The 72,089-nt window shown below is 44.7% G+C and overlaps 1 protein-coding gene across 1 annotated transcript; it reads left to right on the top strand.

Annotated features, from left to right (window-relative positions):
* Nucleotides 1–16,614: 16,614 nt before the first annotated feature.
* On the top strand, nucleotides 16,615–49,821 carry LOC124552253. The gene is made up of 3 exons (XM_047126535.1): nucleotides 16,615–16,623; nucleotides 20,458–20,827; nucleotides 49,676–49,821. The coding sequence occupies exons 1-3, from the start codon at nucleotides 16,615–16,617 to the stop codon at nucleotides 49,819–49,821; spliced, it is 525 nt and encodes a 174-aa protein (XP_046982491.1).
* Nucleotides 49,822–72,089: the final 22,268 nt, after the last annotated feature.

The following is a 72,089-nucleotide window of genomic DNA, read 5'->3' on the forward strand; positions in this document are numbered from 1 at the left end:
CATATTCAGGAAGGCAATGGCCACTGACACTATTATAAATGCGAAATCCTGTCACCCCAGGAAACATAAATGGGCATACTTCAGGGCTATGATCAACAGGATGCTAAAACTGCCACTTACCCCTAATGACGAGGTAGAAGAATTAAGCGTGATTAGACAAGTAGCTAACGCAAATCGATATAAAGATCGTGATGTAATGAACCCTTATTACAAACTAAAATGAAAAATATGTGACAGGAAGGAGTCAATAGAACCAGAGGGCAAGAAGTTTGTTGCTATGACGTACAATGGTGCGTTTTCCGACAGAATTGCGCAGACTTTCAGAAAAACGAAAATAAATATTTGGTTTCAAACGAAAGGTACAATTGGTTGCAAGATAGGGCACAAAGTTGACAACGAGAGCAATAAATACAGGAGGTCTGATGTTTATGAGATCAGCTGCCAAGACTGACAGTTTTTATACTGGTCAGACAGTATAGAGAACATACGTACCATCAGAACAAGAGCGCTTTCGGTACACATTTAGCCAGAGAAAGACATTCAGTAGGAAGCACAGACAATAATACGAAAGTGTTACATAGGGGGCCAAAGGGACAGTTACTGAACTGAAGAAATGGAGATTTATGCACACAGGAAACAACCGGAATTACTGCTGAATGAACAGAGTGAGTTAAATCTAAATGCTTATTTTGAAATATTCATAGACCTACTAGTTTGAGTAGAGTACCCCAGCGGATTGATGTGCGTCGGCCGCCGCCGAGAGGAGACTAGGCCGTCCTCCGTGGGCTCCACCACAGGAAAACAAGGATACCACGAAATCTCGCCACAGAGACCACACGCTGGACATAATATCGACTATCGATTTTTTGACTTTAATGTGTCCTTACTATTTGATTAATTGTACTGCAATTATGTTTATGGTAACTAATCTGTCAGGCTGTAAGATTTTTAGATATTTAATTTATTGTTACACTTTTTATACTCGCTTTTATGTAAGTTGTATGTTTTACCCAGTCAGGCTAGTGGCTTTATCATATTAGTATTTGTACTTTTTATGGTATTTTAAGTATGAATCCGATATGACATCAGTATTCATTGTCAGTCGCTCGTTTTGTTATGGGAAGTAATTTTAAGAAAATAATTTTTAACTGATGGCTGTGCACACCGCAATTTAATCATCACATAGGCAACACTGGTTTAGTACGCGCTCTAGCTAAAGTGGTCTCTGCTGGCATTAGTTTCTTGTATAAAGTCCGCAGCTCGTGGTCTTGCGGTAGCGCTCTCGCTTCCTGCGCGCAGGATCCCGGGTTCGATTCCCGGCGGGGTCAGGGATTTTTCATACCCTCGAGACGACTGGGTATTGTTGTGTTGTCTTCATCATCATCCCCATTACGGTCGGACCTTGCCTAGTCGGGCGTGCGGGTCTCCCCCATCGTTCCCTACGCTCATGGGAGTGTGGGATCTCATCATCATCTTGTATATGGCTGGTTCGAATGGCTCTGGGCACCATGGGACCTAACATCTGAGGTCATCAGTCCTCTAGAACTTAGAACTACCTAAACCTAACTAACCTAAGGACATCACACACATACATGCCCGAGGCAGGATTCGAACCTGCGACAGTAGCGGTCTCGCGGTTCCAGACTGAAGCGCCTAGAACCGCTCGGCCACTCCGGCCAGCTGTCTTGTATAAATATCAGACGTAAACTGAGTATTACCAGCACGTACCATGTACTCACGTGTTTAACTTGATGATGCTTTGGCTGCTATACGTGGCTATAAACATTTTATACTTTTACATTTTATTTACCACTAAGGCTTGTTAGATTTAGCGTTAGCTAATTGAACCTGTTACTACACAATACTTATTTTTGTAAGAGTCCTGAAGATGGCAGTAGCCGAAACCGGTATTAAGGTGTAAGAAATCTGAGTGATCAAGCCGGACTTGTAAAAATAAAGCACTCATTTGTGAATTGCGGAGTACTCACATATATGCAAGTGCAGACTGTTAACTGTTTTATTTAATGCCACACTTTGAATCCTCAGTAGTCTGAGAACTGGAGTATCTCGGTGTAAGGTGAACATGAACAAATGGGGATACATCTCAAGGGACGAACTGTGTGAGTGTGGTGAACCTCAAGACCACCAGCGCCTACTCAACTGCAGGAAACTATCAGAGCCTGTTTCCATGAGCGATTCTGGTTGTCGCCAATGATAAGGCCGACCGTGCGACGGAATTCTGGCCAGCACATAGAATATAAATATGCACATGTACTTTGTAATCACAGGCTGTCCCATTTATCTTGGCCACCGTAAATAACTGTTTGTCCAGATCCAAATTACAAAATGTTTCAACCAAATGTTCTTCAGCCATCGTCAGGGGGACATCAATCAGCATGATTGCCTTCGTTTAACATTGGTTTTTTACAAAGATATGAACAGCGGTATTACTTTTTTTAAATGGCATCCTGTATTTCTTATTCAATAATTCATTTCCTCTTCTAAAGACCTATTTAAAAATGTATCACAGTGTGCCATTCGCTGAAACACAACTTCGTTAATTACATAACACAACACTGACGTCGACGCCCCCAGCGCTTAGTGCAGGTACTCGGGGCAATGGAACACATCCACGTGCTGACGTTGACAGAGGACAAATGTAAACATAAGTAGAATGCACACCAGCCATTCCGTCAACCATCACCAGTTGAAGGTTTGTGTGAGTAGAATGTACACCAACGAAGAGAAGGTAGAAATGCTACTCATCTACACTCCTGGAAATGGAAAAAAGAACACATTGACACCGGTGTGTCAGACCCACCATACTTGCTCCGGACACTGCGAGAGGGCTGTACAAGCAATGATTACACGCACGGCACAGCGGACACACCAGGAACCGCGGTGTTGGCCGTCGAATGGCGCTAGCTGAGCAGCATTTGTGCACCGCCGCCGTCAGTGTCAGCCAGTTTGCCGTGGCATACGGAGCTCCATCGCAGTCTTTAACACTGGTAGCATGCCGCGACAGCGTGGACGTGAACCGTATGTGCAGTTGACGGACTTTGAGCGAGGGCGTATAGTGGGCATGCGGGAGGCCGGGTGGACGTACCGCCGAATTGCTCAACACGTGGGGCGTGAGGTCTCCACAGTACATCGATGTTGTCGCCAGTGGTCGGCGGAAGGTGCACGTGCCCGTCGACCTGGGACCGGACCGCAGCGACGCACGGATGCACGCCAAGACCGTAGGATCCTACGCAGTGCCGTAGGGGACCGCACCGCCACTTCCCAGCAAATTAGGGACACTGTTGCTCCTGGGGTATCGGCGAGGACCATTCGCAACCGTCTCCATGAAACTGGGCTACGGTCCCGCGCACCGTTAGGCCGTCTTCCGCTCACGCCCCAACATCGTGCAGCCCGCCTCCAGTGATGTCGCGACAGGCGTGAATGGAGGGACGAATGGAGACGTGTCGTCTTCAGCGATGAGAGTCACTTCTGCCTTGGTGCCAATGATGGTCGTATGCGTGTTTGGCGCCGTGCAGGTGAGCGCCACAATCAGGACTGCATACGACCGAGGCACACAGGGCCAACACCCGGCATCATGGTGTGGGGAGCGATCTCCTACACTGGCCGTACACCACTGGTGATCGTCGAGGGGACACTGAATAGTGCACGGTACATCCAAACCGTCATCGAACCCATCGTTCTACCATTCCTAGACCGGCAAGGGAACTTGCTGTTCCAACAGGACCATGCACGTCCGCATGTATCCCGTGCCACCCAACGTGCTCTAGAAGGTGTAAGTGAACTACCCTGGCCAGCAAGATCTCCGGATCTGTCCCCCATTGAGCATGTTTGGGACTGGATGAAGCGTCGTCTCACGCGGTCTGCACGTCCAGCACGAACGCTGGTCCAACTGAGGCGCCAGGTGGAAATGGCATGGCAAGCCGTTCCACAGGACTACATCCAGCATCTCTACGATCGTCTCCATGGGAGAATAGTAGCCTGCATTGCTGCGAAAGGTGGACATACACTGTACTAGTGCCGACATTGTGCATGCTCTGTTGCCTGTGTCTATGTGCCTGTGGTTCTGTCAGTGTGATCATGTGATGTATCTGACCCCAGGAATGTGTCAATAAAGTTTCCCCTTCCTGGGACAATGAACTCACAGTGTTCGTATTTCTATTTCCAGGAGTGTATGAGGAATGTAAGCTAGCAGAACAGTAATTGCAATACTGTTTTCTTATGCTTGGGTACATTTAGTACAGTAGTTTAGTCCTTTTAAATACTGTTGTGTAGAGTACAAACTGCATTGACATGACGTTTCTTTTATTGTTGTTGTTGTTGTTGTTGAAGGTAGGCGAAATGCTACGCAGACATTGGAGCTGTGCAGAGAGCGATATCCTGACAAGGTCCCACCTTCCCGTCGGATGTTTTCTCGTCTTGTTGCGACGCTTCAGGAAACGGGAAATTTCAACCCACGACAACACAATCGTTGTAGCACTCGCACAGTCGAAACTGCCAAAGTTACTGTTGTCGCTTCAGTTGCTATGAATCCACATGTGAGCGCACGACATCTTGAACACGAGATTGGCATTCCTAAAAACAGTGTACATCGTATTCTTACACGTCACCCGTTCCATCCTTACCATGTACACCTACATCAAGAATTGCGTGGGAATGATGTACAGTTCTGTCAGTGGGCACGGCAACAAATCCTCGCCAACCCGAACTTCTTCTCCAATGTTCTATTTACCGACGAATGTTCCTTCTCAAGCGAAGGACAGGTAAAGACAAGGAACATGCATTGTTGGTCCAGCGACAACCCACGACGAATTAGACAGGAAGAAGATCAGCGTCAGTGGAGAGTTAATGTCTGGTGTGGAATGCTTGGTACTACAATTGTTGTTGTCTTCAGTCCTGAGACTGGTTTGATGCAGCTCTCCATGCTACTCTATCATGTGCAAGCTTCTTCATCTCCCAGTACTTGCTGCAACCTACATCCTTCGGAATCTGCTTTGTGTATTCATCTCTTGGTCTCCCTCTACGATTTTTACCCTCCACGCTGCCCTCCAATACTAAATTGGTGGTCCCTTGATGCCTCAGAACATGTCCTACCAACCGATCCCTTCTTCTGGTCAAGTTGTGCCACAAACTCCTCTTCTTCCCAATTCTATTCAATACCTCCTCATTAGTTATGTGGTATACCCATCTAATCTTCAGCATTCTTCTGTAGCACCACATTTCGAAAGATTCTATTCTCTTCTTGTCCGAACTATTTATCGTCCATGTTTCACTTCCATACATGGCTACACTCCATACAAATACTTTCAGGAACGACTTCCTGACACTGAAATCTATACTCGATGTTAACAAATTTCTCTTCTTCAGAAACGCTTTCCTTGCCATTGCCAGTCTACATTTTATATCCTCTCTACTTCGACCATCATCAGTTATTTTGCTCCCCAAATAGCAAAACTCCTTTACTACTTTAAGTGTCTCATTTCCTAATCTGATGCCCTCAGCATCACCCGGTTGAATTCGACTACATTCCATTATCCTCGTTTTTATTTTGTTGATGTTCATCTTATATCCTCCTTTCAAGACACTGCCCATTCCGTTCAACTGCTCTTCCAAGTCCTTTGCTGTCTCTGACAGAATTACAATGTCATCGGCGAACCTCAACGTTTTTATTTCTTCTCCATCGACTTTAATACCAACTCCGAATTTTTCTTTTGTTTCCTTTACTGCTTGCTCAATATACAGATTGAATAACATCGGGGACAGGCTACAACCCTGTCTCACTCCCTTCCCAACCACTGCTTCCCTTTCATGCCCCTCGACTCTTATAACTGCCATCTGGTTTCTGTACAAATTGTAAATAGCCTTTCGCTCCCTGTATTTTACCCCTGCCACCTTTAGAATTTGAAAGAGATTATTCCAGTCAACATAGTCAAAAGCTTTCTCTAAGTCCACAAATGCTAGAAATGTAGGTTTGCCGTTCCTTAATCTATTTTCTGAGGTAAGTCGAAGGGTCAGTATTGCCTCACGTGTTCCAACATTTCTTCGGAATCCAAACTGATCTTCCCCGAGGACGCGTTGTACCAGATTTTCCATTCGTCTGTAAAGAATTCGCGTTAGTATTTTCCAGCCGTGACTTATTAAACTAATAGTTTTTTTCGCCTGTCTCCTATATCTTGCTCACCAGATGGTAGAGTTTTGTCAGGACTGGCTCTCCCAAGGCCGTCAGTAGTTCCAATGGAATGTTGTCTACTCCCGGGGCCTTGTTTCGCCTCAGGTCTTTCAGTGTTCTGTCAAACTCAACACGTAGTATCGTATCTCCCATTTCATTTTCATCTACATCCTCTTCCATTTCCATAGTATTGTCCTCAAGTACGTAGCCCTTGTATAGACCCTCTTATACTCCTTCCACCTTTCTGCTTTCCCTTCTTTACTTAGAACCGGGTTTCCATCTGAGCTCTTGATATTCATACAAGTGGCTCTCTTTGCTCCAAAGGTCTCTTTAATTTTCCTGTAGGCAGTATCTATCTTACCCCGAGTGAGACAAGCCTCTACATCCCTACATTTGTCCTCTAGCCATCCCTGCTTAACCATTTTGCACTTCCTGTCGATCTCATTTTTGAGACGTTTGTATTCCCTTTTGCCTCTTTCATTTACTGCGTTTTTGTATTTTCTCCTTTCATCAATTAAATTCAATATTTCTTCTGTTACCCAAGGATTTCTACTAGCCCTCGTCTTTTTACCTACTTGATCCTCTACTGCCTTCACTACTTCATCCCTCAGAGCTGCCCATTCTTCTTCTATTGTATTTATTTCCCCCATTCCTGTCAATTATACCCTTATGCTCTCCCTGAAACTCTGTACAACCTCTGGTTTAGTCAGTTTATCCAGGTCCTATCTCCTTAAATTCCCACCTTTTTGCAGTTTCTTCAGTTTTAATCTACAGTTCATAACCAATAGATTGTGGTCAGAGTCCACATCTGCCCCTGGAAATGTCTTACAATTTAATACCTGGTTCCTAAATCTCTGTCTTACCATTATATAATCTATCTGATACCTTCTAGTATCTCCAGGATTCTTCCGTGTATACAACCTTCTTTTATGATTCTTGAACCAAGCGTTAGCTATGATTAAGTTATGCTCTGTGCAAAATTCTACCAGGCGGCTTCCTCTTTCATTTCTCTCCCCCAATTCATATTCACGCACTATGTTTCCTTCTCTCCCTTTTCCTATCCTCGAATTCCAGTCAGCCATGACTATTAAATTTTCGTCTCCCTTCACTATCTGAATAATTTCTTTTATCTCATCATACATTTCATCAATTTCTTCATCATCTGCAGAGCTAGTTGGCATATAAACTTGTACTACTGTAGTAGGTATGGGCTTCGTGTCTATCTTGGCCACAATAATGCGTTCACTATGCTATTGGTAGTATCGTAGCCGCACTCCTATTTTTTTATCCATTATTAAACCTACTCCTGCATTACCCCTATTTGATTTTCTATTTATAACCCTGTATTCACCTGACAATGAGTCTTATTCCTCCTGCCACCGAACTTCAATAATCCCCACTATATCTAACTTTATTCATTTCCCTTTTTAAATTTTCTAATCCACCTGCCCGATTAAGGGATCTGACATTCCACGCTCCGATCCGTAGAACGCCAGTTTTCTTTCTCCTGATAACGACATCCTCCTGAGTAGTCCCCGCCCGGAGATCCGAATGGGGGACTATTTTACCTCCGGAATATTTTTCCCAAGAGGACGCCATCATCATTTAACCATACAATAAAGCTGCATGCCCTCGGGAAAAATTACGGCTGTAGTTTCCCCTTGCTTTCAGCCGTTCGCAGTACCAGCACAGCAAGGCCGTTTTGGTTAGTGTTGCAGGGCCAGATCAGTCAATCATCCAGACTGTTGCCCCTGCAACTACTGAAAAGGCTGCTGCCCGTCTTCAGGAACCACAAGTTTGTCTGGCCTCTCAACAGATAGCCTCCGTTGAGGTTGCACCTACGGTACGGCCATCTGTATCGCTGAGGCACGCAAGCCTCCCCATCAACGGCAAGGTTCATGGGGGTAGGAGTACTATAATTAATTGAATACATTGGTACTACAATTATTGGCCCTTATATCATCAATGATAGTCTAAACGGCACAGAGGATTCCAACTTCCTCAGACGAATTCTTCGTCCTCTTCTGGATGAAGTACCGCTAAGAACCAGAATGCTTATGTGGTATCGACACGATGAGTGTCCAACACATAATGCCTTGCGTGCACGTCGTGTTCTGAATCGCAGGTATCCTGCCAGATGGACTCGTCGAGGAGGAACAGTTACTTGGCCTGCTAAGTCCCCTGATTTAAAACCTCTGGACTTTTTTCTTTTGGGATGCATTACAGTTGTTTATCGCGATATTCCAACAACTCCAGAGGACATGCAGGAACGTATCGTGCGTGCTTGTAATTCTCTTCAGCAGGCAACACTGGAAGCAATAAGTAATTCTTTCATCCAACGAGTGCACCAGTGTATCGGCGTCCAGGGTCACCGCTTTGAGCACCTTTGAATTTTCTACTCCTGGGCAGTGGTACACGAGAGTCAAAGTCAATTTTGTGTTATGTTTTCATTGATTTTCTGACAACTCCAGCAAGTGGAGGAGGATGTGACCCCGGGCTCAAGGTCATTGTTGTGTTAAGTAATTAATAAAGTTGTGTTTCAGTGAATGGTACACTGTCATACATTTTTGAATAGGTCTTTAGTAGAGGAAATGAATTACCGAATAAAAAATACAGAGTGCCATTTAAAAGAGTCACGCCGCTGTTCATATCAGTTGCTCCCAGACACATCATACAGTATCTTCGGTTACGAAACGCGAGAGCAAGTCATGAGCCGTGGTGACCCGCCTCAAACCAGTCAGAAGACTGACAAAAATCCTTGAAAAAGAAATACACAGGTTGCAATCGACCAGACAGTTTCGGGTCTGGTTGAATCGTCGATATCGCCGGCTTTGAGCCGTGGCGTGGTACTGTTGAGAAGGGTTCCGTCATTCATCATCACAGATTAAACATTATCTTTATTTGCCATAGTAGCGTGCGAAACCAGCTGTAATAGTTTACGTGGTCTTGCAATTATTTATTAATACTACGTTTTCCCTTCGTATATAAAATTCTTTCCTGGCTTGCCACTTGCTTCGAGAGACTGAGGCTAAGTTTGTGTGTTTTGTGATTTTAACTGATTAATCCTTTATTTTATTTCGATTGCCGCCATGTTTGGCTGCGGGTACTGGTATCGCATTTTGGATTTTTTTGTACTGATGTTCGGTTTTTAGCTCTTTTGAATGGTATAGGTGTTTTATGTTTGCCTATACAAGTTAATTGATGTTTTGGATGCCTACCAAAGTTGGTTCGCGCTAATTATATGTTTTTTTGCGCCTTTGAAACCGAATGTTGAATGGTATTTCCGTGCTTGTTCCGTTTCGCAGATATCCTTACGACCGAACCCGGTAATCCCGCACAGTTGCTATATATGTATGGCTCTGGACAGACGCCCTAATCTAGGCTATCCACAGGAAATGTGTCAGGACGCGAGTTTCGACTCCTCTTTGCGACGTGGCCCACTTTTAAGACATGGAAATAGAAATTACAATAAATCATACAGAGTATGGATGAGAGAGACTGCTTTGTTATCCTTTTCGTTTTTTATTGTTTTTAAAACTCTTATTAAAGTTTTGTATACAGTACATTAACAAAACTTCAGAAAGTACAGTAATTTTCGTTTCTTGGGTACTGTGTTGTAGACCAAGAGTACATACTGATTTCCTGAACTACCAGCTGTGAAAGGGCAACATAGAATTTGCCACGCGGAAAATTTGTCTAATTCTTTAAATACCCTGGTACATAGGTAAAACTGACTGTGGGGAAACACACACACAAGAGAAAGAGAGTCCCGTTAATCTGAACCAATTGGGACTGGGACCTTGTTCGGATTACCGATTTGTTCGGATTAGCCGGAATTACGGTGACGAGTTTCTAGAATTAAGTATACAAAGCAGATAAGTAGGTACACTATGGCAACAAATGGGGAACAAGTGTGGGAACAATGGCTCACTCTCACTCCCTGCTCTTGTTGTTGTGCACTGCTGAGACCTTTGTAGTGTCTCAGGTCAGTGCGCTGCCAGTTGGCTAGCAAAGTGCTTGGCTATGTTAGTTACCGATCGCTGGCACGCATGACACTTGTATTCGTTCAGCTGAAATGGTGTACGTGTTTTCGTCGTGAGTGAACGGAAACATACAACATTAACTCTTAAAGAAAAACTGAGTGCTTTGAAGCAGATAGACAATGGTGAGAAGGTATCTAAACTGGCAACGGAACTGGGTGTTGGTAAAGAAACCATTTGTGATTGGAAGAAGAACCGAGTGAAGCTTGAACAGTCCTGTGCAACGTCTTCGGGAAAAACACTCGAAATTCGGCAGACTTTGGAACAGTCCCAGTACGATGAAGTGGATGAAGCTATTATCGTTCGGTTTACGCCGGAAAGAGAAAGGAGAACTCCTTTGAGTGGAGCACTGGTTCAGGAGAAGGCTGTTCACCTGAACAAGTTAATGAATGATGATAAGTCTTTTAGTGCGAGTATGGGTTGATTGGACAGACTCAAAGAACGTCTTGGAAGCCGTCAGCTAACAATTACTGGAGAGTTCTTCTGACCGTGATGCAGGGAAGGAATAAATGGTTCAAATGGCTCTGAGCACTATGCGACTTAACTTCTGAGGTCATCAGTCGCCTAGAACTTAGAACTAATTAAACCTAACTAACCTAAGGACATCACACACAGCCATGCCCAAGGCAGGATTCGAACCTGCGACCGTAGCGGTCGCTCGGTTCCAGACTGTAGCGCCTAGAACCGTACGGCCACTCCGGCCGGCGCGAAGGAATACTTGGGTGAGTTTGAAAAACTGATAAGAGAGAGAAAGTATTCTCCCTAACAAATTTATAACGCTGACGAGATTGACCTTAATTTTAGGGCATTGCCAACAAAAAGCCTGGCATCAAAAGCAGAAGACCATGCTCCTGGTTGTAAAATGTGTAAAGATCGTGAGACTTTTTTAGCGTGCAGCGATCTGCCTTTAATGCTGATCGGCCCGGAGCTTTTAAAAACTGTAACAGATGTCCCTGCCAGTATATTATCGCAACCAGAAAAAGGCATGGATGGATGGTAAGCTGTTCAAAGAATGGTTTCACAGCCAGTTTGTTCCCTCTGTTCGAAGGTTTTCTAAGGAAAATCATCTGTCCCCCCGCGCAGTCCTTTTGACTGATAACGCGCAATCTCACTCCAGCACTGAGGAATTATGTGATGCAGAAATTGTGGCGAAGTTTTTACCGCCGAATGCTACACAACTTCTACAGCCCATGGACCAGGGCGTATTGCAAACATTAAAACTGGTTTACAGAAAACAATTTTTAAGAATGCTGATCCAAGATGATAGCATTCTTTTAGTGGACGAAATAAAAAAAGACCAATGTGAAGGATGTTGTTTAATGGGCCGCTGAGGCATGGTAGAATATTTCAGAAAATACTCTGAGAAAATCGTGGAGAAATCTCTTGAATTTCAGGACAACCTAGTTGAAAATGAAGAGGAAAATCTACTAGAAATGCTAGAGACAATCCCTGGATGTGAATAAGATAGTGAAGGAGACGTTGATGAGTGGATGGCAGCGGATGGGGCATTATGAAGAACCTTACTGCCGCTGATTTAGTTGCTGACTCAAGACCAGGAAGAAGTGGACTGCTGTGACAGAAGTGAGAATGAGAATGAAAGCGGCAAAGGGGAGCCGGTGCTACACAGTGACGAAGCAGAAGCCCTTGACCTCGCGCTACGTTATTTGAAGCAACAGTCCACTGCTACACCTGCTGATTTGATGTTATGAGATGATGGCACGACTTCGCGTGGTATAACAGGCTGTCTCCATTACGCTAAAAACAATGACTGTGTTTTTGTCATCTAAAATGTAGGGATAAAATGTCCGCTGTATTTTAGTAAGTTTGACAGCGTTTCTTTCACTGTTACGCATTGTCTGAACCTAATGTTTTCTTGCCAATTTTTCTAACACATGTTTACTGTATTATGTAAATTAAAATAGTGTGTATGTACAGCAGTTTACCGCACAGTTTTCCATACTTACAAGGGGAGGCCGTCAATTGTGAAATTCAGATTCGATTCATACTGCGCATAATAAAAGCTCATGGCCAGAGGTGTAATGTGGCAAAGCACCAAGATGCACTTCTCAGCCGTTGTCGAGAATATCGACAGTTAAAAGAAACCGTTGTGGTGAAATACTCTTTACGATTAATAACCTTCTACAGCGTCGTGGCGCAGCGGTAAGCGCTCGGGTTCGTAATCCGAAGGTCGCCGGATCGAATTTCGCTCCATGCAACTTTTATTTTAGGATTTGTAGGTTTAAAATTTTGTATATGGAGAAACAATATACATGGAAGAAACAATGTGTCTATTGGTATAGGTTTACTTCTAACCTCCATGGTTTAGATGCCCTGCTGTTGTAGTTAAAACCAACTGCGAAAAAGAAATGCCACAACACAGCATTTTATTTCTCGCAGTCGGTTGTAACAGAAAACTTGTACATTAATATTTCGAAAGATCGTAATTGTCGTATGTTATATGTATATCTCCATGTCGTGCGTTTCCATTTTACGTTTGGTTCTTGGCCTGAAATATTTGTTACAATTGAGAAGTTGAAACTCATCCAATGGGAAATTCAGAATGGAGCTTAAATTATGTATGGTACGCAAGGAAAGCGTTCCTGATGAAGAGGAATTTGATAACTTTGAGTATAAATTTAAGTGTCAGGAAGTCTTTCCTGAAAATATTTGTATTTAGTGTAGCCATGTATGGAAGTGAAACATGGACGATTTAGACAAGAAGAGAATAGAAGTTTTACTAATGTGGTGCTACAGAAGAATGCTTAAGGTTAGGTGGGTAGATCACGTAACGAATGAGGAGTACTGAATAGAACTGGCGAGAAGGGGAGTTTGTGGCACAAGTTGACTAGAAGAAGGGATCGGTTGGAAGGACACGTTCTGAGGCATCAAGGGATCATCACTTTAGTATTGAAGGGAGGTGCGGCGGGTAAAAATCGTAGAGAGAGACCAAGACATGAATACACTAAACAGATTCAGAAGGATGTAAGTTGCAGAAGTTACTCGCAGACGAAGAAGCTTGTACAGAATAGAGTAGCATGGAGAGCTGCATCAAACCAGTCTCTGGACTGAAGACCACAACAACAACAACATGGAAAGCATAGTCGCTACTCATCAAATATCGGCGATGCTGAGTCGCAGATAGGCACACCTTAGGATACTAAATAATAACATTGGGCAACAAGGGCTCTGGTCAGCCATTCGCTGACGTTGTGACGTTATTGTGGAAGCAGGCACTCACAAGCAGATGACACGGCACGTGCGTTTACGTCAAGCCTTTGGCGAAAAGTTTTGTTTATGCCAGAATACCGGACACAACGAAAAGACTGTTGGAAACTGAGCTTTCGGTCAAAAAGACCATCGAAATTGATGTTTGGAAAACTGGAAATGAAACAATGATAAATCTAGGATGGTGTTGGAAAATTGGAAATGAAACAATGGGAGATCTAGGATGGTGTTTAACAACTTTATGAAAAGCATAGTCGCCACCCACCATATAGCGGAGGTACTGAGTCGCAGATAGGCAGAACCAAGGATACCACTACTACTATTACGTGATCAGGCCCAGTGGACCGCAGCATCTGCAAGTTTCCTGGTGGTGGTGGTGGTTAGTGTTTAACGTCCCGTCGACAACGAGGTCATTAGAGACGGAGCGCAAGCTCGGGTTAGGGAAGGATTGGGAAGGAAATCGGCCGTGCCCTTTCAAAGGAACCATCTCGGCATTTGCCTGAAACGATTTAGGGAAATCACGGAAAACCTAAATCAGGATGGCCGGAGACGGGATTGAACCGTCGTCCTCCCGAATGCGAGTCCAGTGTGCTAACCACTGCGCCACCTCGCTCGGTACACAAGTTTCCTCCTCTACTGTATTCTGCCATCCATCCACATCTATTGACACTCGGTTTAAATCTTCATCGAGTCCATCCCTCCAACGCTTCTTGGGTCTCCCAGGCGGCCTCTTTCCCGTAGGTGTGAAATCCAGGAGCTTCCGAGGCCGTCTGTGATCCACCATCCGGACCACGTGGCCGGCCCACTGCATTCGTTTGGCTTTGACAGTTCCTGCTATGTTGGGCTGCTGGTGTAGTTCCTCAACCTCTTGGTTGTATCTGATCCTCCAAGGATAGGAAATAATAAGGTTGGACAATAAGCGCTCTGCTGGCGCTCACAAGCAGATGACACGGCGTGCGCGTTGACGTCAAGCCTTTGGCGATAAGTTTTGTTTATACCAAACACCGGGAACGACGAAAAAACTGGTGGAGTGGCCGTGCGGTTCTAGGCGCTACAGTCTGGAACCGATCGACCGCTACGGTCACAGGTTCGAATCCTGCCTCGGGCATGGGTGTGTGTGATGTCCTTAGGTTAGTTAGGTTTAATTAGTTCTAACAAGGGAACATCCCCATCGCAGCCCCCTCAGATTTAGTTATAAGTTGGCACAGTGGACAGGCCTTGAAAAACTGAACACAGATCAATCGAGAAAACAGGAAGAAGTTGTGTGGAACTACGAAAAAAAAAAAAATATATTCAAACTGAGTAGTCCATGCACAGGACAGGCAACATCAAGGCTAATGTGAGCTCAGGAGCGTCGTGGTCCCGTGGTTAGCGTGAGCAGGTTCCGAGCGAGAGGTCCTTGGTTCAAGTCTTCCCTCAACTGAAAAGTTTAATTTTTTATTTTCAGACAATTATTATCTGTCCGTCCGATGCGATCACTTTTTTTGGGAGTTTTAACAAGAAACCCTAAATCGGGCAAGGTAGAAGAATCTTTTTACCCATTCGCCGCGTGTACAAGTTAGGTGGGTCGACAACATATTCATGTCATGTGACGCACATGCCGTCACCAGTGTCGTATAGAATACATCAGACGTGTTTTCCTGTGGAGGAATCGGTTCACCTATGACCTTGCGATCAAATGTATTCGGTTACCATTGGAGAGGCACGTCCTTTCGTCTACTAATCGCGCGGTTTTGCGGTGCGGTCGCAAAACACAGACACTAAACTTATTACAGTGAACAGAGACGCCAATGAACGAACGGACAGATCATAACTTTGCGAAAATAAAAAAAAGTAAAATTTTCACACGAGGGAAGACTTGAACCAAGGACCTCTCATTCCTCAGCTGCTCACGCTAACCACGGGACCACGGCGCTCCCGATCTCACATTAGCCTTGATATTGCCTATCTTGCACATGGACTACTCAGTTCGTATATTTTGCTTATTTTTTTCATAGTTCCACACAACTTCTTCCGGTTTTCTCGATTGATCTGTGTTCAGTTTTTCAAGATCTATCCACTGTGCCAACTTATAACTAAATCTGAGGGGGGTGCGATGGGGAGGTTCCCTTGTAAGTTCTATGCAACAGATGACCTCAGAAGTTAAGTCGCGCCGGCCGCGGTGGTCTAGCGGTTCTAGGCGCGCAGTCCGGAACAGCGCGACTGCTACGGTCGCAGGTTCGAATCCTGCCTCGGGCATGGATGTGTGTGATGTCCTTAGGTTAGTTAGGTTTAAGTAGTTCTAAGTTCTAGGGGACTGATGACCACAGATGTTAAGTCCCATAGTGCTCAGAACCATTTTTGGAAAGTGAATTTTCGGCTAACAAGCTCTCGAAATTGGACAACAAACACACACACTCACACAAACCCGAGAGTTTTTGTGCTGCGCCTATCTGCGACTCAGCATCACCGCTATATAGAAAATTGGATGTTATATTTTTTAAATAGACTTAATTGCCAACAGTTTATATACTTTACTATTGTATATGTTCGTGCCGTTGTTGTAATTCGTTCTATTTCGAGAAATCAGACAATGAACGTGAATTATTATTACTTTACTCAGCAATAAAAAGCTTTCTGGTCATTGTTGTAACTTAGTCGTTAGCAGTATACTCATTGAATTGTAAGACGTTTTTAAAGTGAACTGAAGACAATACTCAGAAAAACGTATCCTGACAGACTGGGCACCGAGTATAGACAATAACATTTTGTGAAGAATGCCACACTTACGCAGAAATAAAAAGGAAAGTTTGGGAGGACGCACATCAGAATTGGGTATGGTGAGAGTCTGCATGTGGTATGAAGAAAGCGTGTTAACAAAAACTGCGCCAAGTACCAGCAGGAGGCCAATATGGTCTGATCCAGACTGTCGTAAAATCTGCCGTCTTTCTCTGCAAGATCATCGGCGTACTATAAAAAATTTAAATGCCATTTTGAAGACTTAAGGGATTCAAGCTTCCGATCCAACTGTCAGACAAAAAACTTTGTGAAAATGGATTGCGAGTGACATTTTCAGGAAAGACGCTTTATCTGAGCAAAATGCAGAGGTAGAAGCCGATAGAGCCGGTCTTAGAACGTAGGAAGTGGATACGTAAGACGGCTGGGCTTGTCATTTAAGGTGGCATGAATCAGGTTAGAATATTTGTTCATCTTCGAGCAGTAAAGACTTGTTGCCCGAGTGTAACAGTGCCACTATCCCATAAAATACTTGAAACACTGCATTAACTTAATAATTTTTTCATGATGCGGAGCCACAGTCATAACATATTTCTTTAAAGTCAGTACCTCCACGAGACTTGTTTATATACAGTGTTACATTTACACTTAGACAATCATGATTTCGGCTTCAAAGTGCCATTATCGAGTGGTTTAAGTGTTATAAATTGCGATATTAGGATATTTATAGCACTTAAAACGCTTGATAATGGCACTTGAAGCCGAACTCATGATTGTCTAAGTGTAAATAAACAACAGTCTGATGGCGGACTGACTTTAAAGAAACTGCATTAACTGTAGTACCAAGTAATTTTTAATTTTTTGAAATTAGTGGGTTGTGAGAAATTTGTTTAATTTTTAATTAAATTTTCGTATTTTAACTCAAATTTTCAAACAGCAGACAACAGAACACGTTTCCTGAACTTTTGTAATAAATTATACTGCATATTTCGACTAAAGTAAATTCCTGTACACGATCTTACTTTCTTTCTTTCACTTGCGCCTTTCGTCCCGCTACGTTCGCAGGGTCGGCATGGTTACAACGGATTTGGCAAGGTTAATGTGAAGGGGTGGCCGGATGCCCTTCCTGCCACCACCCCGTACCCCCCAGGACGGAATTAGTGTACCCCAGCTGTCTGCGTCTAGTGGAAACCACGAAACAGTGCGGAAGTGTTACAAATGTCTGCGTGTCGTGTAACTGAGGCAGGATGTGGGGACCAGCCCGGTATTCACCTAACAGGGTGTGGAAAACCGCCTAAAAACCACATCTATGCTGGCCGACACACCGGCCCACGTCGTTAATCCGCCGGGCGGATTCGATCCGGGACCAGCGCGCCTACCCCAGTGCAGGAAGCAGCGCATTAGCGCTCTCGGCTAATCATTAATTTCTACAAAGTATCCAGAATTAGTGTCACTGCTGTATGCTTAGGCCAACGGCCTAAGAACGGTTGCCGTCAGATCACCGAAGTTAAGCGCCATCTGGCTGGGCTAGCACTTGGATGGGTGACCATCCGGTCTGCCGAGCGCTGATGGCAGGCGGGGTGCACTCAGCCCTTGTGAGGCAAACTGAGGAGCTACTTGACTGAGAAGTAGCGGCTCCGGTCTCCTAAACCGACATACGGCCGGGAGCGCGGTGTGCTGGCCACAGGCCCCTCCGTATTCGCATCCAGTGACCCCTGTGGGTTGTGGATGACACGACGGCTGTCGGTAACGTTGGACCTTCCAAGGCCTGTTCGAACGGAGTTTAGTTTGGTTTAATTTATTGCAGGGGTGTCCAAACCTCGGCCCGCAAGTGCCGGCAAACCGGTCCGCGTTAGCTGGCTGGACACCCCCGGTATCCGGCCCGCCAAATATTTGAGGTGGAACCTATACTGGCAACAATTGAGTTTCGAGGCCTATCGCGACCAATACACCGCGACATTGACGGAGCTCTATCTTTACAAAGCGGATGGTCATGGTTAAACTTGTGGCTATCCACAATAAACAGACAGACCATTCTCCGTGCGATAGTGAAAAAAAAGAACGGTTAACAGACCAGTTTGGCCAAAACATTTTAAGTAAAACAATTCTTTGCATTTTATTCTACTCACCGGTCTGGTGCAAGCCTTTCAAATGGACGCCACTTCGGTGACTAGCCTTAGTAATCAATCATTATGGAAGATGCTTCTTAAGCGAGGTTTCACTTTTTTTGATTACGTTGTAAAATACACACAGCAAGCAAATCGTATAAAAATTTTTACTTAAAGTCAATTTAAAGAAAATACAATACCTGTTGTACATAATGATATTGAATGTTTTAGTTGTAACTGATGTATAAAAATAACTGTAATTAATTTACATCTTGAAATCTCACAGTGTTAGAGTTGTTGTCCAGCATTTACTTTCTTAAACAGCGACTGCTGGGTTTTTAGCTGGCGTTTCACAGACTCATACATTTCTAATCGTTCGCATCCTGTAAACTTCCAGTAATTCTGAGAGTGCTGTTTTATATTGTATTCTTTGAATACTGACATTGCTTCATTGCAAATAATACACATTGGTTTGTTGCTTGACTCCACCACGAAATATTGACATCCCCACTGCTCTTTAAAAATTTCGTTTCTTTTCCATATTTGTACAGAACTTCACAAAAGATTGTAACCTGAAAATGAAATTGTGCTATTTAGTACTAATAAAACTAGGGAGTAGTCTGCCTAAACAAAATGCAATGAATTTATTTTAAGGTACTTAAATTACTAAATTAAATACTCATAATTACACTGTAGTTCCACCAAAAAATACAGTGAAAACATACTCAAGTCGTGCTATACGTATTTCGATTTTCAGATTTTCCTTGTCTCGTCTATTTCAAACTTTGAATTGCCCAACACTTCGTCGTCTCACCTAATAGTACAGCGCATAAAACGCTGAAAAACTCCTGAGACACTCGCAACATAGAGACAATCACGCAACAGAACTATCAAATATATGCTCTGGCTCTGCTACTCGCTACAAGACTACATAACTAAACGCATTGTTGCGCCGCTTGAAATAACAATGCGTTTGCATACTCTATCTCTGTTACGTCTTGCAGTAATAGTGTTGCTAACAATGATTTTGAGATTTCGTTAACTTTGCAGGACGCTTTCGTGAAGAATATTCAGTAGAGTTGGGCAACGCGATTCTTTTTCCCGATTCGATTCCTACGATTCAATCTCACATTGAGAATCGATTCTTATGATTCATTGACGATTCTTTCACGATTCATTCTAGTCTGCGATGGCACGACTCTTACGCAATGCAAAAAGTTCTACATCTTACTCACAGGTGGCAGGACATGTCTGAAATTGTCAATGGGGTTAGAATCGAACTGTGTCGTGATAAGATACGCCAGAAATAGTTTATTTATGAGAAAACATGCATATAACGTTACAAGTGTGATTCTCGATTCATACGTGTAATGCCTTAATTGATGAAAGGTCACGTTTGATTTGATTGCATCTATTGTTTTGTTTCAGTATGCCAGGAAAGAGGAGTCGATTTGTGCGAAAGATAGTGCAAAATTACTTCCTTCATTCACACGCATCCTCCACTTGACTGCCATCTGACGGTCGTAATCATTCGGCACGACTCGGCATGATTCGGAAGTTGCCTTCGAAGCATAGCGTACTAAGAATCGATGAATCGTTGGAACTTCGATTCTTTATTTAGAGTCGTTCAAATGAACGACTCATTCACGAATCGCCACAACCCTAATGTGCAGTGACACACTTTTTTGTCGGTGAAATTCGCCAGAATAAAATACACCAGAATTTGGCTCAGGTACGTCCACCAATCAAAATTATGTAATTAAATAAAAATAGTAGTTCGTTTCTGTGCTAGCTATTCCCACAACCTTAGATTCTTGCGACTTCATCTTTCCTTTAGCCTTACATTACGGTGATCGTGGAGTGCTAGGGTGCTTTAATCCCACTAGGTAGATCTTGGCCCTTATGGCTTCGTGGAGGAGTCAATGTGGCCCACGGACTAAAAAGTTTGGAGACCCCTGGTTTAGTGAATCTTAGTTATCGTCGTGATTTTTGCAGTTGTTAATTCTCTTCGTCCACGTTCTAAACCCCCGGCGTTTATTATGTTAGTCCAGTATTTATGATTAACAATTTGTACGCTTCTCTATTTGACGTTCCTATTCAGTGGCATGGGAGGGTATCATGTTATTGTTCGCCACTTTGGAGTCATATCTGTGTAGCATTTTGCGACTTGTTATGACGTCAGACGTCAAAGTCAACAGAAGTTCTACGGAAGAAGTCCGCCCTCGGAGCGTATGCTGCCAGTCCTTCCCCCGCCTCCGGCCTCCCTCCGTTTGTGGGCAGCCCTCGCCTTGCTAGCCTCCCAGCCTCCAGGAGCAGCACTGGTATTGCGAGAACTAATGCCCCGGTCTCCGGCGCCGGCCGGTCATTTCAGTCACCACGTGCTGCCGCCCCCGACGCCGCCCCCCCCGCCCCCAGCCAGTCCCCGTTTAACAACGGCCCCAGCAGCCCGCCAATAAACGCCGGCCATTCGTCTCGCTCGCGGTCAGCCGGTAGCCCTCGACTCACAACCCAAGTGGCGGACCGCGTCCAGCCGAGAACCTCAGCTGCTGGTCGTAAGTTGCCACGGCGTACGAGGGAACTTCAAAACCTAAGTTTCAGTTTATTATGACAAGTCAAGCAACATGGGTTGACTGCTTCACTACGTTTCAAACTGACACAACTTGTAAGAGGTCCATGATTAAGGAATTGCTAGCGCCCTCGAGCAGATGTAATTTCGATGGACTGCTCACGCGCTGCCTGCGATATATAAGCAATAAGAGAATCTCAGACCAAAGAGCACTGTTGTATGCAGTATGAGCAGTGTCTGTAGCAGTTGTAATAGTAGTAGCTAGCAGTCGTGTATGTGGAGTTGCCTGGGCCGGTCGTGGGGAGCGATGGCAGACCCCGGCCGTTATAGTATAAGGTAAAGGCAGCGTCGCGCATATGTAGTATTGTTACATCAAGTCCCATGTAAATGTTTAAAAAATCTCTTGATAATAATCTTTTTATAAAAATTAACTTTTGACAATCATTCATCTCAATTTAAAGAATTTACTAATTTCTCCAATCCATGGTCATCCCGATTATTACAAAGAAAAATCAGTTGTTCTTTTTATACATGACAAATCTATCGGCCAGCATTGCACTGAGCCGTGCCAGAAAATTTCTTATAGGAGCAGAGATATACGCGTTATCCGGCGACTTCCCTGAGGTAAGAATTTTCATTTTTTTATTCAGAATGATCTTTCAGGGCCATGACGCAGCGCTGCTGACGTCCAAAATTTACCAGGTTAAATTCACAGTGAATTATTGAAAGGTTATAAGTGAGCGACATTTTTATTATTCCTAGGTTACGGAGTAATAAACTGTTGGATGGTTACGCTGAATGTGAATGAAATAAATAATTATATATTGTTTTTACTGTTGGGAGGTTACGGAATTTTTTTGTTTGGAAGTTACAAACTAAAGCAACAAACCGCTATTTCTTCGTCCTGTGTCTAATTCACGATGTAATTACACTTTGCCGGCCGGTGTGGCCGAGCGGTCCTAGGCGTTTCAGTCTGGAACCGCGCGACCGCTACGGTCCATGCCACGGGCATGGATGTGTATGATGTCCTTACGTTAGTTAGGTTTAAGTAGTTCTAAGTTCTAGGGGACTGATGACTTCAGATGTGAAGTCCTATAGTGCTCAGAGTCGTTTGAACCATCTGAATTACACTTTCAACAGATGACAGAACGATCTTGTCAGGCCCATATATCTAACGCCGATTTGCAGTAGGGTTTTGGAACATATACTGTGTTCGGACATTAGGAAGTTGTAAGGTGGCTATAATTTCGCATCTTACAAGCACCCATCCACCTATTTTGCCATGATAGGTTGTACATCATATATATGAATATATAAAGCAGACTGATATTGTCACGTACGCCTTGTAAATGATTGCATGAAATGTGACGGAGTGTCTTTATTACCATACTAGTAGAGGTGGGAACGACAGTGGAAATGAAATGGCAGACGGAACTCAAGCCCTGGGTGGAAGGCTCAGACAGGTGTGGTGATTCAACTCCACACAGGAAGTGCCAAGTCAGACAGTCTGGACACCTGAGCACGAAGACACAATACAGGGGCAATCGGCCACTATCGGCCGCTATTGTGGTAGGGACGGAAGGATAACTGGGAACTCTGCAAATCTTGGACGCAGGTGAGAGGAACGAAGAAGCGGCACCTCGGAAACCCGGCAGGCTGGGTTATTTCCAAGGATTTTTACTCAGAAGCATACCATTGTACGAGTATAGGTTTTTCCTCGCAAACTTTCCGCACTGGGCGACAAAAGACTAAAATATGGTTGGGCGGCGTTGGGAAGAATCTGTAGAGAGGGAGAATATTCCGTGGTTTCGGGAATATGATTCGTTTTCGGAATTACGAGGGTGGGGAACCTAACCTTGCTGGGAAGCCAGCGGTGGAGAGACGAGGTCTTCCGTTGTGAGCGCCCGTGTGTGACGGTCGCTCGATATCAGCTTTGTTGGTACAGACGGACTTGCTGTATTTGCTCTCAGGAGAGTTTATAGTTATAACAGTTAGGCACTGTACTGTTGCGAAACTATACAATTCTGGACTTCACCTCCGGGCTGGAAGTCGTCGTTGAGTACGCAGCGTTCAGTAACTGAGACCACTTCTTCTGCCTATACTTACGTTGAGACGTTATCTGAACTCCGTCCTTGTGGCTGGGAGTTCGCGTTTCTCGTCTGTAGAACACAAATAGGAGAAGACAGTATTAGAGTATAATAGTCAGAGGACCGCCTTCTGCCTTCCTAGTGTTTGAAAGAGTTTATTTTGTGGCTGGAGTTCTTCCATCGTCGCAGACGAGTACGAGAACCATCACTTCGACGCACCGAATGCAGTACATACGGGGATATCGCAAATTGCTTCGGCTTATTAGGGCTATAGAGCTAAACAGCCGTTATCACGTTAGTGTATTTCCACTGAGGTTCCACACCACCGTAGATCATCTTTTAAAATAGTGTCTTCTAGTGTTTGGTACGTGGATGATGTCAGTCATTTCACGTTATTGATATTAGATCGCGCAGTCGTAATAAGGGGCAGAGTTGGGCAATTAATTAGTAATTTTACTTAGGAAATGTAAACTTTGTAATATAAAGGTTTTTTTTTAATCTACAATAAATATATGATCAGGAACAACGTTTATCATTTAGTCGGATTAGTTGGCTTCATCATTCATTTATTTTTAGATCGTAATTTATATAATTAAGAGATCCTAAGATCTGCTTCAGGGAGTAGTCAGACAGAGCCAATTCTTCATTTTTAGCGTTTATTATTTTCCGTTGCGCACGTTCATTTTACACCCGCCTAGAGTAGCATCTTGGAAAGTACTTCGATGAAAACGATTTAATGCACATAGTCAGCACGGGTTCAGAAAATATCGTTCTTGTGAAACACAACTAGCTCTTTATACTCATGAAGTAATGAGTACCATCGACAGGGGATGACAAATTGATTTCGTATTTTTAGACTTCCAGAACTCTTTCGTCACCGTTCCTCACAAGCGTCTTCTAACCAAACTGCGAGCCTATGGAATATCACCTCAGTTCTGCGACTGGATTAGTGGTTTCCTGTCAGAAAGGTCACAGTTCGTAGTAATAGACGGAAAGTCATCGAGTAAAACAGAAGTAATATCCGGCGTTCCCCAAGGAAGTGTTACAGGCCCTCTATTGTTCAAGATCTATATTAACGATATAGGAGACAATCTCAGTAGCCGTCTTAGATTGTTTGCAGATGATGCTGTCATTTACCGTCTTGTAAAGTCATCATATGACCAAAACGAATTGCAAAATGATTTAGATAAGATATCTGTATGGTGCGAAAGATTCCAATTGGCCCTGAATAAAGAAAAGTGTGAAGTTATTCACATGAGTACTAAAAGAAATCTGCTAAATTTCGTTTACGCGGTAAGTCACACAAATCTGAAGGCTGTAAATTCAACTAAATACTTAGAGATTAGAATAACAAATAACCTAAATTGGAGCGATCACATATATAATATTGTGGGTAGAGCAAACCAAAGACTGCGATTCATTGGCAGAACACGTAGAAGGTGCAACAGGTCTACTAAAGAGACTGCTTGCACCACGCTTGTTCGCCCTATTCTGGAGTACTGCTGTGCGGTGTGGGATCCGCATGAGGTGGTACTGACGAATGACATCGAAAAAGTACAAAGAAGGGCAGTTCGTTTTGTATTATCGCGAAATAGGGGAGATAGTGCTGCAGACATGACGCGTGAATAGTAGTGGCAATCAGTAAAGCAAAGGCGTTTTTCGTTGCGACGCGATCTTCTCGTGAAATTTCAGTCACCAGTTTTCTCCTCCAATTGCGAAAACATTCTGTTGGCATCCACCTGCATGTGGAGAAATCGGGGCTCAAATGATTCAAATGGCTTTTTAAACCTGACTAACCTAAGGACATCACACACACCCTTGCCCAAGGCAGGATTCGAATCTGCAACCGAATCAGAGCTCGCTCAGAAAAATTTAAGTGCTCGTTGTTCCCGCACGCCGTTCGAGAGTGGAACGGTAGAGAGACGGCTTGAAGGTGGTTCATTTAACCCTCTGACAGGCACTTTATTGTGTATAGCGGACTAATCACGTAGATGTAGATGTTTTGCACGGAAGATGGCATTCCGGTCAACGGACAACCACGCCAATAATGACGTCAGGACATCTACCAAACGGGGTTGTGTTTGTCGGGTAGTTCCACATCCACCATCGCTGTGTACACAGACGCAGACGGTGCACTGTGGCACAGAGAAGATGCCTACCAAATGGTTCAAATGGCTCTGAGCACTATGCGACTTAACTTCTGAGGTCATCAGTCGCCTAGAACTTAGAACTAATTAAACCTAACTAACCTAAGGACATCACACACATCCATGCCCGAGGTCATCAGTCGCCTAGAACTTAGAACTAATTAAACCTAACTAACCTAAGGACATCACACACATCCATGCCCGAGGCTGGATTCGAACCTGCGACCGTAGCGGTCGCTCGGCTCCAGACTGTAGCGCCTAGAACCGCACGGCCACTCCGGCCGGCGATGCCTACCAGACTGTCTGCTGTGGAGAGCCATAGGAAGAATGGAAGCAGAACTTCAAAAATGGATCTGAGCACTATGGGGTTCAACTTCTGAGGTCATTAGTCCCCTAGAACTTAGAACTAGTTAAACCTAACTAACCTAAGGACATCACACACATCCATGCCCGAGGCTGGATTCGAACCTGCGACCGTAGCGGTCGCTCGGCTCCAGACTGTAGCGCCTAGAACCGCACGGCCACTCCGGCCGGCGATGCCTACCAGACTGTCTGCTGTGGAGAGCCATAGGAAGAATGGAAGCAGAACTTCAAAAATGGATCTGAGCACTATGGGACTCAACTTCTGAGGTCATTAGTCCCCTAGAACTTAGAACTAGTTAAACCTAACTAACCTAAGGACATCACACACATCCATGCCCGAGGCAGGATTCGAACCTGCGACAGTAGCAGTCGCGCGGTTCCGGACTGAGCGCCTAGAACCGGAAGCAGAACTGTTGGGCCCCAATGGCTTAATGTGAATCGTTCTGTTGTTCCTCGAATATAGGGACAGTTTATAGAGACCGAAAGTATATCCCGAAAACCAGGGCAGGTCCGCCCACTTGTGACCTCAGAAAGAGAGTACCGTTATTTGGCTGTAAGGGCTCGACGGTACCGCCTTAGTACTGACCTCGCAGCTGACCTCGCACCACCCACTAGACGTGTTACATCGACGCAATCGGCGTACAGAAGGCTGCTTCGCCAGAGTGGCCTTTATTGTCAGAGACCAGATGTATGAGACCGCCACACACCGTTGGGTGGCTTGCGGAGTATCAATGTAGATGTAGATGTAGATGTGTGCCTCTGACGTGTCCTCACATGGGGAAACGTCTAGAGTGGACTGTCTGGCGGTCGAACAGATAGATAAAGTGTATGAGGATGTTGAAAGGGTAAAGCAGTATGTAAAGGGGGACGAAAATCTAATAGTCATGGGCGACTGGAATGCAGTTGTAGGGGAAGGAGTAGAAGAAAAGGTTACAGGAGAATATGGGCTTGGGGCAAGGAATGAAAGAGGAGAAAGACTAATTGAGTTCTGTAACAAGTTTCAGCTAGTAATAGCGAATACCCTGTTCAAGAATCACAAGAGGAGGAGGTATACTTGGAAAAGGCCGGGAGATACGGGAAGATTTCAATTAGATTACATCATGGTCAGACAGAGATTCCGAAATCAGATACTGGATTATAAGGCGTACCCAGGAGCAGATATAGACTCAGATCACAATATAGTAGTGATGAAGAGTAGGCTGACGTTCAAGACATTAGTCAGGAAGAATCAATTCGCAAAGAAGTGGGATACGGAAGTACTGAGGAATGACGAGATACGTTTGAAGTTCTCTAACGCTATAGATACAGCAATAAGGAATAGCGCAGTAGGCAGTACAGTTGAAGAGGAATGGACATCTCTAAAAAGGGCCATCACAGAAGTTGGGAAGGAAAACATAGGTACAAAGAAGGTAGCTGCGAAGAAACCATGGGTAACAGAAGAAATACTTCAGTTGATTGATGAAAGGAGGAAGTACAAACATGTTCCGGGAAAATCAGGAATACAGAAATACAAGTCGCTGAGGAATGAAATAAATAGGAAGTGCAGGGAAGCTAAGACGAAATGGCTGCAGGAAAAATGTGAAGACATCGAAAAAGATATGATTGTCGGAATGACAGACCCACCATACAGGAAGGTCAAAACAACCTTTGGTGACATTAAAAGCAACGGTGGTAACATTAAGAGTGCAACGGGAATTCCACTGTTAAATGCAGAGGAGAGAGCTGGTAGGTGGAAAGAATACATTGAAAGCCTCTATGAGGGTGAAGATTTGTCTGATGTGATAGAAGAAGAAACAGGAGTCGATTTAGAAGACATAGGGGATCCAGTATCAGAATCGGAATTTAAAATAGCTTTGGAGGACTTACGGTCAAATAAGGCAGAAGGGATAGATAACATTCCATCAGAATTTCTAAAATCATTGGGAAAAGTGGCAACAAAACGACTAATCGCGTTGGTGTGTACAATATATGAGTCTGGTGACGTACCATCTGACTTTCGGAAAAGCATCATCCACACAATTCCGAAGACGGCAAGGGCTGACAAGTGCGAGAATTATCGCACAATCAGCTTAACAGCTCGTGCATCGAAGCTGCTTACAAGAATAATATACAGAAGAATGGAAAAGAAAATTGAGAATGCGCTAGGTGACGATCAGTTTGGCTTTAGGAAAAGTAAAGGAACGAGAGAGGCAATTCTGACGTTACGGCTAATAATGGAAGCAAGGCTAAAGAAAAATCAAGACACTTTCATAGGATGTGTCGACCTGGAAAAAGCGTTCGACAATATAAAATGGTGCAAGCTGTTCGAGATTCTGAAAAAAGTAGGGGTAAGCTATAGGGGGAGACGGGTCATATACAATATGTACAACAAACAAGAGGGAATAATAAGAGTGGACGATCAAGAACGAAGTGCTCGTATTAAGAAGGGTGTAAGACAAGGCTGTAGCCTTTCGCCCCTACTCTTCAATCTGTACATCGAGGGAGCAATGATGGAAATAAAAGAAAGGTTCAAGAGTGAAATTAAAATACAAGGTGAAAGGATATCAATGATACGATTCGCTGATGACATTGCTATCCTGAGTGAAAGTGAAGAAGAATTAAATGATCTGCTGAACGGAATGAACAGTCTAATGAGTACACAGTATGGTTTGAGAGTAAATCGGAGAAAGACGAAGGTAATGAGAAGTAGTAGAAATGAGAACAGCGAGAAACTTAACATCAGGATTGATGGTCACGAAGTCAATGAAGTTAAGGAATTATGCTACCTAGGCAGTAAAATAACCAATGACGGACGGAGCAAGGAGGACATCAAAAGCAGACTCGCTATGGCACAAAAGGCATTTCTGGCCAAGAGAAGTCTACTAATATCAAATACCGGCCTTAATTTGAGGAAGAAATTTCCGAGGATGTACGTCTGGAGTACAGCATTGTATGGTAGTGAAACATGGACTGTGGGAAAACCGGAACAGAAGAAAATCGAAGCATTTGAGATGTGATGCTATAGACGAATGTTGAAAATTAGGTGGACTGATAAGGTAAGGAATGAGGAGGTTCTACGCAGAATCGGAGAGGAAAGGAATATGTGGAAAACACTGATAAGGAGAAGGGACAGGATGATAGGACATCTGCTAAGACATGAGGGAATGACTTCCATGGTACTAGAGGGAGCTGTAGAGGGCAAAAACTGTAGAGGAAGACAGAGATTGGAATACGTTTAGCAAATAATTGAGGACGTGGGTTGCAAGTGCTACTCTGAGATGAAGAGGTTAGCACAGGAAAGGAATTCGTGGCGGGCCGCATCAAATCAGTCAGTAGACTGATGACAAAAAAAAGCTTAGTGACTGATGACCTTAGCAGTTAAGTCCCAATAAGATTTCGCTCACTTTCTTTTTTTAAACAGTTGCTTCGTGTTTTCCCATCATTAGGGGTGCTGTTGTGTTGTAGGCAAAGGACTGGGTAATGTTGTTCAGTTTTCATCATCGCTTAAAACTCGGAACTTTCTAGCTCCCAACTAAAGTTGGTAGAAATTTAGTTTCAATCGATTTGTACAACAGTTGGTTTAATTACAACTACATAATAGAAGAATGTTCTTTTTAGGTAATTGTAACGCATTGCTGTAGCTCTCTGGAGAATAACTAAATAAACTGTTCCATAACCACACAGATAGAGTATTGTTTCGTACTTCTAGTTATCTAAATAAATATCCCTTTAACTTACTATTTTGTTAAGTTACAGAGAAAAACACCTTATTTGAAATACCTTGTACGCACAATGCATGACAAAAAAGGTGGAGCAACGAGAAGACATAATCTGATGTCATTGTAATTTATGACACTTACTCACCGTCGGCGGGTATGTAAATGATTATGGTTGCAATTATCTGTGATAGGTAGAACGGCAATAGCATTGTTCTGGTTTAGTGTTGCTACCAGGGCTCCTTAACATTGTGAACAGCGCCAGTTGTTGAGTAATCACCGTGGAGGGCAGCGAGATGCCACAAAGTCCTGTGAGACAGCATTATCAGCACCTCACGCTGTTTGAAAGAAACCTCATTGTGGTTCTCCATGTGGCTGGATGATCGAGCAGTCCAGTGTCCAGATCAGTAGGGCGTTTGGATGTGACAGTGGTCCGACGTTGAACTGCATCGGGACAATAGAGCAGGAATACTCATACTCAAGTTCTCAGTCGATCATCACCAAATGGGAAAGGTCTCCACTTTCTGGACCAAGCACACCGTAACGTTTCATCTATGAGCTTGCCATCTGAGAACAGTTAATGGGAAAGGTCGCCACTTTCTGGACCAAGCACATCGTAACGTTTCATCTATGAGCTTCCCATCTGAGAACAGTTAATGGGAAAGGTCTCCACTTTCTGGACCAAGCACACCGTAACGTTTCATCTATGAGCTTGCCATCTGAGAACAGTTAATGGGAAAGGTCTCCACTTTCTGGACCAAGCACACCGTAACGTTTCATCTATGAGCTTGCCATCTGAGAACAGTTAATGGGAAAGGTCGCCACTTTCTGGACCAAGCACATCGTAACGTTTCATCTATGAGCTTCCCATCTGAGAACAGTTAATGGGAAAGGTCTCCACTTTCTGGACCAAGCACACCGTAACGTTTCATCTATGAGCTTGCCATCTGAGAACAGTTAATGGGAAAGGTCTCCACTTTCTGGACCAAGCACACCGTAACGTTTCATCTATGAGCTTGCCATCTGAGAACAGTTAATGGGAAAGGTCTCCACTTTCTGGACCAAGCACACCGTAACGTTTCATCTATGAGCTTGCCATCTGAGAACAGTTAATGGGAAAGGTCTCCACTTTCTGGACCAAGCACACCGTAACGTTTCATCTATGAGCTTGCCATCTGAGAACAGTTAATGGGAAAGGTCTCCACTTTCTGGACCAAGCACACCGTAACGTTTCATCTATGAGCTTGCCATCTGAGAACAGTTAATGGGAAAGGTCTCCACTTTCTGGACCAAGCACACCGTAACGTTTCATCTATGAGCTTGCCATCTGAGAACAGTTAATGGGAAAGGTCTCCACTTTCTGGACCAAGCACACCGTAACGTTTCATCTATGAGCTTGCCATCTGAGAACAGTTAATGGGAAAGGTCTCCACTTTCTGGACCAAGCACACCGTAACGTTTCATCTATGAGCTTGCCATCTGAGAACAGTTAATGGGAAAGGTCGCCACTTTCTGGACCAAGCACACCGTAACGTTTCATCTATGAGCTTGCCATCTGAGAACAGTTAATGGGAAAGGTCTCCACTTTCTGGACCAAGCACACCGTAACGTTTCATCTATGAGCTTGCCATCTGAGAACAGTTAATGGGAAAGGTCTCCACTTTCTGGACCAAGCACACCGTAACGTTTCATCTATGAGCTTGCCATCTGAGAACAGTTAATGGGAAAGGTCTCCACTTTCTGGACCAAGCACACCGTAACGTTTCATCTATGAGCTTGCCATCTGAGAACAGTTAATGGGAAAGGTCTCCACTTTCTGGACCAAGCACACCGTAACGTTTCATCTATGAGCTTGCCATCTGAGAACAGTTAATGGGAAAGGTCGCCACTTTCTGGACCAAGCACACCGTAACGTTTCATCTATGAGCTTGCCATCTGAGAACAGTTAATGGGAAAGGTCTCCACTTTCTGGACCAAGCACACCGTAACGTTTCATCTATGAGCTTGCCATCTGAGAACAGTTAATGGGAAAGGTCTCCACTTTCTGGACCAAGCACACCGTAACGTTTCATCTATGAGCTTGCCATCTGAGAACAGTTAATGGGAAAGGTCTCCACTTTCTGGACCAAGCACACCGTAACGTTTCATCTATGAGCTTGCCATCTGAGAACAGTTAATGGGAAAGGTCTCCACTTTCTGGACCAAGCACACCGTAACGTTTCATCTATGAGCTTGCCATCTGAGAACAGTTAATGGGAAAGGTCTCCACTTTCTGGACCAAGCACACCGTAACGTTTCATCTATGAGCTTGCCATCTGAGAACAGTTAATGGGAAAGGTCTCCACTTTCTGGACCAAGCACACCGTAACGTTTCATCTATGAGCTTGCCATCTGAGAACAGTTAATGGGAAAGGTCTCCACTTTCTGGACCAAGCACACCGTAACGTTTCATCTATGAGCTTGCCATCTGAGAACAGTTAATGGGAAAGGTCTCCACTTTCTGGACCAAGCACACCGTAACGTTTCATCTATGAGCTTGCCATCTGAGAACAGTTAATGGGAAAGGTCTCCACTTTCTGGACCAAGCACACCGTAACGTTTCATCTATGAGCTTGCCATCTGAGAACAGTTAATGGGAAAGGTCTCCACTTTCTGGACCAAGCACACCGTAACGTTTCATCTATGAGCTTGCCATCTGAGAACAGTTAATGGGAAAGGTCTCCACTTTCTGGACCAAGCACACCGTAACGTTTCATCTATGAGCTTGCCATCTGAGAACAGTTAATGGGAAAGGTCGCCACTTTCTGGACCAAGCACATCGTAACGTTTCATCTATGAGCTTGCCATCTGAGAACAGTTAATGGGAAAGGTCTCCACTTTCTGGACCAAGCACACCGTAACGTTTCATCTATGAGCTTGCCATCTGAGAACAGTTAATGGGAAAGGTCTCCACTTTCTGGACCAAGCACACCGTAACGTTTCATCTATGAGCTTGCCATCTGAGAACAGTTAATGGGAAAGGTCTCCACTTTCTGGACCAAGCACACCGTAACGTTTCATCTATGAGCTTGCCATCTGAGAACAGTTAATGGGAAAGGTCTCCACTTTCTGGACCAAGCACACCGTAACGTTTCATCTATGAGCTTGCCATCTGAGAACAGTTAATGGGAAAGGTCTCCACTTTCTGGACCAAGCACACCGTAACGTTTCATCTATGAGCTTGCCATCTGAGAACAGTTAATGGGAAAGGTCTCCACTTTCTGGACCAAGCACACCGTAACGTTTCATCTATGAGCTTGCCATCTGAGAACAGTTAATGGGAAAGGTCTCCACTTTCTGGACCAAGCACACCGTAACGTTTCATCTATGAGCTTGCCATCTGAGAACAGTTAATGGGAAAGGTCGCCACTTTCTGGACCAAGCACATCGTAACGTTTCATCTATGAGCTTGCCATCTGAGAACAGTTAATGGGAAAGGTCGCCACTTTGTGGACCAAGCACACCGTAACGTTTCATCTATGAGCTTGCCATCTGAGAACAGTTAATGGGAAAGGTCGCCACTTTCTGGACCAAGCACATCGTAACGTTTCATCTATGAGCTTGCCATCTGAGAACAGTTAATGGGAAAGGTCGCCACTTTGTGGACCAAGCACACCGTAACGTTTCATCTATGAGCTTGCCATCTGAGAACAGTTAATGGGAAAGGTCGCCACTTTCTGGACCAAGCACATCGTAACGTTTCATCTATGAGCTTGCCATCTGAGAACAGTTAATGGGAAAGGTCGCCACTTTGTGGACCAAGCACACCGTAACGTTTCATCTATGAGCTTGCCATCTGAGAACAGTTAATGGGAAAGGTCGCCACTTTCTGGACCAAGCACATCGTAACGTTTCATCTATGAGCTTGCCATCTGAGAACTGTTAATGGATTCCATGCAACATTGTGTCTCCTCCCGCACCATTGGCTGAAACTTAGCAGCAACTGGTCGAGGCATGTCCCATCCCATGCGTAGGATGTCGTTAACACCACAACACAAACGGTTGAATTGAGAGTAGTCCCGTCAACGGGAAACATGGGCTGCCGATGAAAGGCGTGGCATTCTGTTCAGTGGACAGAAGTAAGTGTAGAGTGATAGTGACAGACGGCCATTGAAGAGGAATTAGGCGAAATATAAGAGGACGACAGCTGCTGCAAAAGTCACTGCAGAACTGTATGTCGCACTCGTGAACCCTGCCAGCGGCAGAACAACACGAAAGGAGCTTCATAAGCAGCCAATGGCAGGGCGAGATGGAATTGCAAAACCACTCATCACTGATGCAGATGTCCATAACAGGAAAACTTGGTGCCAAAGCCATACAACCTGAACTGTGTAGCAAAGGAAGAAAGTCGCTTGGTACGAGTTTTGTTTCACACTGTTTTCACTTCTGGCCGAGTTTACGTCCTAGGACTGAAATATGGTAGGATTCCAGTGGTGTTTTGAGCACTATATCATGGTACTCCATGGGCCTCTAGCTTACCCCACAAGGCTGCATTATTGCCATTTTGGCTTATGAGGTCCACCTTACAGCACAATGATGGTTCCTGATTGGTGATTCTCTGTTCCTAAACGACAGGGCCTGTGGTTCACAGCTCCCACCATTCAGGAGTGTTTTTGTGATCTCGAGGATGAACTGTCGCCTCTCCCCTGACCATAAAACTCACCAGAACGTCTTTTGTGGTCTACTTTGGAGAGAAGGGTTCGTGATCCCTTATCCACCTCGATCATCGTCAGCTCAATTTGTCACTGTTACATAGAAAGATTGGTGTAAGATGCCCTTGAAAATCATACAGTACCTTTATTTCTCCATTCCGAGACAACTGGAAGCTGTTTTTAAAAGTCAACGGTTTTCCTGCACCGTATGAACCATTGTAACGCGTTGTGTTTTTGGTGTTTCGAAACTTTTTCTATATATATATTCTATATATATCTCAAACAATGGAAAATCCAGGAAAGAATGTAACAGTACTATGAGAAGGAAAGTTGCTACTCATCATGTCGTAGAGACAATGAGTCGCAGATAGGGAGTCTGGTTTCAGTTGCCTGAGACTGCGTGTGTGTGTGTGTGTCTGTGTGAAAGATTTTTTGTTGTACCTATTTGCAACTCAGCATCTTCGATATATGGTGAGTAGCAACTTTATGTAACTCTGCAGGCTTTCGTGGCCGTTGTCACTGAAGTTAAAATCTTCTGGGTCGAAACGTCGAACATTTTAGAAGAAACATGACGCGACCTAATAACCCAGAAGATTTTAACTTCATTAGCAACTTTCCCTCCCATAATATTCTTTGAACTCTTTTTTTTGACACATCGACCTACGATAGATATAGTGAAGACGTCGCTCGGAAAAAAAATGGTTCTGAGCACTATGGGACTTAACTTCTGAGGTCATCAGTCCCCTAGAACTTAGAACTACTTAAACCTTACTAACCTAAGGACATCACACACACCCATGCCCTAGGCAGGATTCGAACCTGCGAACGTAACTGTAGCGCGATTCCAGACTGTAGGGCCTAGAACCGCTCGGCTACCGCGGCCGGCTCTTATTGTAATAGATAATTTTGCAGTACGTCTGAGTATTACGAAAACATAAAAACCAATAATTTTTGGCAAGGGTTTCAGTGGCTGTACGACTGTTTTGCTGTCATTATTTCCCTCTGCATTTAATACCAGCGACATTTTCATTTGTCTGATGTGAAATTCCAACAGAATTGCGACAAACGTCACATTTATTCTGCAACAATCTCTCTTTGATCTAGAAGTTAAATTACGACATTGTTTCGACAAATGCAGCCGTCACATGGCCGCTGATGATCCGAGAGCCATCATTTCTGCTCCTGCCTGCACAGGGCCATTGCAAAGTGTCAAAGTTGTCGATAATAGCGTTTGTCACGCGGCTTATTAATTGAACGTTTCCGCGATGTTTACGCTACGGATATGGTGTGTCATCCACACTGGTCGTTACCTGAAGAGGAACAAATGGGTACCAGAGTATTAGTTTATGAAACTGTGTCATATTGGATTTTAATCTTTAAATAGATGACCAGTTTGGATGCGCATCTGTCTACTTGTATTCTAACCGTCGTGCTAATACTGTCGTATCGATCTTCTTACAGTTTCAACTGAAGACAAGAGTATAGTTCAGCCCTGATGGTGTTCATGTCAACACCGCGTGTTTCGCGAAGAATAAACAATTCATTTCACATCAGATGCATTCGCGTAAAAGGGAATGACGACAATGAAAATTTTTTGCCGGACCAGGACTCGAACCCAAATTTCCCGCTGAGAAGTAGCCTTAACATTTGGGTATCCGTTCACGACTCACGGTCACCCCCAAACTTCCATATGTCGTCCACCGTACCTAGGATGCCGATCGCGATATGCAGGAAATCCGGCTTCGAGTCCTGGTCAGGCAAAAATTTTCACTGTCGTCATTCCATTCTACAGCTGACAGTAGTCATTATTCGCAATTGCGAATTCATCTGATGCGTTTAGTAACGGCTGTGGTCGCCGCAGTGCATCATCGTCAGAATAGCCCCGGCACTGCAATACTGTATACAAAATTCATTGGTGTACAAAAGTTAAGGACGAAATGAATTTTCGCACGACGTGTCTCTGCGAAGGAACCTAGCTAAAAGGAAGTTCGACGGTACACAAAAAGAATTGCTACACAATACTACTGCAAGAAATACGCAATGCGCGCAACAAAAATGTCACTTGTCAGTCGAAGACAAATTATACTGAAGTCACCGCGATTCCTGATGGTCCCCTGTATATTACAACAGCTGGGACTTGGTTCTTAATAGGGCGTGTGACCAGCACGGGCGGCAGTGCCGGCCGCAGGGTTCGTAAGGAGTTCTTGGTATGAGGGTTCCATTCCTCCAACTGTCAAATTGACAACTATTGGATAGTCGTTTCTGCATGTGGTATACTGCAACGTGTCTCCCCAAAGAATCCCAGAGTTGCTCGATGGGATCTGAGTTGGGAGAACGAGCAGGCCAGTACGGATGAACACCTGAAGAGACGCACGTGGGGGAGGAACACATTGTGACAATAACTTAGAGATGTGAGAGTTCCATGTCCCAAGATTTGGAGGGCAGTAGGCCGATGAAACATTAAGCCTCCCCCCGCCATAACACCTGGATTAACACCAAAACGATAATGTTCGACAGTGCTGGAAGTATCTCCATATAGCGAGCGTTGGGAAAGCGTAATGCATGCAGGGATATTTTTTTAACATAATCGTTTCGTTGGTCCGTGTGTTACGATCTTTGCAGGCAATATGTTGCTTCAGGTACATCTACATCTGCGTCATTACTCTGCTTTTCACAATAAAGTGCCTCGCAGAGCATTCATTGAACCACCTTTAAGCTGTCTCTCTACCGTTCCACTCTCGAACTGCGCGCGGGAAACACGAGCACCTAAATTTATCTGTGCGAGTCCTGATTTCTGTTATTTTATCAAATGGTTCAAATGGCTCTGAGCACTATGGGACTTAACTTCTCGCTCCAGGCAAATGCCGGGATGGTTCCTTTGAAAGGGCACGGCCGACTTCCTTCCCCATCCTCCCGTACTCCGATGAGACCGATGACCTCGCTGTCTGGTCTCCTTCCCCAAAACCAACCAACAACCAACTTAACTTCTGAGGTCATTAGTCCCCTAGACTTGGAACTACTTAAACCTAACTAACCTAACGACATCACACACACCCATGCCCGAGGCAGGATTCGAACATGCGACCGTAGCGGTCGCGCGGTTCCAGACTGTAGCGCCTAGAACCGCTCGGCCACCCCGGCCAGCTGTTATTTTATCATGATGATCATTTCTCCCTATGTAGGTGGGTTCCAACAGAAAGTTTTCGCAATCGGAGGAGGAAAATGGTGATTGAAATTTCGTGAGAAGATCCCGTCGCAACGAAAAATTAATGATTACCACTCCAATTCACGTATCATGTCTGTGGCACTGTCTCCCCAAACTCGCGATAATACAAAACAACCGCCCTTCTTTGTACTTTTTCGATGTCATCCGTCAGTTCCAACTGATGCGGATCCCACACAGCACAGCAATATTCCAGAATAGGGCGGACAAGCGTGGTGTAAGCAGTCTCTTTAGTAGACCTGTTGCACCTTTTAAGTGTTCTGCCAATGATTCGCAGTCTTTGGTTTGCTCTAACCACAACATTATGTATGTGATCGTTCCAATTTAGGTTATTTTTGATTGTAATCCCTAAGCATTTAGTTGCATTTACAGCCTTCATATTTGTGTGACTTATCCCTTAATCGAAATTTAGCGGATTTCTTTTAGTACTCATGTGAATAACTTCACACTTGTCTTTATCCAGGGTCAATTGACACTTTTCGCACCATACAGATATCTTACCTAAATCATTTTGCAATTCGTTTTGGTCATCTGATGACTTTACAAGACGGTAAATGACAGCACCATCTGAAAACAACCTACGAGGGCTACTCAGATTGTCTCCTCTGTCGTTAATATAGATCAGGAACAAGCCTCTTCATCTCTGTATACATTCCTTCGAACCTCCTCGCTGTATTGATCTCTTGGTCTCCCTCTACAATTTTTACCCCACCACCCCCCACCCCACACAACTAACAATTGATTGATGCCTCACACACGATCCCCTGTTTTAGCTAAGTTGTGCCATAGACTTATTTTCCTCCCGATTGTAATCCGTAACTCTTCGTGGTGACGCAGTGATTTTGAAATCAGAGTTGAACTGCAAGAGGTTTACACAGGTAGAAGTAGGCCGTGACCATAATTTAATGCTTATGAACTACCGATTAAAACAAGAAAATGCATGAAAGTAGAAAATTAAACAAAAAACGTAAGGAGAAGTAAATGGAGATGAGATTGAAGTAGTCGTACTGTTAGAAGAAACCGACAGAACAGTGTATCACAGATCGAAACTAGAGCTGACGTATTCGTACAGAATTTTTTATATTCTTTGGAGAGTGCAACCTGGTGAGACAAACGGCATGTCCTCAGACTTAAAGAAGAATGTAATCATAACACAAATTCCTTACAACCTTGGAGCGCCAAAGAAACTGGTATAGGCATGCGTATTCAGATACAGAGATATGTAAACAGGCGGAATACGGCGCTGCGGTCGGCAACGCCTGTATAAGACAACAAGTGTCTGGCGCAGTCGTTATAGTGGTTACTCCTGCTGCAATGGCAGGTTATCAAGATTTAAGTGAGTTTGAACGTGGTGTTATAGTCGGTGCACGAGCGATGGGAAACAGCATCTCCGAGGTAGCGATGAAGTGAGAATTTTCCCGTATGACCGTTTCACAACTGTACCGTAAATGAATCCGGCGAAACATACAATTTCCGGCATCAGTGCGGCCGAAAAAAGATCCTGAAAGAGTGGGATCAACGACGACTAAAGAGAATCGTTCAACGTGACAGAAGTGCAACACTTCGGCACATTGCTGGAGATTTCATTGCTGGGCCATCAACAAGTATTAGCGTGCGAACCATTCAACGAAACATCATCGATATCGGCTTTCGGAGCCTAAGATCCACTCATGTATCCTTGATGACTCCACGACACAAAGCTTTACGCTTCGCCTGTGCCCGTCAACACCGACACTCGATTGTTGATGACCGGAAACATGTTGTTTGGTCGGAAGAGTCTCGTTTCAAACTGTATCAACCGAATGGACGTGTACGGGTACGGAGGCAGCCTCATAAATCGATGGACCCTGCATGCCACCAGGGGACTGTTCAAGCTGGTGGAGGCTCTGTAATGGTGTGGGGCGTGTGCAGTAGGAGTGATATGGGACCCTTGATACGTCTAGATACGACTGTGACAGGTGACACGCACATCCTGTCTGATCACCTGCATCCATTCATGTCCATTGTTCATTCCGTCGGACTTGGGCATTTCCAGCAGGACAATGCGACGCACTACACGTTCAGAATTGTACAGAGTGGCTCCAGGAACAGTCTTCTGAGTTTAACACTTACCTGGCCACCAAACGCCCCAGACATACACATTACTCAGTATATGTGGAGTGCTTTGCAACGTGCTGTTCATAAGAGATTTGCACCCCCTCGACCTGTTACGGACTTAGGGACAGCACTGCAGGCTTCATTGTGTTAGTTCCTTCCAGCACTACCTCAGACACTGGTCGAGTCCGTGTCACGTCGTGTTGCGGCACTTATGCGTGCTCACCGGGGCCCTACGCGATATTAGGCAGGTGTACCAGTTTCTTTGGCTCGTCAGTGTGTATGGCATTCTGTCAAACTAGCATTTGCTGAAAACAGCGCAAATTATCTAAAATATTACATTCATCTGGTCTTTATAAATCGAGCACTTAGAAAGTTCCAATAAACTACAAAGATAATTTCAAACTGATTGTAAATGTGCTGTTTGAGGCTTTCCCGGCGCTGCATCTGCTTGATAGGTTCTCGGGACTTACGCCGGATAATATTGTAGAAGCCGCACAATATTTCAGCGAGACAACTGCCCGCCATCTTCAGGTGCTACTGTCGCGTCGCTGAGAAACGCGCCAATTAAGGTGGGCAGAATGTTCAAGAAACACCGTATTAAATGTGTTTTCCGGCCTCCAGCAAAAGTGAAATCGATGCTGGGCTCTGTTAAAGACAACCTCGGCCTGAGGAGACCAGGAATATACAAAATCCCGTGCCAGTGTGGGAAGTCTTATATTGGCCAGACGTGTCGTACGGTCAAAGACAGATGCGACGAACATAAACGTCACACGAGGTTGGGTCAGCCAGAGAAATCTGCGGTTGCTGAACATTGCCTTGACACGGGACACGGCATGAATTACGAAGAAACCAAGATCCTCTCGCATGCTTCCACATACTGGGACTCCATCATCAAAGAGGCGGTCGAAATACGTATAAGCAGTGAGCTAATTAACAGAGACGCGGGGTTTCACCTGAGCAAAGCCTGGGAACCAGCCTTGTCGGCACTAAGGAACCGTCAGCCACAGATTAGCAACCGCACCGAGTCAACGCAGATGGGAAGCCTTAGCGCAGATGCTTAAATCGGGCGCCAACGCCTCGCGCGCGCGAACGGGGTCCGTCGCTCCCGGCCGCATTTCCCGCGCCGCGGCGCGCTTCCGCAGACCGCGACCCGTTTCTCCAGCAGAGGACTCTGGTATTCGACGCTGCCTACGATTGGTCTTCGATGACGTTATGCCCCGCTGGCGCCTGCGCTGTTCTAGAAAGCCAGCATATAAATTGGCGCGTTTCTCAGCGACGCGACAGTAGCACCTGAAGATGGCGGGCAGTTGCCTCGCTGAAATATTGTGCGGCTTCTACAATATTATCCGGCGTAAGTCCCGAGAACCTATCAAGCTGATTGTAAATGTTTTCCCGAGTGCAAGCTAAACGTCAGTATTCAACAGGTTGACACATTTGTGAAGTCGTCAGACGTCTGAATCGTCCGTTCGATACATTAGAAAACCAGGGGTTTACTGTTCGTTCTAAATGGTCATACTATAGCAAGCTCTTCCTTTCACTAGCCTCCATTGTGTTCTCATTTTTCTGATTTCTCATTTCTGATGCAGTATATTCTTGAGTATCCAGCAGTACGTCACCAGTAATCCATTTGCATGTCTAGGAATTCGTCCTCACCTCTCATTTCATTCCCTGAACTTCTGACCCACTATTTCTTTGTATATAATCATTTTCGTTTTGTTTGTGATCTGCCGGCCGGAGTGGCCGTGCGGTTCTAGGCGCTACAGTCTGGAGCCGGACGACCGCTACGGTCGCAGGTTCGAATCCTGCCTCGGGCATGGGTGTGTGTGATGTCCTTAGGTTAGTTAGGTTTAATTAGTTCTAAGTTCTAGGGGACTGATGACCTCAGAGGTTGAGTCGCATAGTGCTCAGAGCCATTTGAATCATTTTTTTGTTTGTGATCTTGTTACACCAAAGGTTTGACTTCAACTGTCGAATAACGTAATCCCCTCCTTGTCTAATCTCATTTTTAATGTCTTTTACACACTTTCCATCCACGTTAAGCATCTGAGCTCCCGCTGTATTTCATTAGTGCTCTGTGACTTAACACCTTGCAATAGTTATGTTTAACATGCGGCACTTTGTGGTCTTGCGTATAGTGTGAATTAGTTTAGTGAAGGCAGCCCCAGTCGCCTTGTTTTCATGTATCCAGGGGCTGCCTCCACTAAACTAATTCACACTATACGCAAGACCACAAAGTGCCGCATGTTAAACATAACTATTGCAAGGTGTTAAGTCACAGAGCTGGATACATGAAAACAAGGCGACTCATATATATATATATATATATATATATATATATATATATATATATATGAGTCGCCTTGTTTTCATGTATCCGGGGCTGCCTCCACTAAACTAATTCACACTATACGCAAGACCACAAAGTGCCGCATGTTAAACATAACTATTGCAAGGTGTTAAGTCACAGAGCACTAATGAAATACAGCGGGAGCTCAGATGCTTAACGTGGATGGAAAGTGTGTAAAAGACATTAAAAATAAGATTAGACAAGGAGGGGATATATATATATATATATATATATATATATATATATATATATTACGTGCCTCTGCATATGTGTGTGTGTGTTTGTACGCCTTCTATCCTATTGCAGTAGCACCCCAAGACTCTATGTCTTTCCTCTCCTTTATGTCGTCTACAGTGCTAATATACTCAATCCACCTTCAATAGCCCACCTCCTTCAGTATGGTGATGACACCACTTTCCTCGCCCTTTATACTACATTCCAGAAATCCCAACGGGCCCTTCAAACCCACCTCAATCACTTTACCTCCTGATGTCACCAATGGCCCCCGCCAAAAATCAATAATTCCAGAACTCGGGCAATAATTATAGAAGGCACCACCTGCACCTGCCATCTCCATGTCTTTTACCTCACTATTTACGACCGTTCTGTCCAGTCAAGTAACACCTTAAAATATCTTGGACTAACCATCAATCGGCAACTAATGTGTAAACCTCATCTACAAACCATCCAACGGAAAGCCCACAGTAGACTAAAACTATTAACTTTGCGAAATTGGGTGTCGCACGCCTCCACTGTGCTCCAAACCCACAAAATCTTGATCCAGCACACCGTTTGCTATGCAAATGTTGCATGGATATGTGTCCCCCCCCCAAGTTGTATAACTTCCTTTCCTCCAGATCCTTGAACACCATGCACTTCATCTCGCCTTCTTTACCTGTCGACCTTCCCCCATGTGGATTCCGTACCAAGCCACCAAATTCCAACCTCTCCTCACTCACAATGAACACTTCCAAACAACCATCCGCAAACTCAACTCCAATAATCCTGTAGTTCTCCCTTCCTACCAACACTTCATACCGACCCTACACCTACACACTCTCCACATATACTCTCCCAAAGGAATTTCACCTATCTGCCCCTCCCAGATCATGAATTATGTTCTGACGCTTACCCATCCTACCACCCTTACGTCCACCCCACCCATTCCACCTAATCAGGGCTACCTCTCCCTTCCCTCTCCACGTTTCCTTTCCCTTTTTCCCCGTTTGCCTCACTTTCTCCGCCCCTTATTTTCCGAACAACTATTGGCTTCACCAATACCCACCTCTCTTTCACCTATCCCCCTTCAACAACAGAATCCATACTTGAGGGCATGTCCTTCCAGTTTTTAGTGCCAGGAAAGTGCTTCTTTCAAATATCAAAATTTCGCCATCGTGTTTTAAGTGGTTTTAAATGTGCTCTTACTGCGTTTCGTTTTACCTTTTATTATTACTGTTTCTTACTAAAAGTGCAAGACGTTCTGTGTCTTGCACGTATAAAAACTTCCAGTTTATTTTCACCTCTAAATATTTTAAATCGATTGTGATATCTCCCCTTCCTGTTTCTTATTTTTTCGTCCAATTTAATTTTTATTGCCATTTGGGTGCAGAGAGGGTTGACTGTTCTCCTGACGGACTACCCCAGCCGCCCATATGGGGCGCGGGGGACAGAAATAACTATGAAGAAGAAAAGAATAAGAGGGATGTGGCGAGAGATACAGAGAGAGAGAGAGAGAGAGAGAGAGAGAGAGATGTGGGAGGGGGTGGAGGAATCTAAATATCTCGCATAGCGAACAGTCTCTATATAGAGAGTGAGGCCAGTATTTAGCCAGCCGTCAAATTATTTCCAGACTGCAGGCAGAATGTACAATTTTGTAGCATCGCAATGAGAAATGCTGTCACATGCCGACTATTACAGAACATCGATTCTTTAGTGAAACCAAAGAAACACAGAAACTTTGTAATGCTAATCCTGTGACTATAATATCAATAAGTCACAACTGGAATTAGTCAGCCCATACAGGTAGCTAGTTGCAAAAAAGAATAGGAATATGAAACGGAATGAACGCACAGGGTACGTTGCTGGTAAAGGAGATAGTTCATTGGTCGGATATGGGAAAATGCAGTCAATCCACCAAGGGGATTGCTTACATAGCATTCATGCAACCCATTCTAGAATATTGCTCGAATGTTTGGGACAGATAAGAAGTACATGTATCAGGGGGCACTGAACGTATAAAAACATGGAAAGTACGATTGGTAGCGGGTTTATTGACTTATGGGAGGGCGTCACGTAAATTTTGAAAAATAATTGTCAGATGAGAGTTACCCCGTGAATTGGAGCTTACAAAGTTCTAAGGACCAGTATTAAGGTATCGACCTACGAACATGCTACAACACCCGTACGTATCGCTGTCATTGGAACCACCAAGACAGAATTAGACTGACTACAGGTGTCGGAGGAGTGACTCTTCCTGTGTTTCAGTGGCGAATGGAGCGAAAGAAAGATGATACAGGTGGTAGACGAAAATAGGAAAACTCCAGAAACTCCAGACATTACGACGCCTAGTAGGGTGTAGGAAAACCGTTGTCATCCAAAATACACTCCTGGAAATGGAAAAAAGAACACATTGACACCGGTGTGTCAGACCCACCATACTTGCTCCGGACACTGCGAGAGGGCTGTACAAGCAATGATCACACGCACGGCACAGCGGACACACCAGGAACCGCGGTGTTGGCCGTCGAATGGCGCTAGCAGCGCAGCATTTGTGCACCGCCGCCGTCAGTGTCAGCCAGTTTGCCGTGGCGTACGGAGCTCCATCGCAGTCTTTAACACTGGTAGCATGCCGCGACAGCGTGGACGTGAACCGTATGTGCAGTTGGCGGACTTTGAGCGAGGGCGTATAGTGGGCATGCGGGAGGCCGGGTGGACGTACCGCCGAATTGCTCAACACGTGGGGCGTGAGGTCTCCACAGTACATCGATGTTGTCGCCAGTGGTCGGCGGAAGGTGCACGTGCCCGTCGACCTGGGACCGGACCGCAGCGACGCACGGATGCACGCCAAGACCGTAGGATCCTACGCAGTGCCGTAGGGGACCGCACCGCCACTTCCCAGCAAATTAGGGCCACTGTTGCTCCTGGGGTATCGGCGAGGACCATTCGCAACCGTCTCCATGAAGCTGGGCTACGGTCCCGCACACCGTTAGGCCGTCTTCCGCTCACGCCCCAACATCGTGCAGCCCGCCTCCAGTGGTGTCGCGACAGGCGTGAATGGAGGGACGAATGGAGACGCGTCGTCTTCAGCGATGAGAGTCGCTTCTGCCTTGGTGCCAATGATGGTCGTATGCGTGTTTGGCGCCGTGCAGGTGAGCGCCACAATCAGGACTGCATACGACCGAGGCACACAGGGCCAACACCCGGCATCATGGTGTGGGGAGCGATCTCCTACACTGGCCGTACACCACTGGTGATCGTCGAGGGGACACTGAATAGTGCACGGTACATCCAAACCGTCATCGAACCCATCGTTCTACCATTCCTAGACCGGCAAGGGAACTTGCTGTTCCAACAGGACAATGCACGTCCGCATGTATCCCGTGCCACCCAACGTGCTCTAGAAGGTGTAAGTCAACTACCCTGGGCAGCAAGATCTCCGGATCTGTCCCCCATTGAGCATGTTTGGGACTGGATGAAGCGTCGTCTCACGCGGTCTGCACGTCCAGCACGAACGCTGGTCCAACTGAGGCGCCAGGTGGAAATGGCATGGCAAGCCGTTCCACAGGACTACATCCAGCATCGCTACGATCGTCGCCATGGGAGAATAGCAACCTGCATTGCTTCGAAAGGTGGATATACACTGTACTAGTGCCGACATTGTGCATGCTCTGTTGCCTGTGTCTATGTGGTTCTGTCAGTGTGATCATGTGATGTATCTGACCCCAGGAATGTGTCAATAAAGTTTCCCCTTCCTGGGACAATGAATTCACGGTGTTCTTATTTCAATTTCCAGGAGTGTAGCTTCCAGTCGTCTAGGAATGGATACACACAGGTCCTGTGTGGTTGTCAGTGGAACCTCATACCATTCTTCCAGAAATATACTGCAAGTTGAGGTACCGATGATGGAGGTGGATAGCGATCTCACACCCTTCTCTCCAAAGCAGACCACGAAGGTTCAATAATTTCGAAATCTTGTGGCTATATTGGCCAGTGGAGATGCGAGAATTCATCTTCGAGTTCACAAAACCAGTCCTCGATGATGCGAGCAATCTGAACAGGAGCCCTGTCGTCTCGGAACGCAACATCGCCTTTGGGGAACAAACACTGTACCATGGGCTGGACCTGATCAGCCAAAATGGTCACATGATCCTTGGCAGTAATGGATCCTTACTGACTAGAAATGGGGCCCATGAAATATCACGACATGGAAGCCAAAATCATCATCTAACCATGGGCCTTGCCGTTGGTGGGGAGGCTTTCGTGCTTCAGCGATACAGATGGCCGTACCGTAGGTGCGACCACAACGGAGGGGTATCTGTTGAGAGGCCAGACAAACGTGTGGTTCCTGAAGACGGGCAGCAGCCTTTTCAGTAGTTGCAGGGGCAACAGTCTGGATGATTGACTGATCTGGCCTTGTAACACTAACCAAAACGGCCTTGCTGTGCTGGTACTGCGAACGGCTGAAAGCAAGGGGAAACTACAGCCGTAATGTTTCCCGAGGGCATGCAGCTTTACTGTATGGTTAAATGATGATGGCGTCCTCTTGGGTAAAATATTCCGGAGGTAAAATAAGGTAAAATAGTCCCCCATTCGGATCTCCGGGCGGGGACTACTCAAGAGGACGTCGTTATCAAGAGAAAGAAAACTGGAGTTCTACGGATCGGAGCGTGGAATGTCAGATCCCTTAATCGGGCAGGTAGGTTAGAAAATTTAAAAAGGGAAATGGATAAAGTTAGATATAGTGGGAATTCCTGAAGTTCGGTGGCAGGAGGAACAAGACTTTTGGTCAGGTGAATACAGGGTTATAAATACAAAATCAAATAGGGGTAATGCAGGAGTAGGTTTAATAATGAATAAAAAAATAGCAGTTCGGGTAAGCTACTACAAACAGCATAGGGAACGCATTATTGTGGCCAAGATAGACACGGAGGCCCACGCCTACTACAGTAGTACAAGTTTATGTGCCAACTAGCTCTGCACATGACGAAGAAATTGAAGAAATGTATGATGAGATAAAAGAAATTATTCAAATAGTGAAGAGAGACGAAAATTTAATAGTCATGGGTGACTGGAATTCGATGCTAGGAAAAGGAAGAGAAGGAAACATGGTAGGTGAATATGGATTGGGAGTAAGAAATGAAAGAGGAAGCCGCACAGAGCATAAATTAATCATAGCTAACACTTGGTTCAAGAATCATAAAAGAAGGTTGTATACATGGAAGAATCCTGGAGATACTAGAAGGTATCAGACACATTATATAATTTTAAGACAGAGATTTAGCAACCAGGTTTTAAATTGTAAGACATTTCCATGGGCAGATGTGGACTCTGACCACAATCTATTGGTTATGAACTGTAGCTTAAAACTGAAGAAAACGTGGGAATTTAAGGCGATGGAACCCGGATAAACTGACTAAACCAGAGGTTGTACAGAGTTTCAGGGAGAGCATAAGGGAACAATTGACAGGTATGGGGGAAAGAAATACAGTAAAAGAAGAATGGGTAGCTCTGAAGGATGAAGTAGTGAAGGCAGCAGAGGATCACGTAGGTAAAAAGACGAGGGCTAGTAGAAATACTTGGGTAACAGAAGAAATATTGAATTTAATTGATGAAAGGAGAAAATATAAAAATGCAGTAAAAATGAAGCAGGCAGAAAGGAATACAAACGTCTCAAAAATGAGATCGACAGGAAGTACAAAATGGCTAAGCAGGGATGGCTAGAGGACAAATGTAAGGAGGTAGAGACTTATCTCACTAGGGGAAACATAGATACTTCCTACAGGAAAATTAAAGAGACATTTGGGTGAAAGAGTGTCACTTGTATAAATATCAAGAGCATAGAAACCCAGTTCTAAGCAAAGAAGTGAAAGCAGAAAGGTGGACGGAGTATATAGAGGGGCTATACAAGGGCGATGTACTTGAGGACAATATTACGGAAATGGAAGAGGATGCAGATGAAGATGAAATGGGAGATACGATACTGCGTGAAGAGTTTGACAGAGCACTGAAAGACCTAAGTCGAAACAAGGCCCCGGGAGTAGACAACATTCCATTAGAACTGCTGACAGCCTTGGGACAGCCATTCCTGACAAAACTCTACCATGTGGTGAGCGAGATGTATGAGACAGGCGAAATACCCTCAGACTTCAAGGCGAATATAATAATTCCAATCCCAAAGAAAGCAGGTGCCGACAGATGTGAAAATTACAGGACAATCAGTTTAATAAATCACTGCTGCAAAATACTAATCCGAATTCTTTACAGACGAACGGAAAACTTGGTAGAAACCGACCTCGGGGAAGATGAGTGTGGATTCCGTAGAAATGTTGGAACACGGGAGGTAGTACTGACCCTACGACTTATCTTAGACGAAAGATTAAGGAAAGGCAAACCTACGTTTCTAGCATTTGTAGACTTAGAGAAAGCTTTTGACAATGTTGACTGGAGCACTCTCTTTCAAATTCTAAAGGTGGCAGGGGTAAAATGTAGGGAGCGAAAGGCTATTTACAATTTGTACAGAAATCAGATGGCAGTTATACGAGTCGGGGGGCACGAAAGGGAAGCAGTGGTTGGGAAGGGAGTGAGACAGGGTTGTAGCCTCTCCCCGATGTTATTCAATCTGTATATTGAGCAAGCAGTAAAGGAAACAATAGAAAAATTCGGATTAGGTATTAAAATCCATGGAGAAGAAATAAAAACTTTGTGGTTCGCCGATGACATTGTAATTCTGTCAGAGACAGCAAAGGACTTGGAAGAGCAGTTGAACGGAATTGACAGTGTCTTGAAAGGAGGATATAAGCTGAACATCAACAAAAGCAAAACGAGGATAATGGAATGTAGCCTAGTTAACACGGGTGATGCTGAGGGAATTAGATTAGGAAATGAGACACTTAAAGTAGTAAAGGAATTTGGTATTTGGTGAGCAAAATAACTGATGATGGTCTATGTAGAGAGGCTATAAAATGTAGACCGGCAATGGCAAGGAAAGCGTTTCTGAAGAAGAGAAATTTGTTAACATCGAGTGTAGATTTAAGTGTCAGGAAGTCTTTTCTGAAAGTATTTGTATGGAGTGTAGCAATGTATGGAAGTGAAACATGGACGATAAGTAGTTTGGACAAGAAGAGAATAGAATGTTTCGAAATGTGGTGCTACAGAAGAATGCTGAAGATTAGATGGGATGATCACATAACTAATGAGGAGGTATTGACTGGAATTGGGGAGGAGTTTGTGGCACAACTTGACAAGAAGAAGGGACAGGTTGGTAGGACATATTCTGAGGCATCAAGTGATCACAAATTTAGTACTGGAGGGCGGCGTGGAGGGTAAAAATCGTAGAGGGAGACCAAGAAATGAATACACTAAGCAGATTGAGAAGGATGTAGGTTGCAGTAAGTACTGGGAGATGAAGAAGCTTGCACGGGATAGAGTAGCATAAAGAGCTGCATCAAACCAGTGTCAGGACTGAAGACCAAAACAACAACAACAACAACAAATCCTTTTCAGTGACTACCCGTCGCGATCACTGAACAAACACTTAGTGGATGATGTTTCTCCGCTGTTTCTTCCCCTTTATGCGGTATAAATCTTCAATACGGTGCCTCTTGAAACATGAACCGCTACGTATACCTTGGTGACCGAAGCACACACCATACGAACACCAACAGTTTGCCCATGTTGGAATTCACTTAGGTACGACATAATGCTCTCGCAACTGCACGGAACACTGTTCTGCCCACGAGTGTAATGCTAACTACTCCCTGCCATACGCTTCTCAGGAGCTTGTCACAGTATGTGTATATAGATGTAGAGGTAGAAGATGTAGAAGGCGGTAAGAATTCATGCGGTTTGTAACGTCCGCACGGTACCTTCCCTGTTGCAATTGTAACAATACGAGTTGAAAGAGTGGATTGTCTGATAAGACGATACGAATGTGCGCTCTGGGAGAGCGCTGTTTGTGTTTGCCAGGTGGCTCAGCAGGAGAGTACAGGGCAGCGGACACAATACTGGCTGCGTTTCAGCCCGCGTGGAGAGTGGCGGAGGGTGGGTACCACACCGAGACTCCGCAGAGGGGACGTCGCCCCTGGCTGCTTACCCACGCAGGTATTGAGTGACAGCACTGCGCGGGTCTGCTGTTATTTCTCCTCACCCCTCCCCCACCTAACTGCTGACTGAGCACGGGTTGCTCCACTCAATACAGCTGTCTTTCGTCAGCAGGGAGACTACCGAGAGTGCAGATGAACGCTGACTTCACAAACTTTGTAATATAGTAATGAGCATGGTTATTTTATTAATTGCAATTGCAGTTTCGAGTGTTGCTCGCCTTTAGCCACAAAGAGGCAGACGCTTTGGTGGTACAATAGTACCACGATTCTGGTCCCAAAAACGTTCTTCGATTTGTGACAGAATTCATGTCAGCCAGCCATATACACTAAAGTGCCAAAGAAACTGGTATATCCATGCATATTCACAGAATTCATGTCAGCCAGCCTTATACACTAAAGTGCCAAAGAAACTGGTATATCCATGCATATTCAAATACAGAGATATCCTAACATGCAGAATACGGCGCTCCAGTCGGTAACTTCTATATAAAACAACAAGTGTCTGACGCAGTTCTTAGATCGGTTACTGCTGCCACAAGGGCAGGTTATCAAAATTTAAGTGAGTTTGAAACTAGTGTTACAGTCGGCGCCAAGCAATGGGACACAGAATCTCCGAGATAGCGATGAAGTGGGAATTTTCCCGTACGACCATTTCACGAGTGTACCGTAAATATCAGGAATCAGGTAAAACATCAAATGTCCGACATCGCTGTGGCCGGAAAAAGATCCTGCAAGAACAGGACCAATAACGACTGAAGAGAATATTTCAACGTGACAGAAGTGCAACCCTTCCGCAAACAGCTCCGGATTTCAATGCTGGGCCATCAACCAGTGTCAGAGGATGAACCATTCAACGAAATATCATCGATATGGGCTTTCGGAGCCGAAGGTACACTCGTGTACCCTTGATGATTGTACGACACAAAGCTTTACGCCTCGTCTGGACTCGTGAACACCGACATTAGTCTGTTGATGACTGGAAACATGTTGTATGGTTGGGCGAATCTCGTTTCAAATGGTATCGAGCGGATGTACTTGTACGGTTATGCACACAAGCGTATGATTCCATGCATGTCAGCAGGGGACTGTTCAAGCTGGTGGAGGCTCTCTAATGGTGTGGGGCGTGTGCAGTTAGGGTGATATGGGAACTCTGATGCATCTAGATACACTATGTGATCAAAAGTATCCAAACACCCCCAAAAACATATGTTTTTCATATTAAGTGTATTGTGCTGCCACCTACTTACATGTACTCCATATCAGCGACATCAGCAGTAACTAGACATCGTGAGAGAGCAGAATGGGGCTCTCCACGTAACTCACGGAGTACGAAAGTGGTCAGGTGATTGGGTGTCACTTGTGTCATACGTCTGTACGCGAGGTTTCTACACTCCTAAACATCCCTAGGTCCACTGTTTCCCATGTGATAGTGAAGTGGAAACGTGAAGGGACACGTACAGCACAAAAGTGTACAGGCCGACTTCGTCTGTTGACTGACAGAGATCGCCGACAGTTGAAGAGGGTCGTAATGTGTAATAGGCAGACATCTGTTCAGACCATCACACAGGAATTCCAAACTTCTCGAGGATCCACTGCAAGTACTATGACAGTTAAACGGGAGGTGAGAAAACTTGGATTTCATGGTCGAGCGGCTGTTATAAGCCAAACATCACGCCGGTAAACGCCAAACGACGCCTCGCTTGTTGTGAGGACCGTAAACACTGGAGGATTGAATGTAGCGATCCGATGGCAGGGTGTGGGTATGGCAAATGCCCGGTGAACCTCATCTGGCAGCGTGTGTAGTGCTAACAGTAAAAGTCTGAGGCGGTGGTGTTATGGTACGGTCGTGTACTTCATAGAGGGGGCTTGCACCCCTTGTTGTTTTGCGTAGCACTATCATAGCATAGGCCTACTTTGATGTTTTAAGCACCTTCTTGCTTCCCGCAGCATTATCTAACACGATCGATCACCTGTTCATAATGCACGGCCTGTGTCGGAGTGGTTGCACGACAATAACATTCCTGTAATTGGCTGCACAAAGTCCTGACCTAAATCCTCTGAAAGACCTGTGGGATGTTTTGGAACGCCAACTTTGCGCCACGTGTCACCGATCGACATCGATACATCTCCTCAGTGCAGCACTCCGTGAAGAATGGGCTGTCATTCCTTAAGAAACCTTTCAGCACCTGACTGGACGTATGCCTGCGAGAGTGGAAGCTGTCATCAAGGCTAAGGGTGGGCCAACGCCATATTGAATCCAAGAATTACCGATGGAGGGCACCACGTACTTGTGAGTCATTTTCAGTGAGGTGTTCGGATAATTTTGAACACGTAGTGTACTACTCTGACAGGTGACACGTACGTAAGCATCCTGTCTGATCACCTACGTCCATTCATGTCTATTCTGCATTCCGACGGACTTGGGCAATTCCAGTGGGACAGTGCGACACCATACACGTCCGGAATTGCTACATAGTGGTTCCAGGAACACACTACTGAATTTAAACGCTTGAGCAGGCCGCCAAACTCCCCGGAATGAACATTATTGAGCATATCTGGGATCGCTTGCCTGGTACTGTTCAGAAGAGATCTCCACGCCTTCGTACTCTTACGGATTTATGGACAGCCGTGCAGGATTCGAGGTGTCAGTTCCCTCCAGCACTACTTCAGACATTAGTCGAGTCCATGCACTTCTTCGTTCTCGCTGGGGCCCTACACGATATTAGGCATGTGTACCAGTTTCTTTGGCTCTTCAGTGTAGCTTATCTTGTTACTGAGTATTCTATTTCTCATTATCATCAATTGTAAATGACTGTTCAAAGCCAAACACATTACATCATTGCACGATGACCATACAGTGAGTAACGCCTCGTAATTTTTTTTCTCAGTACATATTTAAGAATAAAGTTTACAGTTTGGTGAAAAGCCAGATAACATTCGTCTTACTATTTTTTTCTGTATAGTGCACACCATCTTGTATGTCCTCGTCCACCCCATTAGGAGAGCGGTCAGCCCATCTAACTGCCACACAGCGGACCAGGGTTCGATTACCGGCCGGGTAAGGGATTATCTCCGCTCAGGGACTGGGTGTTGTGTTGTCCTCATTACCATCTCATCCTCATCGTCATAGCATGTAACTTGTAACTCGGCGGGACTCCCGGCCATCAATGCCATACGGTCCTTTCATTTCATTTTTCTATGACCTTACGCCAGCATTGTCTAAGAGCATCTGAACCCTTTTGGTAAAAGGGCATATCCTGTCCCTATAGCGATGTTTCCACTGCATGAATTACTCTCTCATCTATAAAAGTACAGAAATATGATTTTGCCTTGAACCCAAAGAGGTTCTTGTTGATTAACGCGCAAACATGTTTTTTGAATTTTCACCACTGTCAGTCGGTTCATTTATTTTCTGTCAGATATCACATTAAGAAATGTTACATGGTAATATATTCAGTTTTGAGGTTGTGATATAATCCAATATTTGCAAAGTATGGAGACAAACAATGTTTAGTTGTAGGCGAAACATTTTGACGGTGTGGCCGAGCGGTTCTAGGCGCTACGGTCTGGAATCGCGGGACCGCTACGGTCGCAGGTTCGAATCCTGCCTCGGGCATGGATGTGTGTGATGTCCTTAGGTTAGTTAGGTTTAAGTAGTTCTAAGTTCTAGGGGACTGATGACCTCAGAAGTTAAGTCCCATAGTGCTTAGAACCATTTGAACCATTTTTTGAAACATTTTGATATACATACTTCACATAACATTGAAATATCCTGATTAACAGCAGACAACATACTGGAACAAAATATTAAGTGCACTACAGATGTCACACAATCACATAAACAGTTTTTCTATTAATATTTTTGGGTTAATAATTTTATAAGTATAAGTACCATTATCTCAAAAGTGTGAACATTATCATGAAAAGTTTCTTTACGTAACTTCCTGGCAGATTAAAACTGTGTGCCCGACCGAGACTCGAACTCGGGACCTTTGCCTTTCGCGGGCAAGTGCTCTACCATCTTTTTTTTTTCATCTCATTTTGTTCGTATTTGTTCGTTGAATCTGATCGGGGCGGACGTCGTAAGACACTCTTTTAAGTTCGTTGTTGATCTGTTAACTCAGTTGTTTTGTTACAGAGGGCAGCTAACCTTCTGACCGAACACGCTGAGCTACCGTGTCGGCTAAAAATGTGTGACCCTGCTAGGATTCGAACATGTGACCTCTTACTCTGCAGTCGGATATGTTACCTGTTGTGCGGCCGAACGCCTGACCATCTCAGCTACCGAAGCACGACTCACGCCCGGTCCCACAGCTTTACGTCTGCCAGTATCAGCGCACACTCCGCTGCGGAGTGAAAATCTCATTCTGGAGTTTCTTTACGTGTTATTTTACAGAAAATGAATGAACTCACTGACGACGATGAAACTTCAGTGAAAGATATTTGTTTGTTAAAGAAGAAGTTATGTTTGCTCAAGGCACAACTGTATTTTCATAAATATGTATTAGAAAGAAAACACAGACAAAAAAAGAGCTCCAATAACAAGATGACTTATTCTCCCTTCATCTTCAATGTGTGTCCCCAGCAAAGAATCCTTAAGTGTCACCGCAGAACGCATAACTGGGCTAAAGGGTGAATGAGGTGGTTGTGTTCGGCACAATCTGGGGGTGTGTTCCCGGGTTCTGTGGCTTGTGTGTGAGCGTGCACTGTCGTGCTGGAGGAAGATTTCTTTTCAGACCGGAAACATCGGATACAGTTCCAGGGATTGTCCAGAGTCCTCACGTGTGCCTCTGAAATAGTGGTTGACGCTTTTGGCAACACACACACGATAATGACACCATCAAAATGTTAACATGGCTTCGCAAGCAGAGGGGGCTGCCTCAGATATTCTCGTCTTTACTAATTGCGGTTAATGCCACTCCAGTGTTAGCGGCCCAAAGTGATGCACCGACGTTTCGTCACCTGTGACGATCTGTTACAGAAGCGCTTGTCCATTGGCCTCAAACTGACCCAACACTCCATATGAAATGGCTTTTCTTTCAGCCTTGTGATTTGTTGTGAGCATTCGTGGAGAGAGTCTTGAGCAAACTTCTGAGTATACAACAGTCTCAATCACTGCACGTGAATAATGGATACCGCGACTCTCCACTTTGGGTGCAGTGGCTATGACAGGGCGTCCCAAACATGGCCCGTCATCAAGCACCAGTTTCTGCACTTCCCAACACTTTAATTCTCTTTACCCATCCCCTAACAGTACTCCTTGAAGAAAATCACTACCAAACACTCAAAACAAACGTTTATGGATGTTCACCCTGGTTTCTTTGTCCGCAACTCAAAATTCCATTACACCTCATTGATTGTAACCAGTGTCTCATACACAAACAGCAGTTGACCGGCGTTGCCTGGTGAAACGTTGTCTCGTGTAAGGAGGAGAAATGCGTACCATCACGTTTCCGATTTTGATAAAGGTCAGATTGTAGGCTATCACGATTGCGGTTTATCGTATCGCGACATTGCTGCTCGCGTTGGTCGAGATCCAATGGCTGTTAGCAGAATATGGAATCGGTGGGTTCAGAAGGGTAATACGGAACGCCGTGCTGGATCCCAACGGCCTCGTATCACTAGCAGTCAAGATGACAGGCATCTTATCTGCATGGCTGTAACGGATCGTGCAACCACGTCTCGTTCCCTGAGTCAACAGATGGGGACGTTTGCAAAACAACAACCATCTGCACGAAGGGTTCGACGACGTTTGCAGCAATATGGGCTATCAGCTCGGAGACCATGGCTGCGGTTACCCTTGCCAAGAGCGCCTGTGATGGTGTACTCAACGACGAACCTGGGTGCACGAATGGCAAAACGTCATTTTTTCGGATGAATCCAGGTTCTGTTTATAGCATCATGATGGTCGCATCCGTGTTTTGCGACATTGCGGTGAACGGACATTGGAAGCGTGTATTCGTCATCGCCATATCACCCGCCGTGATGGTATAGGGTGCCATTGGTTACACGTCTCGGTCACCTCTTGTTCGCATTGACGGCACTTTGAATAGTGGACGTTACATTTCAAATGTGGTACGACCCGTGGCTCTACCCTTCACTCGATCCCTGCGAAGCCCTACATTTCAGCAGGATAACGCACGACCGCATGTTGCAGGTCCTGTACGGACCTTTCTGGATACAGAAAATGTTCTACTTCTGCCCTGGCCAACACATTCTCCAGATCTTTCACCAATTGAAAACGTCTGGTCAATGGTGGCCGAGCAACTGGCTCGTCACAATACGCCAGTCACTACTCTTGATGAACTGTGTTGAAGCTGCGTGGGCAGCTGTACCTGTACACGCCATCCAAGCTCTGTTTGACTCAATGCCCAGGCGTATCAAGGCCGTTATTACGGCCAGAGGTGGTTGTTGTGGGTACTGATTTCTCAGGATCTATGCACTCAAATTGTGTGAAAATGTAATCACATGTCAGTTCTAGTACAATATATTTGTCCAATGAATACTCGTTTATCATCTGCATTTCTTCCTGGTGTAGAAATTTTAGGGCCAGTAGTGTATAAGGACATTTTCCTATATGCAGAACGATAAAGAAAAGTATTCCATATTTTGAGTGATGTGAAACAAAACAAGATAAATTTGTCAAGCAAATGTCGGCTCTAAAAGGCATAACTTATGAGCTAAGAGCACTTGTTTATCTTCGCTATTGTGAAACACATCTCTTTTGGTGCAGCTCTTTGCTGTCAGGCACACTCTACGAATGCAGAAAAAAGAAGACATTATTCTGTTGTAATGTAGCCTGCTTGCAATTACATACGACCAGCATTTGTGAGGCATCGGTAAAGGAGGTGCTCAATATGGTACCCGATCATAGTAAGGCGTGCTCCTATCCGACGTCTAAGGGAATCGAGCACTCTCTGAAAAACTCCACGTTGGCCACACATGACTCTATCCTATGATTAACGGAGATTTTGTACACCAAAGACATCAAGTGTCCCCACTATAAAAAAATCCAACGGATTGTGATTGGGGCAACGACTGGCCAACATACAGGACTTCCCCGGCCAATCCACTGCCCATTAAACATTTGTGTGAGTTGTCCTCGGATATGCAGTCGCTTGTTTGGAACTGACGATATCTTGCACCAGTCAACCTGTTTGGTAGGTCCTATTAGACTATCAGAAAAATGTTCCACACCATGCATTACCTGAAAATCGGTGCTGATGCGTTGCGTCTTCAACTGCATGTGGATTTGCTTCAGCCCATACGCGCTGGTCATAGAACTTGACAGCCCCATCTCGCGTTAAATCATCCTCGTCTGCGAATAATGTCTCTGTTCTGAAAAGTGGTTCTTCACCACGTCTTTGCAACATCGGTTGGCACAACTGAACAAAGCCATGCTGATCTTGTGAACGTAGGGCTGGGACGCGCTATACCTGATACAGGTATCGCCGTTGTTCATGCAGTATCGCCCAGACTAGAAGATGACTAACCGCAATAGCTTCTGAAATTTTAGATGCATTAGTTCCAGGATCTTCTCCAGTGGTTGCAATGCTCGCTCCTCAACAGGAGTACGAATCTACATCTACATCTGCATATATAGTCCGCAATCCACCATACGGTGGGTGGCGGAGGGTGCCTCGTACCACAACTAGCATCTTCTCTCCCTGTTCCACTCCCAAACAGAACGAGGGAAAAATGACTGCCTATATGCTTCTGTACGAGCCCTAATCTCTCTTATCTTATCTTTGTGGTCTTTCCGCGAAATATAAGTTGGTGGCCGTAAAATTGTACTGCAGTCAGCCTCAAATGCTGGCTCTCTAAATTTCCTCAGTAGCGATTCACGAAAAAAACGCCTCCTTTCCTCCAGAGACTCCCACCCGAGTTCCTGAAGCATTTCCGTAACACTCGCGTGATGATCAAACCTACCAGTAACAAATCTAGCAGCCCGCCTCTGAATTGTTTCTATGTCCTCCCTCAATCCGTCCTGATAGGGATCCCAAATGCTCGAGCAGTACTCAAGAATAGGTCGCATTAGTGTTTTAGAAGCGGTCTCCTTTACAGATGAACCACATCTTTCCAAAATTCTACCAATGAACCGAAGACGACTATCCGCCTTTCCCACAACTGCCATTGCATGCTTGTACCACTTCATATCGCTGCGGAATGCTACGCCCAAATATTTAATCGGCGTGACTGTGTCAAGCGCTACTCTACTAATGGAGTATTCAAACATTACGGGATTCTTTTTCCTGTTCATCTGCATCTATATTTAGAGTTAGCTGCCATTCTTTACACCAATCACAAATCGTGTCCAAGTCATCTTGTATCCTCCTACAGTCACTCAACGACGACACCTTCCCGTACACCACAGCATCATCAGCAAACAGCCACACATTGCTATCCACCCTATCTAAAAGATCATTTATGTAGATAGAAAACAACAGCGGACCTACCACACTTCCCTGGGGCACTCCAAATGATACCCTCACCTCCGCTGAACACTCACCATCGAGGACAACGTACTGGGTTCTATTACTTAAGAAGTCTTCGAGCCACTCACATATTTGGGAACCAATGCTCGTACCTTAGTTAGGAGTCTGCAGTGGGGCACCGAGTCAAACGCTTTCCGGAAGTCAAGGAATATGGCATCGGTCTGATACCGTTCATCCATGGTTCGCAAGATATCATGCGAAAAAAGAGCGAGTTGCGTTTCGCAGGAGCGATGCTTTCTAAAGCCGTGCTGATGCATGGCTCTGAGCACTATGGGACTTAACTGCTGTGGTCATCAGTCCCCTAGAACTTAGAACTACTTAAACCTAACTAACCTAAGGACATCACACACATCCATGTCCGAGGCAGGATTCGAACCCGCGACCTTAGCAGTCACGCGGTTCCGGACTGAAGTGCCTAGAACCGCACGGCCGCTGATGCATGGACAGCAACTTCTCTGTCTCAAGGAAATTCATTATATTCGAACTGAGAATATGTTAGAGAAGTCTGCAACAAACCGATGTTAAGGATATTGGTCTGTAATTTTGAGGATCCGTCCTTCTAGCCTTCTTACATGCAGACGTCACCTGCCCTTTTTTCCAGTCGCTCGGGACTTTACTTTGGGCAAGAGGTCTGCCGTTGCTGGAGTCAGAGCTGGAAAAGCCGGTTGAATAATAGTGCAGGTCTGACCAAATTCAGTTCAAATGTGTGTGAAGTCTAATGGGACTTAACTGCTAGGGGCGTCAGTCCCTAAGCTTACAGCCTACTTAACCTAAATTATCTTAAGGACAAACACACACCCATGCCCGAGGGATGACTCGAACCTCCGCCGGGACCAGCCGCACAGTCCATGACTGCAGCGCCCTAGACCGCTCGGCTAATCCCGCGCGGCACGAAATTCAGTCTCCAGGTCGCTATTCTTTATTTGCGCATGACCAGTTTCGGTCCAGGAACTGAAAGTTCACTTTCACTGTCACTGTTATGACAGTTAACTTTCAGTTCCATATTCGACAGTTTGATCTGTAACTGTAGCAAATGATCTCAAGATGGGAAGCTGGCCCAAAACAGGTCTCGCGCAAATAAAGAACAGGGACCTGGAGACTGAATTTGGACAGTTTTGTATAAGCAACGAACACGGACAATCCCTGATGACGAACATGTCTAGTTTTGATAAACTGTGCAGATGATACACCGCGTTCTGGATATTTTTCAGCATACAGGACATGGGCTCAATGCTTACTTCCGTTTGCTGCACAATAACAGAAGATCATGCCTGCCATTTGTCGTGTAAAATAATGGGCTTCCATTATGCTGTGAAGTGGAGAGATAAAACTACATTGTAAAAGCATTTCACAAACTTATCAAAACACGCACTTGTTTCATTAGAACTAATGTATGCGCTGGGCTTATCCTGAACTGTGAATGGTTCAGATGGCTCTGAGCACTATGGGACTTAACATCTGAGGTCATCAGTCCCCTAGAACATAGAACTACGTAAATCTAAGTAACCTAAAGACATCCCACACATCCATGCCCGAGGCAGGGTTCGGAGCTGCGACCGTAGCAGTCGCGCGGCTCCTGAATGAAGCGCCTAGAACCGCTCAGCCAGAACGGCCGGCTGAACTGTGAATACAGTACCAACAGTAACAGATGTTTACTGCGTGCTGCATCCCGGGGGAGTAACACAGGAATGTGTCCTTACGTGTTTATTGCTGCTTGTGGGTCGTTCGAAATGGCAAAGAGTTTGCAGTAGCAGAGACGTGTTTCACAACAGCGAAGATAAACAGATGCTCTTAGCTCTTAAGGTCGTAGAGTGATTTCTTTTATTTACTACTGTGGCCACTTACTCGGCGTTAGTGGGTTACTTATGCACCCCTATACACGGTAGAAAAGTAGGATTAAAAAATCATCGACAGTGTCATTAATCAACTCAGTGACTCTGAACACTAAGCACTGTAAACTAATACAGTTCGTTTCGGATTATTTTTACATGACACGCCTTTTATGTCCTTTAACAAGGGTACTTGGATTGTTTTACCTCCATGATAACTGCTCATTGTCTGATAGTACTTGTTCATGTGTGTGTCGTGCTTGGTTGCAATTACAGAAAACAATCCAGACGTATGCTGGCTTAGGCTCTTGCAGAGTGTACGATAATTAACAACGAAAATTCACACGGGTGAAGATATGCCGCAGTAGAAGCCGAAACTTCCCAGTAAATGCCGCTCGTGATACAGGGTGTTTCAAAAATACTATTACAAACTTTGGTGACGGGTTCTTTGCACCAAAATAAGCAGAAAAGTTCAAATCAACGAATGTCCGAAAATCCTTTGTTTTTCGAGTTATTAACGAATGCTTACGTTCAGCGGCTTTCCCTCAACTCAAAAACAACACTTATCTATGCACCCGTGTGACTGATTGTATCCTGGATGGCATTGTGTTACCAGAGAGGCTTGTCCTGCATCGTCATACGTCTGTCTTCATCGTGTTCGTTGTGCACATGTACTACAGGTAGTGAAGTAATTGAAGGTGCTCCGTTGAAACTCTGCAGGACATTGGTCAGCAGGCAGATATAATCCTTATGTACGACCACGCGAATGCTAGTGGACATGAGGCTTTACCAGATGGCGTTTCCAGACCGAAGACAGCAGGAACATCCAACCTCTGGTGCTGTGTGTCGTCGCTTTGCTGAGACAGAATCCGTAGCACAACAGACTATGGATCGAGGAGGACAACGTGTTCCTCATACGACTGACCAGTGAGATCGCGGTCTAGGGGCTGACGAAGAAGAGCCAGGTGTCAGCGCAAGAAAAGTGGCCCTAGAATCTGGTACACCTCCAACTTCTTCGGAGAGGATACTTGACGAGCGCCTCATGTATCTACATCACCTTCAACATGTGCTGGTCCTTGCACATTCCCATCACAAACCATGGGACAACTTTTGCCGATGATTTGTTGCACATACTGCCAATAAGGTACCTCTTCAGTTTTGTTAACAGACGAGGCAACGTTTGGTAGAGAGGGAATAACAAATTTCTAAATTCAGCAAGCATGGGCCGATCGCAGTCCTCACCCTACGGTATGGGCTAGACGTCAGCATCAGTTTAAGAGTCATGTTTGGGCTGGAATTGTAGGTGACTGTCCAGAAGGGCCATACGTTCTCCCACCACGTCTTTTAGATGCCATCTACAGGGACATTCTTCACTTGAAACTTCCTGGCTGATAGGCCGTGATCGATTCATGAAACTCTCCCCTGACGTTTCGCCTTGACTGCGGGAGACATCCTCCGACGTTAAGTGGCCAACTGCGAGGACAACTCGAGGAACCGCTGATTGTATGGGCAGTGCAGAGGGCGCCAGAGTCCATCAGGTGGCGTTAGCTATCAGACTGTCTCCGGTAATGCCAATATTCTCGATTGAAAATAATCGATCGTCACGCTTCCGGTGCAACGCTGATATCCAAATTTTATCCAGTGTAACACCTTCCTGTTTCCTGTTAAAATTATTACGGTGTTTATCAATCCCGACAGCCTCTCTATACATCCGCGCATAATAAAGCGAGGTTTTTGATATGACGCTCGTCTCGCTGAATTTTTTTTCATGATTACCTTACTGGTAAACATGTTCTGCTACGGCCGATTTACCCGTGTGACCCAGGCGGCAATTCCTATTATGTTCAACAAGACGGGTGTTCACGCTTCTCTTTGTGGTACCGATATACACCTGTCCACAAATACAAGGAATTTTATATATCCCCGGTGTAGCCAAAGGGTGTCGTGCATCTTTCGCAGATCTTAAATAATCAATTTGTTTTTCTGGTTGCTCTGAAAGTAGTTTTCACCCCATATTTGCTTAACACTCTCCCAATACGATCTGTGACATTACTAATAAATGGAAGAAAAACGTTACCGTTGGACGACTGTTGTTCGTCGTTGCTCCTGATTCTCTGCCTAGGGCGAAGCGTTTGATCTATATCCTTGCTAGAATAGCCATTCGTCACGTAAGCTGATCGTAGATGTTCAGTCTCATCTTTTAAATAAACAGGTTCACAAATTTTGTGTGCCCTGTCTACCAAAGTTTTTATTACACCCGTTTTTTGTCTAGGGTTATGATTTGAATCTTTATGCAGATAACGATCCGTATGTGTGGCGTTTCTATGCACCTTATGACCCAGCGATCCGTCACGTCGTTTAATTACAGACACATCCAGGGAATTCATCTGCCCATTACTCTCCGTCTCCATAATAAGTTGGTGCTACGGTCGCAAGTTCGAATCCTACCTCGGGCATGGATGTGTGTGATGTCTTTAGGTTAGTTAGGTTTACGTAGTTCTAATAAGTCTAGGGGACTCATGACCTCAGATGTTAAGTCGCATAGCGCTCAGAGCCCTTTGAACCATTTTTGAGTAAATTGGATTTTCGGATTAATGCTGTTTAGATGTGTCAGGAAGGCATCCATCTCCTCTGCTCCATACTCATCCATACTACGAACGTCTCATCGACATATCGATACCATCTGGATGGTCTCTTACTGGCAGCCTGCAACGTCCGTTGTTCAAAAGTCTCCATAAACAAGAGGACAGAGGACTACCCATCTGTTCATAGCAGTCACTATTGTATTGAAAGTAAGTTGTGGTGAGGCAGTGTCGGAATAATGCCACAATATAGGTACGAAAAATACCCGCTATGCGTAAGATAGCTTCGCTACGTTCGCAGGTTCGTTTGATCATCACGCGAGTGTTACGGAAATGCTTCAGGAACTCAGGTGGGAGTCTCTAGAGGAAAGGAAGCGTTCTTTTCGTGAATCGCTACTGAGTACATTTACAGAACCAGCATTTGAGGATGACTTCAGTACAATTTTACTGCCGGCAACTTACATTTCGTGGAAAGACGACAAAGATAAGATAAGAGAGATTAGGGCTCGTACACAGGCACATAGGCAGTTAATTTTTCCCTCGTTCTCTTTGGGAGTGGAACAGGGAGAGAAGATGTTAGTTGTGGTACGAGGTACCCTCCGCCAAGCACCGTATGGGGGATTGCGGAGTATGTATGTAGATGTAGATGTAGGTTCGAATCCTGCCTCGGGCGTGGATGTGTGTGATGTCCTTAGGTTAGTTAGGTTTACGTAGTTCTAAGTGTAGGGGACTGATGACCTCAGATGTTAAGTTCCATATTGCTCAGAGCCATTTTAACCATAAGATAGCTCCGTTTCCGGAATCATGGTAAATAACGACACAATATCAAACCTGACGAGGATATCATCCAGGCCCACGCTCTTCTCCTTTAACTTGACAATGAAATCAGCGGAATTTTTAATATGACTGTCTGTCCTACCAACGTAAGATAGCAGCAATGTGGCAAGGTGTTTAGCCAACTCGTGGCTGGGTCCGCCTATAGCGCTGACAATTGGCCTCGGCGGAACCTCAAGTTAATGTATTTTGGAATATGCGTAAAGTATAGGTCTGTTTTACAAAGCAGCTTCTTATCGTCGGAGGAGAAGCAAGACGCTTTCAGGAGTCGATTGGTCATTTTTAAAATCTTCGCAGTCGGATCCTTCTGAAATTTTTTGTAAATGGGGGGAACCAAAATGTCATTGATCTTTCCATGATAGTGCTCATTGTTCAATATGACGGTGGCAGTATCCTTATGTGCATTAAGAACGATAGTGTTTCTATCTGCATTTATATCCCTCAGCGCCTTCCTTTGTGCGTGCGACAAATTACTGTTAGGTGGCTTACATGTACGTAAAGTCCTAGCTCTTTCCATCCTAATTACGTCAGCGGACTGCTGTGGGAGCTGACGGATGCCTGCCTCAATATTTGCTACAATATCCTTTGTGGATACGTTTTGCGGCGTCACAGCAAAATTGCCTCGTTTGGCTAGTACAGAATTTCATCTTTTGTCAAATCTTTATCAGACAGGTTAATAATACACTCCTGGAAATTGAAACAAGAACACCGTGAATTCATTGTCCCAGGAAGGGGAAACTTTATTGACACATTCCTGGGGTCAGATACATCACATGATCACACTGACAGAACCACAGGCACATAGACACAGGAAACAGAGCATGCACAATGTCGGCACTAGTACAGTGTATATCCACCTTTCGCAGCAATGCAGGCTGCTATTCTCCCATGGAGACGATCGTAGAGATGCTGGATGTAGTCCTGCTGAACGGCTTGCCATGCCATTTCCACCTGGCGCCTCAGTTGGACCAGCGTTCGTGCTGGACGTGCAGACCGCGTGAGACGACGCTTCATCCAGTCCCAAACATGCTCAATGGGGGACAGATCCGGAGATCTTGCTGGCCAGGGTAGTTGACTTACACCTTCTAGAGCACGTTGGGTGGCACGGGATACATGCGGACGTGCATTGTCCTGTTGGAACAGCAAGTTCCCTTGCCGGTCTAGGAATGGTAGAACGATGGGTTCGATGACGGTTTGGATGTACCGTGCACTATTCAGTGTCCCCTCGACGATCACCAGTGGTGTACGGCCAGTGTAGGAGATCGCTCCCCACACGATGATGCCGGGTGTTGGCCCTGTGTGCCTCGGTCGTATGCAGTCCTGATTGTGGCGCTCACCTGCACGGCGCCAAACACGCATACGACCATCATTGGCACCAAGGCAGAAGCGACTCTCATCGCTGAAGACGACACGTCTCCATTCGTCCCTCCATTCACGCCTGTCGCGACACCACTGGAGGCGGGCTGCACGATGTTGGGGCGTGAGCGGAAGACGGCCTAAGGGTGTGCGGGATCGTAGCCCAGCTTCATGGAGACGGTTGCGAATGGTCCTCGCCGATACCCCAGGAGCAACAGTGTCCCTAATTTGCTGGGAAGTGGCGGTGCGGTCCCCTACGGCACTGCGTAGGATCCTACGGTCTTGGCGTGCATCCGTGCGTCGCTGCGGTCCGGTCCCAGGTCGACGGGCACGTGCACCTTCCGCCGACCACTGGCGACAACATCGATGTACTGTGGAGACCTCACGCCCCACGTGTTGAGCAATTCGGCGGTACGTCCACCCGGCCTCCCGCATGCCCACTATACGCCCTCGCTCAAAGTCCGTCAACTGCACATACGGTTCACGTCCACGCTGTCGCGGCATGCTACCAGTGTTAAAGACTGCGATGGAGCTCCGTATGCCACGGCAAACTGGCTGACACTGACGGCGGCGGTGCACAAATGCTGCGCAGCTAGCGCCATTCGACGGCCAACACCGCGGTTCCTGGTGTGTCCGCTGTGCCGTGCGTGTGATCATTGCTTGTACAGCCCTCTCGCAGTGTCCGGAGCAAGTATGGTGGGTCTGACACACCGGTGTCAATGTGTTCTTTTTTCCATTTCCAGGAGTGTAGTTCGAGAAATGTCCTCAAATGAACCTCCCGAAACGTTCTTCTGTGAGTTAGCGAAATTCTTATTCTGTCTGTTTAGTGATATTTCTGCACTAACTTCCATAGTTTTGAATGTTAGGTCGTCAGTCTTATCCCAGTCAGCACATTGCATAGCATTACTAATAGCCAAGTGGAGATGAAAAAGCTTGCTGCTGGTTTCCGCCAGTGCTCGCCGCATCTGATGAATCCTCTCCCGTAACACTGCGGATTCGACTCGGTTGTAAGTACGATGAGCCAGAGCCGAGCGAAACATCCTCTTCACCTGCAGAAACTTCGGAACCGTCGAAGTGTCCCTGCAGCGTAACAGGAAGGTGAGGGCACACGGTTGTGCTTTCTTCCTGCGCATTCCTTCGAATCGTCGAAGCGATGCTGACATATCCTCCCGGTAGAAGTGTTTGATCATACAGTGTAGGCTTCCACGGCCGGTATTGTCTTCACTTAAAACTTGCGGGCTGATAGGCCGTGGTCGATGTATAAAACTCTCCACTGACGTTTCGTCTCCGACTGCGGGGGACATCTTCAGGGGTAAAGTGGCGAACTACAAAGAGAACTCGAGGAAACGCTGGTTTTATAGACAGTACAGAGATTAGCGTTGCACCGGAAGCGTGACGATCGATTACTTTCAATCGAGAATGTTGGCATTACGGGAGATGGTCTCATAGCCACGTGATGGACAATGGCGTCCTCTGTACTACCTATGTTATCAGCACGAATTCATTCAAAGTATGCAATAAAAGTAGAAAGTTACTGATCTGCTGTGCCTTTAACTGCTTCTAGCCCTCGAAAATGGGCAAATCAACACGAAAAGCAGAGTTACTGAACCTCGTTTTTCACGCTTTAGCAGTGACTATTTGTGTAACGCCCAATCCCCGGTTAAATATGATTATTGAGTAGTTTCAAAAAATTAGACTCAGTGGGAGAATACTGCTGATTTTTTGCAGTATTCAGTTACTTATCACCTATCGAGAAAAGCAGCGAACGGTGGACAGACAAAGTTTTTTTTTATTTACCTCTTTAACTCAATATTTTGATTCTATGTCTCTTGAAACTAAGACAGTCGAAATTTTTTGGTCCTTGTTCGATTTCTACGTCTGCTTCAGGAAGTAATAGAAATAAAAAGTCAGAAAATCTGTTATTTCAGATAACCGAAAATCGGTTGTTTCAGCGATAACTGCCATCCCTAAGACAAATACACACTTCGTAACTGTAATACTTCACGTGTAGCGGAAAACATTTAATTTAGGATTATACCTGTTAGTGAATAGATTATGACAGCATTTAAAATTTTTTAAAATCGCTCAAAGAGTTGGTATGGGCAGAGGTCATTTTTGGCAACCGGAATAAAATAATAATTGGATCCTTTTATCCAACTTCAACTCAGATGACGCAATTGCTGAAAACTTGAAACGTCCCCTTAGAATAATTTATGAATGACTGTGGTGGTAAACGCCTTACGTTATTTGATTTTCAAACAGCTGAGCAGAACTGAACGCAACGCAATCTGAATTTCAATAATCCCTACAAAAGAATGGCCCTGACTAACAATAACCTATACCTTTCATGAATCACTTAATGACAAAAATCTTCGTTACTCGAAGTACTGCAATACAGCGAGCGCCAATACTGCCAGCTAAATAAAAGATTCTAACTACTGAAGTCACTAACTACTGATAGGCATAGTTAGCAAATGAAAGATTTTGATAAAGAACAAACAATGTATTTACCTTAATAATGTTCCTCTATATATATATATATATATATATACACACACACACACACACACACACACACACACACACACACACATATATATATATATATATATATATATATATATATATATATATATATATATATATATACAGGGTGAGTCACCTAACGTTACCGCTGGATATATTTCGTAAACCACATCAAATACTGACGAATCGATTCCACAGACCGAACGTGAGGAGAGGGGCTAGTGTAATTGGTGAATACAAACCATAAACAAATGCACGGAAGTATGTTTTCTAACACAAACCTACGTTTTTTCAAATGGAGCCCCGTTAGTTTTGTTAGCACATCTGAACATTTAAACAAATACATAATCAGTGCCGTTTGTTGCATTGTAAAATGTTAATTACATCCGGAGATATTGTAACCTAAAGTTGACGCTTGAGTACCACTCCTCCGCTGTTCGATCGTGTGTATCGGAGAGCACCGAATTACGTAGGGATCCAAAGGCAACGGTGATGGACCTTAGGTACAGAAGAGACTGGAACAGCGCATTACGTCCACATGCTAATACCTTTTTATTGGTCTTTTTCACTGACGCACATGTACATTACTATGAGGGGTGAGGTACACGTACACACGTGGTTTACGGAGTGGAATAGAGTGTGTACCGACATGTCAGGCCAATAGATGTTCAATGTGGTGGCCATTACTTGCTGCACACAACTGCAATCTCTGCCGTAATGAATGTCGTACACGCCGCAGTACATCTGGTGTAATGTCGCCGCAGGCTGCCACAATACGTTGTTTCATATCCTCTGGGGCTGTAGGCACATCACGGTACACGTTCTCCTTTAACGTACCCCACAGAAAGAAGTCCAGAGGTGTAAGATCAGGAGAACGGGCTGGCCAATTTATGCGTCCTCCACGTCCTATGAAACGGCCGTCGAACGTGTACCTCACCCCTCATGGTAATGTACATGTGCGTCAGTGAAAAAGACCAATAAAAAGGTGTTAGCATGTGGACGTACATGTGCGTCAGTGAAAAAGACCAATAAAAAAGTGTTAGCATGTGGACGAAATGTGCTGTTCCAGTCTCTTCTGTACCTAAGGTCCATCACCGTTCCCTTTGGATCCCTACGTAATTCGATGCTCTCCGATACACACGATCGAACAGCGGAGGAGTGGTACTCAAGCGTCAACTTTATGTTACAATATCTCCGGATGTAATTAACATTTTACAATGCAACAAACGGCGCTGATTACGTATTTGTTTATATGTTCAGATGTGCTAACAAAACTAACGAGGTTCCATTTGAAAAAACGTAGGTTTGTGTTAGAAAACATACTTCCGTGCATTTTTTTATGGCTTGCATTAACCAATTACACTAGCCCCTCTCCTCACGTTCGGTCTGTGGAATCGATTCGTCAGTATTTGATGTGGTTTACGAAATATATCCAGCGGTAATGTTAGGTGACTCACCATATATATATATATATTGAGAGGCACCCACATGCCTTGCTCATACTGCGGCATCAAGCAGTCAGACCTGCAAGATGAGTGGTCTGCCAAGCGAGTGGATTCATTCTTATTTATCGAGTAACATGAACTCTCGTACACACAATTAAGTTACAAATTATCCTCCTATATGAATAATACGCAACGGGAACGCACATCTGACTATCAGTAATTTACAGAACTCTGACTGTTCACTACGCACTGGCAACACCACATTTTCTTTTTTTTTTTTTTATTTAACGGCTTTTGTCAACACGTGGCCACCGCACTGGATATGAACGGCGCACACATTATAAATTCGGGACATTATGACAACATACAATTCGAAGGAAAAGTCCACCAATCTTTTTCTTTTCACTATCTTATTTATTCCGATAAATTCTCTAACGTAAACACACAAATTCTACAACCTACAACAATAACACATGAGAAATTCCGCCCAGTGGGCATGGCTTTACAATGGTGAATCTCTGTATATTGGTCTCGTAATTATTTTAACGCTACAGTGCACTTTCTGGATAGGATGGTGGATCTTTTATTATACCTCACACTTCGACTCTCACAATCATCATCACGAAACTTTCCTCCAGACCGAGCGGTACAGAAGGAACAAGCATAACCCACTAATCTTTTGAAACTACCTCGCTACTCTCTCATGCAAACCACACATACCCAAATTACATGACATACACCACACTACAACATGAAATACTATACAGAGAATGGTCACAACATTATCACTTTCAGCTTTCCCACTTCAATTACTATTTATCCCAGTTCCACTCGACACTGCCCCACTTCGTAATTCTACTTTCCTACTGTGAACTCTGGAGATATATGCACGTCTTCCTGTGCAATGCAAACCAAGTGGCGTTGCTGGATAGACGGCCGACTCACCTTGATTCTCTCTCAGAGTTTAAATCTAGCGTCACACGGAATCATATCACGCAAAGTAATATTAAGAACATCACACACGTGAGTCCTCAACTGATACCATGGACGAGTACTTCTCTTTATCCTTTGTCTCATACACAGATTGAGACTCACCCAGTGCTCACCACGTGGAAGTACTCGTCTCTAATTTCAAGTCCTGCACACGCCATTTCTTAAATATTTCAACTTATGGTACACACGCTATTTCTTAAATATTTCAACTTGTTGTACACACGCTAGTAATTCAGCTTAACTTAAGCACACGGGAGTATTTGAACTTATTGCTACACGTGGTTTCATTGTGACCGTTGGTCACTTCTGAAGATTACTACAATCCCTTTAATATTACCTGCCTGACATTTAATTCTCCCCACAAAAGTTCCTGAAATACAGAAATTACTATTTCAAACTACTCTTAAATATTCCACATGCATACCATGTCTCCACTCTTTCATCATTACGGAGCACAACTAAAACAGGTCTTAACAGCACAAGATCCAGCGGCAGAGCGCTGAAACATGGCCGTTCCTGAGGTTCTCTCCCATCTCTGTCGAGGTGGGGGAAGCACCTTGCTATCGTTTTGGTCAGCCACATTTCAGGCGCTCAAAGCTCTGGTAAATTTCATCTCTTTGGTCCCACCAAAGGTGGCCAAAGGATCGACTCAAAGATGATCATATATTCACATTCACTATCTGCGGTTAGCAGACGACCATACATTCATTCATTTCATAGATCTCACCAAACTGGATGTAGGGATTTACTTTGTGGGAGTGCACATGTGATCAATTAAATAAATAAATTGTCATTCTTTCCCACACTGGTATCCGGCTTCCCTGTATTAATAGAAATTGAGTTATTTTACAAAAAAAATGTGTTCTTCTGACAAAAATAATGAAGTATGTTCTACCTATTTTCAATGTCGGGTGGTACTGTACCCTTTCAATATCAGCTCATGATATCCAATATTACAAATTTACTGTCTCTGATGGACACACGTCCAGATCGTCCATTCTCAAAATTCTGCCATCTCTCTCCCCACATCCACCACTGCTGGCGGCTCACCTCCAACTGCGCACCGCTACGCGCTGTTCACAGCCAGCTGCCCAACAATACAATAGCGACTATTCCAACAATGCCACCCAGCCACACATTGCACACAGCACAGCCAGTGATTTCCATACAGAGCGCTACGTGGCGTTACCAACATAAAAACCTAAACAGCCTACTTACATAGCCCCCATGCCCCCCACAAAAAATTTTACGAATTGTTTTGGGCAGTGGCCAATACAGATTTGAAAAAAATTTTCATAATTACAATAACAAAGAAATAAAATACACACACTTATTGATATACTGTTGGTCAAAAGCAAAGATTTTCTCACAGTTCATACAGACAGTCCTGATCGTTCATCACAGTAAAATTCCAGTGTTTTTATTTTCTCGAAGTCTGAGCAGTAAAAGAAAATGCACACAGAAATAGTGGATTTCCATGCAGTCTTGAAGAAGTAGAGTTGTCCTTCCAACGGGAAGACAATGCTGACTCTTGACATGCAGACAGGTAATGGGCCACAACAGAGCTAACCCACTGTAGTCCTTTTGGAGATAATGGTGTTGGTGGGCCATGAGAGGTACGGACCCACTGTAGTCCTTATAGAGATAATGGTATCGGTGGGCCATGAACGGTGCAGCCCCACTGTAGTTCTTGTAGAGATAATGGTATTTGTGGGTCATCAAAGGTGCACAGTCACCATTAAAGAGTCTTGCAGACAATATAGCAAGTCCATGAACCACCACTTGTGCACTCACAAACTGTTTGGTATGTCCTTAGAACCAGCAATGCTGTTAACCAGTCCCTTGCTGAATTATCAACACACGTGCAAACACTAACAGTCCCAACTTACCATCTATTGTGCATATACTATGATCAACAGAAACGTGTGCAGTGACATGTAACTTAATTTGAAGAACTGGTGTCTATACAATTATAAATTTACAGCATAAGAATACAATTACATAGGTACAAAATACATCATTAAAGAACATAACAATACAGATAACATTTGTAGTCGTACAGGCTTTACAAAAGAATAGAAATGAACAGATAAATCAGTGTTACAGGAATTATAGCATAAGTAAATAAATAAAAGAATGAAAATAGTTTTTGAAACATTAATTTCACACATGAGCATTGAAACATAACAGATTTAATAATGTCTAAACATCTTTACA

The sequence above is a fragment of the Schistocerca americana genome, chromosome 10 (assembly GCF_021461395.2).
Source record: "Schistocerca americana isolate TAMUIC-IGC-003095 chromosome 10, iqSchAmer2.1, whole genome shotgun sequence".
Lineage (NCBI taxonomy): Eukaryota > Metazoa > Arthropoda > Insecta > Orthoptera > Acrididae > Schistocerca > Schistocerca americana.

Coding starts and splice junctions, on each gene's coding strand:
- LOC124552253 (XM_047126535.1), top strand. Junction 20,828..49,675: donor GAGAACCTCAGCTGCTGGTC/GTAAGTTGCCAC, acceptor TGTGTTTGCCAG/GTGGCTCAGCAGGAGAGTAC.